Genomic DNA, 72,089 nt, shown 5'->3' with positions numbered 1-72,089 from the left:
AGATGAATGAAATGATGAAAAGACCAAAAAGCCTCAGGGGGAAATATCTTGGGTATTTCTCTACTGCTGTATTCATTCACACCTCTATTCTGCTCTGAGGGCATCTCACAATGTGAAGGTGAGCCTCACACTCTATACAGAGATTACTGCCAAACCTCAAATGAATTTGTGTCGAAATATAATCCCTTCCATTCCAATATGGAACAAAAAAAATGACCATTTTGTTGTAGGGCCCAATTAAATAATGATTCCCGTTGAAGGAGCGGGGATGATTGCAGGCCAAGGACAATACATAGGAAGGCTTGCAGATCTGTTGAAGGTTGTTTATAGATGTGGTTCCCACAAGCACAAGAGGGGCTCCCTTAAACTTGACAGACCAAACAGATCAGGCAGAGAACAGAGCAGGCCCTGTCAATAGTGAAGGATTATGGGGACGGCTGTTTGGCCTCCAACCATTTTTGCCCGCCAGAAGACACAAGAGGGCTCCAGTTTGATTCAGTTCCACTCTTATTGTCAAGTGTCGCTAGCTCTAACAGGCCCAGGCACTAGCAGATTGACTGACAGAGATGTGGCTATTGATGTACTGTGTAGACTGATTTACAATGACTGTTATTTCCTAGCTAGAATTACATAAAACACTTGAGCAGTAGAGGTGCCATGCACTCATTTTGATCAATTTCAAAACATTTCTTTAAAAACATATCATGACATTGACCTTCATGAAATGTCATGACACCACCCAAACTGGGACCAGTTCTCCTTCATGCTTTGTTAACACCCATTAATGTAAAGGAAAATGTATGCAGTCCATGCACCCTGTGTCCCTAACACCCTCCTCTAAAACTGCCTTCACCCTCATCACATCAAGATGTGCATTCATGGGCTGCAGAAAGATGGCGTCTCACAAGCATTATTAGGCTTCTCTGGGACCTGACTGCTATTGCGGTACAGTTTTAAGCCATTTCAGCCAAAGCTATGATCTTAATTAGCTACACCTAAAGCCCGTCTCTTCCCCAGACAAAGTCCAATTAAGCCAGCCAGCGCCTCTCTACTGGCTAAAAGGGAACCCACAATCTCTTGTCCGAGGATTACAACCTGGGATAAATCACAAGCAATCATCTTCCCCCACAAACCCAAAAAACCCTGGTCGCTGCCCCCCTTCCTCCTTGTTTCATGAAAGGCACAATACTATTTCCACACTCATTTTCTGTGTGTATAAACAGCCTCTTCACCCAAGTCCAAAGTGGAGAATCCCTCTTACAGGAGTCTTATTAAGTCCAGGGCAGAGAGGCTAACCGTGTAGCAAAGAGCAGTCGCTCCTTTGTACATGGCAGCAGTCGCTCAAGCTAAACGGCTTGTTATGAGTAGAAGGGGGTGTAGCTTTTCTGCATTAGCTCAAGCGGCATCTCTTGCCTCGCTTGTGAGCCTCCAACTTTGTGTGAATGCATTGAAAGGCGCGCTTTCTTAATTGGATAGTTTCCCTTAACCCTGCGAAGGATCTTTGATCCTTATTGTAAACTTGCATTGTTGTCCATCCCGTCTTACGGCAGCTTCTGCAATAGCTGGGTCTCATCTTAGCATCCTAAACTCCTTAGTGTTAGTATCAGCCTCAAGCTCTTAGCGCTGGATAAGCCCTTGCTAATGTCATAATGGTGATGATTTGGCTGAGCCCTCCGGCGTTATGTCAATTCAGCGAGGGAAGTAAGAGCCACAATTAACAGAAATTAGCTAAATGCTATTGAGTGGCTCTGTGTATTTGAGGGCAGGGTGCTGACCCTTACCACCCCACAGTGTGTTGCCAATCAATTATATATTTACTGCCTGCAGGCCAACTTCAAGATTGGGAGCACAAAGGCATAATCAGTCAATTATCCAGTAGTCTTAAGAGATAAACTGTGGAGTTTCATAGAATTTTCCCTCATCATCAATTAACCCTCAACAGATCCGTGCACACATGTTTACAGTAGGGGCTGGGCTCTAATATCTTATATTAATGAATGATGCACACTTTGTCTACATGTCAACGTAATATGCCAGTGTATGAAACATATTAGGAATGCATGCTACCGAGTGAAAGTGAACATTAACTGCTTAAGGCAAATCATTTCAATATTAAAGTATTTTTAGCAGTGGTATTGCAGACACTCAGAGGAAGCTGTTATTGGCTCCACTCACATTTGAAACAGCTGAAATCACTCTGTGCACTTTCACTTTGAAGTTCCTTAACAGTCTTGTGGGTCAGACCTCCTGAGGAGAGAGAAAGACTCAATTCATCAGGGTGCAATACAAGTGGAAGTAGAATACGCTTCATGTCCAACCACTGGAGGGGGGCCTGAAGAAGAGCAAGAGTGTGAGGCTGGAAGTGAGACTGCTGCAGGAGAGAAGGAGCGGAGCAGAGCTGAGGAGTGTGTGTGGATCTGCTGAGGAGTGTGTGTGGATCTCCTGCTGGACGCCAGCCCTGGGTGGTTCTCACTGAAAGCCTATTTGTGGTTGAAAGTGCAGCAGCACTGCGGTCCACTCGCACAGAGAGACGAGGCCAGTAATTAAGGGGGTGCAAGGGCAGGACGGCCCTTTAATTTGGGGCTGCGGAGAGAAGGGGGGGTCGGCACTGGTGTATCTGTAGCCAGACAATGGCGATTACCTTCCTCTTTATCTGTCAGAGAGGGGGCTTTGAGAGAGCAATCTGAGGAGCGGAGGAAATGGCACGACACAGGATTAGTGGCACAACAGGACGGTAAATTAAATGTTGGAGATGAAAGAATGAGGCTCTGACATGCATCAATAGAGAGCATTTGCTGCATTCTAATAACAGCAGCGAGGAGAAATACCTGTAGAGATTAGAGTGTGTGTGTGTGTGTGTGTGTGTGTGTGTGTGTGTGTGTGTGTGTGTGTGTGTGTGTGTGTGTGTGTGTGTGTGTGTGTGTGTGTGTGTGTGTGTGTGTGTGTGTGTGTGTGTGTGTGTGTGTGTGTGTGTGTGTGTGTGTGTGTGTGTGTGTGTGTGTGTGTGTAAAGATACACAATCATATAAATGACTTTGGCCGTCTTTTGTCAACTCCTCAACAGCAAGGGAACAGGAAGGGTGTGTGTGTGACCATGTATGTTACTCTACTATGAAGTGTGTAAGAGAGAAATGGTGCCAGAAGGTCAATACTGCACAAACAACCCACAAGTAGTGGAGAACAATACCTACTTAAAGGGGACCTATCATGCAAGATGCACTTTTGTACGTCTTTCACACATGAATATGTGTCCCCGGTGTGTCAGGGAACTCACCAAGCGTCAGAAAACACAACCCTCTCTCTTTTCCTCCATACCCAAATCTCTAAAAATGGGGCTGCAACGGATCTGATACAGACTGATACAGGTTTGAAAATAGTCTGACGTCAGAAACAAGGAGCTCCGCCTATATGGGCAACTCTCCACCAATCAGGGGAATGAGAGGTTGCCGTGGCATGGTAACAGCATGGTAACAACATGGTAAACAACATGGTAACAACATGGTAACATGACGCTCGTAACTCGGCCGCCTCCTTTGCAGGGGGGCGTGGTCAGCTGCAGCGCATGCAAAGACAGGGTGGAGGAGAGCAAAATAGAGCGAAATGAGGCATGGCTAATGGTATTTTGAAAATGAAAACGTATAAATATACCTTATATACGTATGGCCCTACAATATATTATTCAAATACAGCATGATAGGTCTCCTTTAAGGTAAAACAAAAACACCTATATTCAATAGATGCTTAAAGTACCCATTATTATGTTTGAACAAACCGAGCCAGATTGATTATTATTTGTTTATCAATTAATGAAGTGTCACTGTTTTTATTTTGGATTCAAATCTCTACCATTCTGCCATTAATAAGAGAACTCATAATCAATAATCATCTTTTACATTTACTGAAGATTATGGCAACCCCATATCCCACTTCTCACTAAAGATCATAAGTCCTCCTCACATGTCAAAAGATGCAGCTCCTACGCAACACTGTACCTACAATACAACACTATCATGTATGTATAGATTCCTAACTAGTTGTTGCTTCTTACATCATCCGGGCACCAAAGGTGGATCAAAACAAACCTAGAAACTTAATGAAGTTTAATTCCTGTGTCTTGGATACAGTTTACATATTTACAAATAATATTCAAACATGTCCAAGTCATCATTAGTGAAACACCAACACTCATTCAACACAAACATTCTCATTAGCGTCTAGCAGTGTGACTGACAGGTATTATAGATCAAACGTGGGGGAATGAAAACAGAGATGAATTACATGGCGACAGAGTTATGAAGGCAAAGAACGAGTAGAAGCGAAGCGTCTGATGCACGAGTGACAGCTAACGGGGGTGAGCGAGAGCAGGACCTGAACGCAAGCAAAAATGATTCAATCAAAGAGTAGCTTTATCTAGGTTATTACTGCACTGAAGCAGGATGATGAAGAGGAGGTTCGCCTTAATCTCAGCCACAATGGAAGGGAACAAAGGCGTACTTACAAGCACTATCAGCCACAAATATCAAATCAGCTCGAGCTGCACCTAATCCTGCCAGACAGCATTGTTGATTCAATGAACCTGCGGTCAGAGACATACACTGCCATATGTGCAAAAGAGACGCACACCCTGACATGCACACGAGGTGAGAGCAACAATATGTCTCGATTTGTCTCATGTCCTGCCCTCATTCACACTGTTCTGACTGCTGAACAACTTAAAGTACATTCATTGTACTTCATTTACAAGTATCATGGACTTTAGACAAACACGTCTCCAAGCACTGTATCATTACTTCTTTTGCTACCACTACAAGTCTGGAAAACATTTTACAAGTTATAAACCTTATACTACTTCCTGTCAAAAGCCACCTTCAGACCTCTGACACACTCGGTGACCTCTGAACTTCTGAACACCCCCATCCTCAGTCCACAATAACAGCAGCAGTGGTAGAAAACGTCCTTTTTCAGGATGGCACTTGGCAGAGGGAGAAGGACACTGGCAAGTTCATTATCCAACAATAACAGGCTAATTATTGTGTTTGTTAGCAACAAATCAGAGCACAACAGCCTGCATGTCCCTGTCCTGTTTTGAGCATCTTAATTACTTACCACCCCCCACCCCCCCCCCCCCCCTCTCTCTCTGTTGCCACTGCTGCTGTTGTTATTTTGCATATAAAAGGCAACAGCTAATTGTCTGGACTATAAATATTCGGCATGCAATTAGCGTCCTGGCCTGCCTCTGCGTTGTGTTATCACCTCGCTGTTTGGTACGGTGCAGACCGCACACTCAATTCTCCATATCTAATGGGAGTTTGATAGCAGCACAGAACCTTTGTTTCCAAGAACAAATGACAGTGAGCGCCTCCCTGTCGTCGCGCCGCTCCACTTGGCTTTGAGGAAGGAACACATCTACATCATCCATTAAATACAAGGACACGAGAAGGCTGTGCCACACACACTATACCTGTGGAAGGTGTGCTTCGGCAGCAAAGGCAAGTTTATCTATAAAGAACATTTTATACAAAAAGTGGTTAACGTCTTGCATAAAAGCGTGTTAAAAAGAAAGACATGCATGACATCATTACAAAGGAAATGAAAAGAAGACACGCTTTTTTACATCAATGAAAAAAGATCACGGTAGGGTCATGTTGTGGGCAGCAATAAAGAGAGCTGCAGTGCAAATAAATACAACTAGAGAGATAATGTTTGTTGTACACTGAGACAAAACAAGGTAGACGTATATTTGAATTGTATAAACAATCAGCCTTTTGGCTCCTCAGTATTGCAACAAAGAGGAAGTTCACAAAGCTCTTTGCGACAACAAAGTCAGCTCCACTGTTGCAAGTGAAATACTGCAAAGGAAATGTTTCCCACTGGCCTCAGGGTGGAAGAAAGAATCAAAAGCATGCGAGGGATGAGAAGGGGCCGGGGAGAAAACGGTGTCAAAACACCAGGGTATGCAGACACTCTCCTCCACCTCACCTGAAATCAAAGAAAGAGGGGTAGGGGAGAGGTAAAGAAGAGACACAGCGGGGGTAGACGGGTAAGAGAGCCTTCACGGATGATTGCAGCCCAGTTTGAGCTGCTAAAGTGCAGACGTGAACTGCTTTCATCTCCCTTCAGGGTCAGTGTCCATGGAGGGAAGGGTCCTGTCATCCTGCTCTCACTTCTCCACAGTGAGCTTCCCAGCTCCTCAACATTCCCACCTAACAGAGGTGGCACCCTGTGAAAGCCCAGCAGGAGAAGGAACTATGTGGAACGGAAAGTTAAAGCATCACGTGACCTGAAGCAGGTTAGAAAGAGGCCTTTTTTAGCTTTCACAGGAAGGGAGGCCATTAAGGAGTTCACTTTAAAACGAGTCAAAATGTAGAGCGGGTTCATTGTAAGTGGATGAATGGATGGAGGATATAGATGAAGGAGAAAGACAAAAGCACAAGTGTTAGTTTGGTGAAGAAGATATATATATATATGACGAGTATAACTTTAGTGATGAGTACAAAATAGCAGGAAACCCATGAGAACACTGCCCTCCAAAGCGGGTAAAACCAAAAGTGGCTCATGAAAGACAGAATAAAGCAGGTGGAGATTTGGCAGGGGGGGTGGAAGAGGCGGAGAATGAACCACAATCTGTGTGGAGAGGCCAACTGGAGCCCGGAGGCTCGTTAGAGGCAAAATCCTGAGGGCTCCTAATTGGGCCGGCCAGGGCCAGGCAGTCTGAGAGAGAGAGGGGAGTCAGTCTCAAGATCCGGGTTTGGAGAAGGGGAGGATGGAGGGGTGTGGGAGTTAAATGGTGAAGGGGAGCTTTCCAAGTCACATGAAAGTTTGTGGGGATGAATGTGCCATAATTAGATTAATAAGTAGCTTAATTTATTGCAGCAGAGGATATCAGCGGCTCCATATTAGAGGCAGGCCAGAAGATTAGCCTCGATCGGCGTTTCCAAAACACGATTAGCCCCCCGGCACAAAGACCAGGCTCTTTCACAGGTTCCTACCACAAGGGCTGGGATTAGAGAAACATGTTGAATAATCAGCGGTGCCCCTGCATGCTCCGCTCAAGTCTGCACTGCAGCCAGGGGTGCCCTCTCCCTGTCCTGCAAACGACACTTATCAATTAGAGTATAACAGGGCCAATCAAAGTCACAAGCAGCAGGTGGGACTGTGCCACCCAGGTTCAGATACCATCTGGATGTTCTCTTCATCAACATACACCTGTTGATCATGTGGAGTCCTTTATTACTAAGAAAACCAGTACAATGAGCAGTATTCATCCAGTGGCATTTGCCCATGAAGTCAAACCTGGTCAATTTGCATCTTGGTGTGTGTCTGGTCACCTGGAAACCCCGGGAGCCCATGGGGACCCACAGCTAATTGATTGTCCCTCCAATGTCCTCCAGAAGGCCAATAAAGACCTCGGCATATGTTCGCTCGAGTCCTGGCCACATGCATCATGAATGCAGTGCTCTTACTAAGCTTTAGATCCCTTGATCCTCTACATCCTCCACATCCGGGCCTCTTGAAAAACTGAAAAAAAAGAAACCAAATGGAGGCAAGAACTTTGCGAAGTGGCCCATCTTTGGTAGAGAGGTGGCAGCTGTTCGTCGTCTGGAGCAATATTTGTTGGATATTTCAGACAAGAAAAACCCTGAGAGGACACTTGACATGTCTTTGTTTCTGTTCACCTGGGCAGTTAAAGGTTCCCAAGGAAAGTGAAGAGGAAAAGCATCTCAGGTGGGATATGATCCCTAGCCAGACGGTGGATATTACTAAACTGAGAGCTTTGGTATTTCAGACACACTTCTGGTCACCACAGGAGCACATTAACAACATCTAATGCCACTTCTGCTGCACGTAAGCCATTCTTCACATGCATTCACCTCTAAAAATCATGCTATTGTAATAAATATACCAATATCTCGCATAATTAATGTGATATGTGATGGCAACAAGAGGCTGGTTTTAGGCACTGTTGGTACTGGTATACACCCCATCATGAATATGGTCCCTCTTTCCCAGAGCATGTTTATAAATCCCTCAGCTGTCCCAACCTTGTCAGGAAGACGAGTTCTGTTTACCCTTGAAAAACCAGCAACTTTTACATTTCCCGCTGCTGTGCTGCCACTGCATGCCAATTATCCTGAGTGACTATGCAGCGCCATGCATTGGTGATAATGTGTGCAGAGTCAACATGTCTCGCAGACTGAGCTTGCTGGCAGGGGTTGGCCTCTGCAAGCCCAAGTCCCCCCCCCCCCCCCCGCCATGCAGGTCACTGCAGCGGGGCTCACCTCTGTTAGCTAAGCTGGAGGCAAGCTATGGCTGGTGAAGAGTGTGTGTGTGTGAGTGTGAGTGTGAGTGTGAGTGTGTGAGTGTGAGTGTGAGTGTGAGTGTGTGTGTGTGTGTGTGTGTGTGTGTGTGTGTGTGTGTGTGGTGTGTGTGTTGTGTGTGTGTGTGTGTGTGTGTGTGTGTGTGTGTGTGTGTGTGTGTGTGTGTGTGTGTGTGTGTGTGTGTGTGTGTGTGTGTGTGTGTGTGTGTGTGTGTGTGTGTGGTGTGTGTGTGTGTGTGTGTGTGTGTGTGTGTGTGTGTGTCTAAGGTGTAAACCCACCGATATCATCCTCTATGCTAGATAGAGTATGCACTTCTGTATAGAGTATTGTCTAGTGTCATACTGCACTATATCTCTGTTATCTGATGTAATATCACTCCAAACTTCCTGCATTTCCAATGGAAATATATTCAGTTTATTCGCCTTCATGTATTAGACATTTTAGACGTTAACTCGATTAAGAATTAAAGACATATAACGGCATATGACAAATGTTGTTTTGTCATGCAAAGCGAACACCAGTACATACCCAGTACTTGAAAACAAGACGAACATGTAGTCATTATATAAAATAAAAAACTGATCGGGACTGAATTGTACGTGCAGGACTTTAAAAGGTAATGTAGTATTTTTATATCCTTATATTGCCACTTCACTTAAGTTGAATATTTAAACATAATGCAAAGTTAACATTTACAGTCTGCCATGTTTTCCACAAAAATCCTTCTTATGTGAAGTAACTTCACTTTTCACAAAGACATTTACAGCATACTTAAACTCTAATATAGATTGCACTTAAACTTTATGAAACTTATCTTGTAAATAAAAGTCTTTGTTTTAAGTGCACTTTGGTGTCAGCAGTTTCCTATCCTCCATCAGTCCTAACTAAACCTTTAATTCTTCAAAGTTCTTTATTATATGAATTAGTGCTTAAAGCTGAAATCAAGCTTAGTTTGACTTTTTAAATTGGTATCTTGACCTTTTAAATCCCTCAATGGCATCAGATTTGAGTTTAAAGGGTTGGCTTGAGTTGAGGAGAGCTGGGGCTTCACCTGAGAGTCACAGAGTAAAAGCTCAAAAACAGTCTGCGCTGTAGAGAGAAAGTGACATCTTAGAGACCTTGTTGAAACGTTAACAGTAACTTTTAAATCTTACTAAGTTTGATTTAAAAGAAGAAAAAAAATCTCATTAGGTTGTAACACCAAAAAAGCATTGATAATGTTCGAGGCCATGATTGCCAGCAGTGGTCAGCCAGCTCTCTCCAAACCTTCCGCCCAGCATCACGGCCTAGCACTCTCTGCACTCTGCGTGTTAGATAGCAGCTGTTCCACTCTCTCCTGGTGAAGCAATGTCTGTTGCTGAACAAACGAGGGGAAAACAAACAAACAAACAAACTCTGGGCTGGATCGGGCCATGTGTAGCGTGTTGCGCGCCCTGCTCCGCTCCGCTAGATACCCCGGCAGCAGCTAGCCTTCACCGTGCACCAAATTAGAAAACCTCGCCATCAGGCAGACAGCTGGCAGCCTTCCCCCGGGGATGCCAATTAAGTTTGTAAATCATTTAGACAACAAAACTGTACAAGTGAAAAACATCCCATAGAGGCGGACGTCCCCACACAACTCCCAACAGTCCTCACCATGACCTCCACTGCACCCCCCCCCCCCCCCAATCTGGAAACACCACCTCCGAGCACGCAGAGGCCCAGGAGAACAGCAAATATGCTCGGAGAAATACATGAATATGAAATCAAAGCCATTTATTTTCTCATGCTAATGTGTTTTACAGCAAATTAAGAGATGATGTATAATTAATAAGTCGGTGCCTACTGCGTGGGATAAAGATTGGCATGAACGGTCACATATAGTTGACGGCTGTAGTTCAGATCACACAGTTCGACCGTAGAGTTTGTAGAGGTCGCACCTTTGTTGTCTTTAATACCACACAGTGTTGTAACAAACTAAACCACGGCTTCAAACTTTAGCACCACGCCTGATCAAGTGTCCAAAGTGGTAACCTGAGTTTTGGGCCTTGGGGGAGCAACAAGCTGGGTAGGGATTATAATAATACCTAAGTAGCTTTCTGAAAATGGAACCCTTGAGTAGGAAAGGAATACGGTGGCCTTAGGCAAGAGTCTGATCCACGCTCTCCTGATGAACGCGCACACTTCTTGTTTGTTCATCTCGGCCCACTCCGGTTGTTTCCGTGTGACACACCAGGATGTGACAGACAGAGTGACAGCATGAGTAACTAATTGAGACAGGATGCAAAAAAGATCCTCTGGGCTTTAAGTAAATAGAAGTGGGAGAAAGCCCTCGTCTCCCGGCACCCCCCACCAGAGAGCACTATCCCTGCTCAGGGCATCTCGATCAATGTTAATTAGCTGAGGAATGATTAAGAGCTAAATGAAGTTATTTCAAGTAATCAGTGTTTCCTTTGAAAGAGCATTCATTATGTCAACACAACTCTGGATTCCTGTAAGACAACATTGTTACAGCGAGAGAGGAGAGGTGACGGAGCTGAAACACTGAACAAGACGAAACGCAGCTATGAAGAATATCGTATGCAAATGACCAAGTCCTCCACACAGGCCCAATTTATTCATTCATGACAGATTTTCTTTCATCTCTTCCATTTTAACTCGAACGCCCTTCTTCACAGTTTGCTTTCTGACTATCACTGGCCCTTAAATGTCCGCACAAGTAAAGTAACTTAGGTGCAGTACATCCATGTGTTTTCTGCACGCATCGAGGCACACATAAAAACAAATAAATCACGATTCTAGCAGTGTCCTACAATGTGCATTGCGAAAAATATAAAGATCATAATAACGTTTTTTGGAGCCGACTCAAATTATTTCTAGCATAATCTATTCCATTAACCCACTAACATATAACACAACTCTATCTTTGAATTGAAACGCATTTGCAGGACCACCATTGTTGTTGCCCATGAATCACTGATGAGACTTTATAGATAGCATTATTGTGATCAACTGGAGACCATAAACTCTACTCATTACTGCGTTTCTACACAATTATAATAACAATTTGCTATGATGGGTAATTTTCATCCAGCAGGCTTCAAGTCATGAGTGGAAACATTGGAGGCAGCAACAACCCTCTCTGAAGCCGAAAACTGTACAACATATGTTGGACAATGCCAGCAGACACATCTGCAGGAAGCAAGCAACAACATGTAAAACCAAGCTGTTGTTTTTTAAGGTAAAGAGAATGTGGGTTTTGGCCAAGATTATTTAAGAACAGCACAACGTTTTGCCAGATGGATGGGGGGGGGACAAGCTGTATTCACACTAACATATTATCATCGTAAAACGTTGGGATGATCGAACAAGTAAGCAAACTGTTGCGCAGACATATCAACATTAGATTTTAGCTGCTAAATTCTCCTCTATGTCCATCAGCAAGCCACTAACTTGTGTTTGGCTATCTGCTTAAACCAGGTGTGAGGTTTTCAGTGGGTTTATCTGAGCCTTACACTGAAAACTATTCCAGAAAGTGTCAGGATGGAAAACCAAAGCATTGAGCCGCAAGATGGTAAAACCCTCCAAACAACCCCTTGTGAATCAAACGCAGTAATATTAATAATTGTTATATTAAAAATTATTGATCAGGGCAGCTTTAAGCATAGATAACCGTTTTACATGGGTGGAGCAGAGCATTGGACACTGGAGGCAATGCAGCACAAACACTGGAATCTAACTTTCCAATGTTTCAGCTCTCTTGTAAATCAAGAGCAGCAATCAGCAGATGAAACCGCTGCCATTGTCAGCGTCTGTGCGGCTGATTTACTCCTCCTCTCTCTCCTCATCGCTGCTATCAGATGACCTCTCTTTCCACGGATGGCACGAGAGCAGACGCTGACAGCTTCATAATTGTCCTGACAAACAGCTCAGTAAATGATCACTTTGCCCTATGTTAACTGCCAGAGTGGATGTAAAGCACTCGGATTCAGGAATGAAGCTGGAATTTAATTTCAGCAGACTGTGTGCGCCATCTAGATATACTTTTATTAAGAAATGAAAGCTGGTAATTTTAGATACAGTCAGTGTAAATTCACGGCTAATGGAGTTCCATTTTCGAGAGGAATTTTCCTTGTTGGGGCTTTTAGAATCTAATCTCGGCCTATTGTCAGGATGGTCAGGGTGTCTAATCACCCTTAACCTTGCATCAGTGCCATAACCCCCTTCTTTTTTCTTTGCCCTCCAACAATTTAAACATCATTTTAACATAATAACGAGACTTTATGCATCATAGTGATTGCACCTTCTACCAGAATCACCACAACTAATGGGATCTAATCTATACAATAAGGGACATTAATATATATGCAAATCAGTTGCGGCTACATCTCTCACGGGGGAGATAGACCTAGCTGGCATACCCTTGTATCATTTCTGTCACATGTGTCATTTAGTTGTTAATTACTGTTAACATTCCTCAAATGCAAATATGCCGTTCTGCAAATAGAGCAGCACATGTATCCTTAAGTAATAACGTTCTGCTGGAAAGAGGGAAAAGCCCCCACTCCCCCTTGAAGGTCCAGCAGTGTGGGGGGGATTTGAGGCATTGGGGGTAGAGGGCTGCAGGTCGGCTGTTCAAAGCCACTCTGTGCATTGTTGGGTAGTAGAGGATTAGGTCTCTCCAGGCTGCAGAATTTGCTTTCTAATTAAAAGGGATAAGACGTAGAAAAATAGTGAGGGGCATTACTACTGTAGACAAGAAAGGGGGGGGGGGGGAATGGTGAAAGAGGGGATAGAAGTTTGTAGTGTCACCAGTTGTGTTTGATCACAAGACTAAGCAAGAGTTACCAAGCTCCCACTGCCCATTTCCGCTTTCCCCCTCTCTCCATCCCCAGCCTCTCACAAACTCAACACACACACACACACACACACACACACACCACACACACACACACACACACACACACACACACACACACACACACACACACACACACACACACACACACACACACACACACACACACACACACAATCTCAAAACCAACAGAAACTATTTTGATGTTGTGGTGGTGAATGAAATATATTCATATTATATGACAGGGTGCAGAAAGTACAGTTATCTCTTAGACCAATATAATATTTTAAGTATTTGGTAGTAGAATAAAACATCACTGAGTCCACTATCATGTTATATTATAATACATAGAACTTAAAGAGAAAACAGCTGTCCAAAGGTAACAAATCTCTCTACCAAGACCTCTCCAACTCACTAACAAGCTGTTACGCACATTTCCAGAACTATCTTCAAGAGCTTAAGAGAGAAATACTGTACCTTCTGATCCAAGCATTTAGCAGCTTTAGTTGTTTTTTTAAATTACAAATGTAGCCTACATACAAAACGTTTGATTGTCTATATTTTTGAAACATCTAACAATACTTAAAATTAGCACCATATCAAACCGCTATGGTAGAATGCCATTTATTTTCTCAAATTAATGATTTATAATAACCATAGGCATATTATTTCGCTATTTTATACTTTTTTTTTTATATATACAGATAAAGACTTCATTATAATACTTTTGTACTTTTATCATACTTTTCCTGGTAATGTGGTATTTTTACACTCATGTTTTGCTACTTTTACTTCATTAAAGAAACTTCACCACGGCTAATAAAAATAAGAAGAGATCAATGGGATCAAGTATTGTGTTAAAGTGAAGTTTTAAGGATCCCCAGCAAATTGAAACACTTCATTTGGTCACTTTACTGTATAACACTGAACCCAGGGGGCGGCTCTGAGCCAGCATGTGTTTTTATGTACCCTTTACACCAGTGTCCATCCCTCCTTCAGTCAGCACGCTGCTGTGTTGTTACATTGTCCTCCAGTACATGGGGTCCGGCTCTCCCCAGGCACCTTACAAATGCAGCCTGAGTTTTAAGCACACAGAGGGGCTTGCTTATTTCCCCCTGAGCCCTGGGAGGTTAACGACATGCCAACGACATGCCGCTGGAGAACAAGACCTCCGCCTTGCCCCCCTCCTCTCTTGGCTAACCCCTTTACCAGCACACATGCTCTGGGGTTTTGTGGTTGTTCTGCACCAGCACACACCCCTTTTAAAACCTTCAAGCCCTGGAAACTCCATCTCAAACAGAGCTCATTTATTGGTAGTGTCTGGTTGCGGGATCATCTCTCCTCCCCCCCCACACCAACACATCCCTCCTCTATTTTTACCAAGCTCCATGCAGCTCTCACCTTTTACTCCCAGGCAATCCAATCCAATTTGGGGTGTGTGACGAGGGCCATTCTCCATCACCTCACTGATCAAGAGCCCCCCTGTAAGCGGGCCCAGGGATGAGCAGGTACAGATTTGGGGAGAAGAGGGAGTGGGGCATAGTGAAAGAATCTGCAGTGAGCCAAGGAGAAGATTAAACGCTGGCTAACCGTCAGAGCTCCTCTAACCCCCCTCCATCTTCCTTCAGCACTCCCTTCTACTTCACTGATGTCCTGAGGGGGAGTACCAGGGGAGGGATGGGAGGACGGGGAGGCCAGTGGCACAGTGGTGGCTGAGCCATCTTGTCATCATAGCAGGACAAGCACATTCAACCGTGTCCTCTGTACCCTCCCATCTCATTCCAGTCACCGCATTGCCATCCGCTGAAATCCATCAAAACCTCTCTCTCTCTCTCTCTCTCTGCCCATGCCCCCCCCCCCCCCTCTCTTGTTGGAAGAGTTCTCTCCGCTGGTGTCTTTTCTTTTTTAAAGGGCAGAGATGAGTGCTGGGCTCTGCAGTCTTTCCTGGCGTCCAAATTAATTTGCGTCTGGGCAGCAACATAAGCAGCACGGGGCTATTTGATGAGAGTGTAGGGCAATGACATGCACTGGCAGTCATGCCTTGATCTCTTGCTTTCTTCCCTTGTCACTTTCCCCTCACCTTAGTGCCAGACTCATGCCAGCCTCCTCCACATGGGTGGCACACACACCAAACTTTGTGCTTCTCAGAGTAATTACTGGAGGGCTGGGAATACACTTCAGATCAAGTGTTAGTGTTTTTTTGTTCATCAAATATCCTTCTTAGTGGAATCTTAAATTAATGAATTAAAACAACTAGCACCCAAAAAAGCACATAAATCATAAAATGTATTTTTCTCACAGCAAATAAATTGAGGATGCACTAAGTTAGGCAATTTCTGAAAATCCCTCTGCTAATTTTCTGTTCAATACCTCAAGAACAGATCATTTTCATAATAATAAACACGCTAAGGACATCTACAAAACAGCATTCCTTTAGTTTGATTAATGGATGTCAAAGTCAACTTAATGCAATTTCACATGCATTTGAAGTTGTGATCCAAAAAGGGGACCACAGCTAATGCCTAATTAGCATCCCTAAATAATAAAGCAACTTAGACTAATAATTATTGCATGTACCCATTCTACCAGTTGCACTGACAATTAACCTTTCTCAACTGGTGCTTCGCAATTTGAGTAAATCCTGTTATCAGCAAATATAACACATGGCACACACACACACGCGTTTCAAACACCACTCAAGGAAATCTATGCAGTGTTTACGGTCGGAAAGCAGCACAAAAAAACAAACAGCAGATATCCACTTTCAGTAAACACCACCCAACCACTTATACAGGATCTTCCCAGTGGCTTAGAGTGGGTGGGGAATCAACTTTAGGTGGCTGCTGTGAATGTCATTGAACTACTTGTGTTTACGCAGGCTTAATATTGCCATGACAAGGTCTCTTTAAACACACAACGAATACTTCAGAATGTAACGAGTCAATTCTGCCTGAGGGTATAGTTCTATAAATGCCTGGCGTTGCTTTCAAGAAATTAACAATTCATATTTTAAAGCCTGAATAGTGGTTTCCGTGCAGCAGTGAGGGAAAATCCCCAAAAGGAACCTGTGGTTGTCTCTGTTGTTGCTGCTGACCTCTCGACAAATACAAAATGCTGTCCAAGTCCGTGATATAGGATCACTGGAGCCAGAATGATGATTACCCAGAGACAAAGTCAAGGTAGATTCAGGATTGAGCATTCTCCCAAAATGTCTCTCCCTCATCCCGATTTGGCAGCACTTGGCTTGTTGCCCACTCACATTGTGTGGACGGCCCTGCCACCGTTGCCATGGGGATATGTGGACCTGCGCAGGCCCTGAAGGCAAAACGGCCTGGTGGTGAGATGGGGGTTATCATCAGGAGCAGACTCCGCTGGTCCCTCCAGAGGCCTGGGTGAAGCAGCAGAGGGACCCCCTCCCCATGTCTGCAGGGCCTCCTGGTGTATGCTGCAGCTGTTTGGAAACCCAGTCAAGGCTGTGAGATGGGACTCAGTAGTGCAGGGCTCCGGCCTGTCCACTGGGGGTCGGCTGCCTGACTCCCGTAAGCATGGGCCAGACGGGGTGGGCTGGGGTGGGAAGGGGCCAGGCGAGGAGAGCTGGACTGCGGCCCAGTGCGGTGACTGCCTGTCTGCCCAGGCGCTGGGCCACGCTGCCACTCCTCCCTGGGCTCGTGCCCCTGCACTTGGATTTCAAAGGGATGTGACAGGGGGGACTGGCTTCCCCTCTCCATTGCAGATGCCTGCCCCACCAACTTCTCCAATGCCCCCCCTAAAAACAGCTTTCAGCCCCCACTTTCCCCCAGCCCCCAAATGCCCCTCCAACAGCTTTTCTGTTTCAGTCATGAACTCAGGCTCCCTCTCACACTGTGCCATTCCCACCACTGCTGCCTCACATTTGGGAGGAGAAGGGGGAGGCTGTGCTGCTACACTGCACCCATCTGCCCCATGTCTTTCCATGCTGTGGACCATGATGCTGCAGCATGGCTCTCTGGGCGCCGTAAAGACGTTGGCAAGTACACTGGGCCTTGGAGCACCCCTCCCCTTGTACTCTCTCCCTGTCCGCCGCATGCACACACTGATGCACACCATCTGATTTAAAATGTACTTACACAAAAAATAGTGCATGCGATCATGCTCCGGTCTTGGGGAGGCAGATGGTGGTTAATACAGGTGAATGATTCACGCTGAAAACTGTAAAACAATCATTTGTTTAAAATACACTGACTTTACTTCAAGATACCTCAGTTAACGCCCACTGAACACCAAGCCATCTGCGAGAGATCTGAGTCAGATGCGGTGCCACGGTGTCTGTGTGGCAACCAGCTCATTTAGCAACTGGCCCATCATCAGTAAGCATCCTACAAAACCGAAATGACACTGACAGGCTGTGTTTCAATTGGCGGAGATCTCCTTTTCTCTCGCTCTCTCTCTCTCTCTTTTTATCTAGGTTTCTCTCTTCATCGCTCCCCGCATGGCATTTCTCTGGCAGGTCCTCCACTGAAATTCCTCCCCTCCTGGTCTCTCGACATTCCCGCAGCCAGCCTCCCTGCCTGGGCAGAGTGGAGTGGCTGGGGTTGGGTGGGATGGCGCTCCCCCCGAGCTTGTCCCAAGCTACGGCTACAACTCCAGCCCACAACACATTCCTCCAGCCGCTGACCAGTCCCCCCAGCAACCAGGAGAGAGGTGAGGAGAGGAGGGACGGAGGCTTAGTGGTGGTTTGCTGTATAATATCTGCCTTGGCGCTACAAGGGAATAACTCTGGTCAAAATGTTCATGACATGTCATCAACATATTCTTCTCTGTACAGATCTGAAATACTCTCAGATCATCTTAGGCAATGAGTTCCTTTGTATTTTCTCAACAAAGGTTCAGTTCAATGACAGCCTCTTCAGTGGTTCACTGACGCTTAACAAGGTACTAATGGATCCTTGATGTTTCTCAGCATGTTAACAGACAACGCTCAGTCCTTCACAGAGATGTGATGGGGTGCATATCGCAGTCCGTCACTCAGAAGTCGCTCCTGGACCGCTCAAGCAGCAGTAGGACAGGAGCCTGACGGTCCCCTCCTCCGCTCCCTCCTACTCCCCCAAGCTGAGCCAGGCGCTGTGTTTACTCTCCTAATTACAGGGGAGGGGCCGGCTGACAGGCGAGCCATCACAGATTCCCCACAGGCTCGGGGCTGGGAAAGCAACAAACACCCGCCACTGTCTCCCAAATGTGAGGGCAATGTCCAACTGTCACAGGGGAGCCTTTACTGGCAAAGCCCAAAGGTCCAAAGAGAGATATTAAAGACATGAGAGGAATTGGCAGAGTTGGCACTAACAGGGGGTATGCTTGAGAAGTCGGAGTGGGGAGCTGGGGGCATCGCCAAAGTGTCATTCAAAGCAAAGTGGGGTTTGGACAGGGCACAAATACTGATCCACACACACACACACACACACACACACACACACACACACACACACACACACACACACACACACACACACACACACACACACACACACACACACACACACACACACACACACACACACACACACACACACACACACACACACACACACACACACACACACACACACACACACACACACACACACACACACACACCACACACACACACACACACACACACACACACACACACACACACACACACACACACACACACACACACACACACACACACACACACACACACACACACACACACATTACTGCTCTCGCTCTTATCAAACTAAGGCGGGAGAGTTACATGTACCAGACAAGAAACCAAGCAGTGGAGCCTCCAAACCATGATGCAGCATGTTCATAAAGAAAGCTAATCCACTGAAAACATTATTCACTCCTTCTGGACTATCTGGAAAACATGCTGCACTGTTCATTTTTGCTAAACTCCTGGTCAACAAATAGTGTTTTTGCAAATACACACCATTCATTTTGATGGCAATGGGGAAAGGTATTCAAAACAGGGATTCACGGATCAGATACATGGTATAGGCATCGGTCCAACACTGACCGAAATGGATTAGATATCGGGAGAAGAAAGTGTAATGTATCAATTAGCCTAAACTATCTGCCGATTACTGTCGTTGAGGTATAGGCTATTTTGAATGTTGAGTTATATCAAATAGTTTACACTGGATTTATAATTTCTTTGCTATTCTAAATACTCAACTGCACAACATTGCACTTTAAAAGTCATTTCAAATGGAGCTGACAAAGATGCTGCTAAAAATGATGTGCGGTAAAAGCCTGATTAAAAAGAAGCAGCATTATTGCATAAGTGAGTCACATGGGCCCTCAGGGGAGAGCAGTATTTGTTTAGCATGATGTTTTAAGATGGCTATAAGTTAAGCATTGTGCATCGATTCAAATGTTTTATTAACAGCGTTGTTTAGGATTGTGAAAAAGTTTGCAGTAGGTACTCGCGGTGGCTGTATCGTCATTGGAAATGAAAAAGTTATATTTAGCCATACCTTCACTGAGCATGTGTACAGTTGTATGCAAAATTAGTTTTTTCCATCTACTTTGCTGAGAGTTCAAGATTCTGTGACATAAAAAAGCCATGTTTTATTTGTTATATTCCAATATGTCACTGTGATGTGAAGACTTGAAACAGCCAGTGCACAGACAAGGACAGATATGTTATCCAGCAGTTAAACCTTAGAAATTAAAATAGATCCTGGATATTCTTCAATGAGATGAGACGGCAGATGGCATTTCAAGAATTAAGAATAAATATTTATAAATGTATAAACTGAATAAAAGTACAACACAATACCGAGGCACGTTTTTGTATTTAACTGCATTAATGAAAGTATGAAGCCGGTTACAATGTATGATGGAGAAAAGAGGACAGATTTAATAATCTATGACTGTGGCTTTGATCAAATATACACAGAGTTTAATAAACTGTATCCTCAGAGTGTGCATGTGTATGTGTGTGTACACTAACCCTCCTACCAGGGAGGTATAATCCACTAGAGGTTGTAATGCTCCAGTGCTGTTAGGGGGTCTGCAAGAATCCCTGGAGGCACAGTGGCTGACCCTATCACATATTCAGGTCATATCAAATTGAAAAAGCAATGTTGAGAGAAAGAGTAAAACGTAGGAATTGTCTCTTCACCAGCTCTCATAACTAGCGGCAGAGATCGTGCCGTTATATGCCGGCAACACACACCTCACCCCCGAGAGGCAAGACAAGAAAACCATTTGATAAATCATGAATAGTCACAGTTGTGCAAGTGCTGTGACCATTTCGAAAATTATTATGGGGATTACACACAAAATCACACAATGTAACATTTTCAAATGTGTTATGAATGCCTCCCAGAATCCAATTCAAATCCTAGGTTACCAAATAAGCCTGAACAAATCCCCCACATTGAGTTCCTACCCCTTTGAAGACTGGAGAGGTCCGGTCTGCAGGGCAGGTTTTACCACGCCACGCAGACACCTCAGCACACAGGCTACTCTAACAGAGGTGCAGAGAGGAGGGAGAAAGACAGCAGTGGTTTGACAATAATAGTGTTTATTTGTATTCATTACTTTTGTATTATTACTTCCAGGACAGTGTGGTGGGAGAGAAGAACCAGAGAAAACATATTTTTCTAGCAAATACACCAAAATATAAAATCAATTTTTAAGGTTGTAAAATAAGAATGTTTAATGTAAAAAATCCACCGGTGATGTGTGTTAGTGAGAAGCGAGAATCATCCAGAGTGTGTGATGTTGGGCTCTTAACACAGTGTAACCTTGAGGCAACAGAGTCTTCTCCCGTCTTACATTTGCCCTTGTTGGTTTTTCCTCCAGCCTTGACTTTGCGTCCTCATTGATGATCTGAAGGCGAGTGTGTTTAATTGCATCCGTTTGTTTGTTGGCGAACTCCTGCACAAACACAACACAAACAATTATGGCACTAATTAAAAGGCATGTCATATTAATGGAGAGTGCAAACTTGGCAAACACACACACAAACACTATGGCACATTATCGTGCACACCACGTTTGAATTCACGAAGACAATGTGTGAGTAAAATAAACCCAATACTTTATAATGAGTACACGGCACAGAGCAGAAATAAACAAGAACAGACTCATTCAACAGGGTTTTTTAATAATCATTTGAAGAAGGGCTTTGAACCAAAACAACATTTGTAAAATTGTGAGTAAAGAGATGAAATCCCAGATGCAGGTTGGTGCATGGTGAATCTGTCTGTGTGTCAGTAAACTCTGACACTGAATGGGGTGTGTCCCCCTTTAATCCCTGGGGAGGAGACTGGATGTGTTTTGATGACCTTTAGGGTCAGTTACATGTTACATTACACAAAGGTTTAGCTCCTTTGTGATAAGAGGGCTGTGTGGGGAAAGCCCTCTGTTTAGACACCTTCCTCGCTCGGAGTGCATCTTTTTTTACAAGGAAGCAGTGGCAACGTATCTATCAAACCTGCCAGGCTAATTAAAATACAGCTTGTGATTATCCTACTTCAGCTCCTCTCTCTCGTTCTCTCTCTGTCACCCACACACACACAACCACACACACACACTGCATATCTTTCCACAATAATTATCTTATAGCATGGTTTAAATAAGGATCATATCCTCATTGGTTTTAATAACTGCTACCCATACACATGCTACTAGATGTAATGTTTTTTAAATGATGCATTGCTATATGTCAATTTTTACTTTCAAAATAATCACTGAAATGTGTACAACTGTAAATTCAAATTAGTTCAAAATATATGGAAGGTGAACAGACCCTTGTGGATATTTATTTATTTATTAAAAATAACAATATCATTAAAAACACATTTTAATTGCATAAGAAAATCTTTGCCTTGACATCAAAGAGTATCACCATTTCTATATGAAACGGCTTTCTTGATTTTATTCCTTTTTTGACACTTTTTTTAAGCTCAGAATGAATTCCACCAACACATTCCTCACATGCAGCCATGCGAATATCAAACAAGGAGGGAAAAACGCAGAGGACAGGAACGCTGAGCAGATGTATATTCATGTGGTAAATATGCAGTTTTAAATTCCCACAACTCACAATCAACATCTGTGGTTTATTTAGCAAAATAGCAAACATTTAAAACCTTAGGCTGCTGTGTTTATATTTGTTCTATTTAATTTTAAAAACATACATTTATTTATCCTATAATGTGTTGATTTTGTACTTGTATGCCTATAAGGAACAGATCAGTGAGGGAAATGGCTGCATGCAGTAATTATCCAATCTTGAAGTAAGATTTTTCTATCAGGCTATTAAACAAGGGTCACACATTCACGCCTGTAAATGCATTGGTAAAGATGAATAGGCTGCGCATTAACTGGTAGAAATCACAGGTTGGAGGAGGCCTGGTGAAATCCTCCTCACCCTCAGGTTGAGTAGCAGAGGCGGAGATAAAAGCCGTCGTCGTCAATTAGCCGGGAGTCAGTGGGAGCGCTGCTCGCCAGAGGCGTTTAACTCCTTCTCCCTTTAAACGTCCTTTTAAGATACAAAGTCCCTGCGGAGTGCCAGGCTTTACACTTAAATAAATTATTTAGCAATTTAAACGGTGAGATCCAGCAGATAACTGCATCACACGTCATGATTTTCCACGCAGCAGTTAGAAAGTCTCGCGTTAGGCACATTACCATGCAGCTGCTGCGGAATATGAGCAAATTCAATTTATTTTCCTTTTTTGAAAAGAAAAGCAGTTTTTAGCTCCAAGCTAATTATTGCTTTGCAGAACTCTAGATCGCCCAATGGGCCCAACGTGTTAGGGCGTGAAAGTCAAACATTTTTAAAGAGCACAACTTGCACAAGTCTATAAATTATTCATTTAAACTTGACATCCCGGGCTAAACATGATGTTTTTTGTAGTGAGGTGGAGTGTGTAACATGCACATATTTTTTGGAAAGGCTCAACTGCGACCAAACATAATTAAAAAAACACCAGACGTTATCTTATTTGGCATGCATTTTAACATAAACATATGGAATCAATTAACTCATGCTATTAGATGACAAAATGCACATGTTATTCGGCAGTAAAAACATAAATACATGTTAACAAAAATACACCGGAAATAAGCAAACTGGATACCTGGATGTGTTGCAGTCCCTCGCCTCCAAGCTGCCAGACTACAGCTAAACTTTTCCTCTGCAGTTTGCTTGTTAAAATAAATCCTGGATTATGATCCATTCGGCGGCTCCCTCTGATCGAAATCTGTCAAAAGAGATGACATCGAGTTTGTGAAGTTGACAAATATGTTTGTAGCAGTTTGTGTGAAGCTACAACTCTGAGTGGAAACCAGTGCTCCCAGCAGCCTTCACTGCACCTTTGACTCTGGCCTTCCACACGAGCCACAGAGAGAGGCAGCAAAATGACGATTCATAAAACCCACGGTCTGCCTGTGTTTATAAATCTAAATCAATATTCAAATCTGTCTGAAGTGAGCGTGTGTGTGTGTGTGTGTGTGTGTGTGTGTGTGTGTGTGTGTGTGTGTGTGTGTGTGTGTGTGTGTGTGTGTGTGTGTGTGTGTGTGTGTGTGTGTGTGTGTGTGTGTGTGTGTGTGTGTGTGTGTGTGTGTGTGTGTGTGTGTGTGTGTGTGTGTGTGTGTGTGTGTGTGTGTGTGTGTGTGTGTGTGTGAGAGAGAGAGAGAGATTGTGTGTAGTGTGTAGTGTGTGCGTAGGTGTTCCGCAAAGCCTCTTAAGATGATACATTTATCAAGCCGTGACAAAAACCTTCGGCATATTATTTTGAGATGGGCACGCAGGTTCAACATTCAAGTGACATGAGGAAGCCTATTTGTCCCTTGCAGCTTGTACACATTCTAGTAAATAGGAAATATGATTGTAAATAAATAAAATATTATTAGTATTATTATTAGTATTAGTATTGTTAACAATGTAAGAATACATAAATTAAAAAATACATTTTCTTATTAATCACATTTAAAATAAAACAGACTTACCTTCACAGTTTTCTTCTTCCACATCTTTTAGCAGAACGCGTGTCTTGTAAAATAAGTGAAAGTCTCCATCAGTAGAACCGGACTTTATTTCCCCCCACATGTCCCCTCTTCTCCGGGTGTGTGCACACTGCAGCTCCGGTGCCAGGAGCTCGGTACTCAGTGCCTCTCGGTGGGAACTCCCTGTAAATATTGTGGGTGAATTACGGTGCAGGCCCGTATCATGCTGATGGGAGCAGACTGGCTGCCTCTGCAGATGGGAGGACAGTTTTAAGAAAATAAGTCGCTCTAAATCCCCTTTTTTTGCGACGCGCTGGAATGTGAAAGGACGGTGCAGCCTTCACAGGAGAGCTGCTTCAGTCCAGGAGACTGCTTTCTGTCTTTATGTCGCATATTTGTTTGAACACTCTGTTATACATCAAAACGATTACATTTGCGTTTATATTATTTGATTGTATTGAACTTTTTTAAAACATCTGAAAAAAAGAAAGAAGATTTTTGGATGACTTTTGCAGTGATGCAGATACTTTAAAAATATATGTATTCACACCACTAGTATGCCCACATAATGTTTTCAGGAAACTCTTTAATAGTGCATATCACCCACTCAGTCTTTATATAAGTCCTTCCAGTTCAATGCTTCCACTGCTATTATTTTGAATGTAGGCCTACTAAAAAGGTGACTAAAGTGACTTTTTTTCTAGGTTTAAAGTCCACACATACGGCACCGGCATACGGTTTATTTATTATTAATGTACTCTCTCTGCGGTGGGGTGGCGATGTTGTCAGTCGCCCTCTCGCTGCCATTGGCTGAGGACTGTGCGTTAAAAAAAAGTAGCTGGAGACATTTGTTCCCAGAGAGAAAAAAAAGGGGAAAAAATCCTCTTCCTCCCCACCGGTGTGAGAGACGGAGACAGACCTCAGCTCAGTCCTGCGGCTCTCATTGGCTGGCAGTTTGTACAAAATCCAACTCAAACCACTTCACTCACAACACACCAACACATCCTAAAGGCTACACGCAGCTGTCGCTCCGCTCAGACCTGATGCAGCCGCTCAACATTTAACTTTTATCCGCACTGTGTCCTGAACCAGACTACCGCTCCTGCTCCTGCTCGGTTTTGTGTGTTTTATGCGCCGGGACGCCATTTCTCTGTACTGAGTTTTATTATTTCTCCTGGAGGAAACCAAGTAGACAAAGAACTTCACAGTCGTCGATACCAGGGTAAGTTGTATAATGTATTTATATTGTACTGTTATTGTTAAATTATAGCTATTATTGTTTTGTTTTAAATTATCATTAGTTAGTTACCACATTCATTATTATACATATCACAATAATGAATCTCGAATGGCATGAAGTAAAATGAATAAAAATAAACCATATTTAAAAGTTTTATTAATATAATAAATATGCATTTTTTTTCTTTAAAAGAGTGGTGGTGAATTAAAATCCACGAAAACATTTAAAGAAAATGCCAATGAGGCTGCAGCAGATGTGGGCTAAAGCCTCTTAAAGTCAGCCTTTTTATTTGAGCAGAGCACTGAGTAAGTCTGCTCAACATAATCTTTATGAACATAAATCAATTATATAAATGTAAACAAAGAACACAGAAAATCCGATAATTTTAGAAGCAAACTGATTAAGTTACATGATCTGCTAATGAAATCGATCAAATGACTGATTAAATGCTACACTTTTCTAATATTCCTTTGCCCTTTTATTTAAATGGTGTGATACCTGGAGTTTATATTTTACAAATGTCACACTCACTGACTGGAGCCAGAGCTTACAGAGGACACCGAGTCAGCATTTAGTGGGCGAAGTTGCACTAAATAATAAAGCCTTAAATATTTCAAACTGCACATTTGTCCTCAACAAACATTTTCACACGAAACACACTTCAATGAATATTTGAGGAAGGGCTGAGGCAGAAAGCTGCACTAAAAATAAAAAATGTAGGCCTGCTGACTGCTGCTATCGAACAAAATGTTTCGGCCTTTCGCTGAGCTGGCTCTCCTCTGCCTCCAGAGACGAGTCATTGGAGAACAAAAACCAACATGTCACATTTCATATATTTCAACCGTGTTTACCGCAATCTGGTTATAGACTGTTTGTATGTACCTTAATTGCAAGTTGTGCTCGGTTACATTTATTTTAAATATACTTTAACATTTATACAATTTAAAGAATCAGAGTAAACATATGTTTCATGTTAATTGCTTATGAGTATTCACGTCATTCTAAAAAAAAAGTATGATTATAATTAAACACCATTGCTGGTTTGCAGCATTATTTTAGCACCACTTTGGGCTGTATTGATACCAAACTGCAGCTCCACTCATGCCACTCGGATTATCTCGTTAATTCATCAACAGAAACATTTATCATAATTAATTATTGGACAGAGTGATCATTATTGAGCGGGTGTGTCTGGTGGATGGGTGTGTTTTAAGTGTGACAGATTGAGATGAGGGGGTTAAAACCGTTGGATGTTGTGAGGGAAAAAAATCAACTAATCAAGACGCGCAGAGGGGCTAACGGGTGAGGGTCAGTGAAGTGACAGCAATCACTCATTCACCAATCAACTTCATGTAATTCTATTTTTTTTTAAAAGGTTACGTGTATTATAGGAGAACGCCTTTTTAACTGGATTAAAAATGTTTCTTCATCAAATAATCTCGTGAAAAATAAATAAAAAAGTCAATCTAAATTGCCCTAAAAATTCAAACTAAGCTTGTAAAAAAACACATTTTAAATTCAGGATATTTTCACAGCAGAAAGTATACCTAAAGGGATGGTCATTTTAAATTGATGATCATTATTGATTGTTCGTTGTAAGATAAATTAGGTGTTTAATTTTCTATAACTCCCATTGATATTCAGTTAGACCGAACTGTACACGAAAAAGAGTGTCAAACAGAGAACAGAATACCGCCAAATAAACCGAAACACCTGAAAATAAAATAGAATATATTTAGTTAAATCGCCTGAACAAGTGACGATATCTCTTTTTATTGTACTTCATATAAAAAAGAGCCATTGTCTTTAAAGTTATGTGCCATTAGAGTGCCGGCGAGTTCCTTTTGTGTGGGGGGGTTGAGGACCAGAGGACAGTTGGGAATGTGGAGAGGGCTTATTTTTGTAACAACAGACCTAATATCTCTTCTCAACGTACATCCTAATCGGTGTCTTCTTCTCATGTCCTTTTTGGATCAGGTGCCCGGTGTAACACGGACCACACGGCCAACAGGAGGACACCAAGTACATATCGAGAGCTCCATCCATTTTCAAGATTTTCTCCAACTTCAGCCCTCAGACAAACATTAGCATGATGTCGTATCTAAAGCAACCACCTTACACAGTCAATGGCCTCAGTTTAACAACTTCCGGAATGGACCTCTTGCATCCATCAGTTGGCTATCCAGGTGGGTTTGCACTTTTTGAATAATAAATAAGGAGTAGAGTAATCAAAGAACATAAATGACTCGGAGCAACAAAAAAAGGTACTGGAGTGGAAATGTTACAGTGTAATTAGGAAACACTTCCAGGCTTTGAAAACTAAAAAATAGCTCTAAATTTTGGGGGATGCAGACCAGTTGCTTGAAATAATTTCTAAAGAAAACAAACATAGATTGTAAAAAATGTTACCAAACTCCTTGCGCAAACGTATTTAACTTAAAAAGAAAATAAATCCCCTCTCCTGTAATATGTTATTTTTTAGATGTGCCTTCCGAAACAATTACTAGCCAAGTGCTTCGACTTTTGCCTAAACTGCATCAAATGTGCACATAATATTAAAGTACGTGTAATGTTAAAATGTTCTGCCAGATTATTGGTCTCACGGGATCGTGCGTATTTACGCAAACTAATTATGTTATTACAGATTTGCCTTCGATACATTTTTGTAATATTGTCACCTGCCTTTCCGTTTGTGTCATGTTTCATATGATTAACATTTTAATTTTTATTGCAGCAACTCCACGGAAGCAGAGACGAGAGAGGACTACTTTTACGCGCGCACAACTCGATATTTTGGAGTCGTTGTTCGGCAAAACTCGGTACCCGGACATATTCATGCGCGAAGAGGTGGCGCTGAAAATAAATCTACCCGAGTCCCGAGTACAGGTGATTACACAGGACATTAGCCACACATCAACATATTTTATAAATGCACAGCAAGAAACATTTAAACTAACGCGTGACTGACACAATGTCAGAAGCTTAGCATTGTGTTTTCCTTAAATCAAGTGGAAAACTTTTGCCATGGGGTGAGATCATTTCACTTAACCGTAGATTCCCTTCAGTCCACAGATACAATTAAATTAGACATTCTAGAAAAATCTTGATTTTGACAGTACATAAATGAAATGGTATTTATTTTCCATGGATAAAAAATATATAATATATGTGCTTGCTATCAACGGGGTTTGAGATATGTTTACATTATAATCAATATCTCAGCAATAACATGTCATTATGTGACTCTTCCAGGTCTGGTTTAAGAACCGACGGGCAAAGTGTCGCCAGCAGCAGCAGCAGCAGCAGAACGGGGGGCAGAACAAGGTGCGACCAGCTAAAAAGAAAAGTTCCCCAACAAGAGAAGCGAGCCCGGAGAGCGGCGCCAGCGGGCAGTTCACGCCCCCCACCAGCACCACCACGGTCCCCGCCATACCCACCAGCACCGCCCCAGCGTCCATCTGGAGCCCGGCGTCCATCTCTCCGCTCGCAGACCCCCTGTCTACCTCCTCCTCCTGCATGCAGAGGTCTTACCCCATGACCTACACCCAGGCCTCGGGCTACAGCCAGAGCTACGCCGGCTCAACCTCCTACTTCAGCGGCATGGACTGTGGCTCTTACCTCACTCCCATGCACCACCAGTTGTCAGGCCCTGGTTCAACCCTCAGTCCGATGAGCACAAACGCGGTGACAAGCCATCTGAACCAGTCCCCGGCGTCCCTCTCCACCCAGGGCTACGGGACGTCCGGCATCGGCTTCAACTCCACAGCAGACTGCTTGGATTATAAGGACCAGGCGGCGTCGTGGAAGCTGAATTTCAATGCCGATTGCTTGGATTATAAGGATCAAGCTTCCTCGTGGAAATTCCAGGTCCTGTGAACAAAGCAATCAGCTGTCAAAAAAGTGCACAAACAGTGACGATCACATCAGACACGGCGCTGCCCTCCCTCTGTACAACACATCCGACATGTTAAAGTGTCAGCCGGGCTCGGCCAGGCAGGGCTCTCAGGGGCCTCGGGTTTTCGGCATGACGGTCTTTGGTCCTCCTAGAGGAGAGGTTTAATTTATTTTAGCACTGGCAAAGAGATTTTTCTCCTGATCATTCACTGGTTGTAGCCCCTCATCCATGTCTGTCAGTGTGTGCCTCTATGCGTAAAAACACCTGTTGAGGGCAACACAGAGTGGACTCTGAAATAAAAGTACACCACAGCCACGGAACTAATGTTTATCCTAGAACAAACCCCAGTTCATTCTCCTGGTGAAGTGACCTCCTTTACACAACTTTGCCGAGCTGCTGGCAGAGACACTGATGTGGACATGGGTGCACTACTTTATTTAAGAAAAAAAGTGTTTATAAGAATCATTATGTAGTTTCTAAGAGACAATCAGTGTGTGTCTTATATAAATGGTACATGTGTTTTTTTTTATCTGTGCTAGCCTTCGAAACTGTGATCTGTTGTATTGTATGCAATTTGTGAGCCTCCCCTCGCACCAGACTCTCTGCTGTGATTTTAATAGATTTCTAACTTTTTGAACACCGAAGGATGCTAATGGATAAATCGCCGGCCTCACAAAGAGAGAAGAGACTCCCCAAGAACATGGTAGTAATAATCAAAGATTAGCCATACTGGAAATGACTCTCGGTTGCATTGAGCTCCACACTTGCTCCCTTCCATTGATCTCAACACGGTGATTGTGGATCCTTTACTGGCTCCGATGGTTAGACCTCACCGCTGAAAAGACATGAATAAAGGTCCTGTGAGCTTACTCTCTCATCAAGAGACGATCTGTGTGTGCGTGCATATGTGTGGTGTCTGCGTGTATTCTGCAGAGAGGGGGAATATGTTATGAACAAATTGTTAGCCCACTTTAAGTGAGCAATTCAGTATATTTGAGTTACAGAAATATTCTATAGCAAGCAACGATTAAAATGGATAATGGGAAAATTACAAATGACAACAAAATAATAACGAGTAAAAAAACAATTTGATTCAGTCAGTTTTTAAATAAAAAAAGGAAATCCAATTATTGTAATGAAAAAAAAATGGTAACCACACTTTCTTTCCTCATGCATCATTACCAAAATGATATGAGGGAGATTGGTTTAAAAGTATGTTAACAACATTCTTTGATTTTAAACATATGCTATAATAAAAATGAAATATGGGTTCTCAGTTCAGCCTCTGCTCAGGTGGCAGCGTTGACCTTTTTTCCTTTGTTAGTTTCCGGTATTCAATTCAAATAGTCTCAACAAAGAGAGTGTGTGGTTTGTGAAAGCAGTGTTTAATCCCGGCCTCCAAGAGATGCTAATCCCAATATTTTACCGGCGGGGGTTTCTCTGGGGCGCAGGGCAGCAGTGGCCCCAATCAAAGCTCACCGCATGGGTTTACATGCCTGATCCCGAAATGTGACCTCTAATATGGAGCCTCATATTTCATCTGACAAGAAAACATGAAAACACACGTTGCTATTTCATTATTCATTTATCAAGTAACCAATTTGCTATTATTACATGTTGGCTGCATCTGAAACTGCAGCAAAGCTTCAAATCATCAGGAATATAAGAGTAAGAAAGTAAAAAAAGAAAGTGCAAATCTCTGCAGTTATTTGTGTTGCTGATGGGTCTTTGGTTGTTGGCAGTGTAGGTGTAACATGTAAATATGAAACTGGGTCGTGAAGTAAAAATAATATAAAGTCATCCAAGGGAAAAAACCTGCAAGAACTCAGCCCTTAAACATATAACGTTTCTGATTAAAGAGACAAATTGTGTGCTTTAACCTGAATCAAAGTTCAATTATTCAATGGACTTTTAGGTTGTTTAATGACTCTTTACAGTAAGGCAAGGCAAGGCAATTTTATTTATATAGCACTTTTCAGCACGTGGCGATTGTGGAGTTGCTTTTTTTTCCTTCATTATTTTTAAAAGGGGGTTTTGTTTGTAATTAGTTTTTTGTTGTGCTCCATCTTGAAAGTATACGGTGCCGTCAGCTTGACGACAGGAGACAATAAAGTCAGAGCGGCTCTGGGATCTGTAATGAGTCGACATGGCTCGGCAGTGGGCTAATTGTTAGAAGTCCAACAATCAATTAGCATCCTTGACATTGCCAATAATCTCTCTTTCATTGGAGTCTCCGCTAAAGGAGCACACTAATTAAAAGCGTTGCTTGAAATAATCGAAGCGTTAAAGAGAAGACGACTTTGATTCCACTCCTGCGTGGACAGAGAAAAAGGTGTGCGAGTGTTTTACGGGGTTTGATTGTACTTTTGAAAGACTTAATCACACAATGGCCCGTACCCATAACTTATTCAAGGGTGAAGCAGAAATAGCTGTTTATATGCTGGTGCCTATGTTTCTTTAATTTATAACACAGGCCGATTTTAGCGCTAGAATATTCAAGAATCAATTATAATATCGCCACAATACAACGGCAAGTTTAGCAACACGCATATGCATCGTTATGGAGATAAACAATGCAACAATTGAACTTGGAAACAATAGAGCAGGCTGAGGGAAGCCTGAATATTCATGAGACGCGTCTCCTCTCAGTGTCAACAACTTCTCCATCAGACTGCTCCAACTAAAGAAAGAAACAAAGTGCTTCAGGCTGCCGGGTCACATTTAAATGTCAGCTGTAGAAACACTGCTATTCCGAACGAAAGAGATGTATCAAGTGACTGAAAGGCAGAATAAAAAAAGTCTGAAGACTTCACCAAAAAGAAGAAAAACTAAATATGATCCCCCCCCACAAATGTCGTAAGTATCACTCACTAACTGAAACACTATTTAATGATAAGCAAGGCCCTTCGTGATATAGATGTAACACAAAGTCACCCTCGCTGTCACTTAACATTTCCACGTTTCACAATGCACTCCCTTGGCCCTAATCAATGCTCACTGATACTTCCAATATCAAGCGAAACACAATGGCTTCAGCCCGCTTGTTATTGTAACCTTGGAGCCTCGTGTCTTCAAAGTGCACAAAAGTCATGAGGAGGATTAGACATCCGGCCTCCACAATGCTTCATACATACAATGCGTTTTAATCAAGACCAAAGCAGCGCTGAGGAGCATATGGGACCAACAGACACGGCATTAATCCCTCTTGGTTTTTGTTTAAGAGCGGGCTGCACGGCGCCCCTTGTCCCCGGCCTGGGTGCAGTCCGGTCGGCCACAAACACGAGTAACCCTCCGCCAACCATCCGCCTGATCACAGTAGGCTGAGGCCGCAACGCCTGCAGGGGTAACGGGGGATTGTTCATCCAGTATTTCGTCTGATCCCCAGTTAAAAAATGAAATGAGACTAGGTTGAAAAATGTATTTTATTTACAAACTATAATAAATAAATCAGTGTATTATTGTTGTGATTGGCTCAAGGTTTTTCCTGCAAAATTCTGCAGGTGTTTGAATTAGTAATCAATATACACTTCTGCTGTTTAACTCTCCGTGACTTTTATGAAAACATAAGTAGCCTATTGGAAAAGGGAAGGAAAAAAAGTAATTATACAGAAAGAAAAGTAAGAAAGACAGCGAGAAATTAAAAACTGATGTGGCATAGTTTGTTAAAATTGTATAACTTAATTTAGGGCTCTAAATCCACTATCACATAAATTAAGCTTCAAATTACCACATTGCCTTTACATCTGATAGCCTACATGGTGGGGGTGCATGATAAATGAAGTATATGTGTAATTTTTGCAAGATATTGTATTGATCAAATAAAATAAAGCAATGACAAAATGATGTGGAAAAATGAGCCAACAACTAATACAAAAAAACATAAATATGTTTTAAGCTAATCCAGCAGTATCCCCTTGAAAGTGTTTATCCAGGCTTAGTCGACATTTTTCGGAAATTATTTAAGTTTGTGACATCATCAATGTATTTGATAATCTTGTCAAAGATTAAAAGGGGTTTGTGTAGCCTACATAATAACAGATTTAGATGTTTTAAAAAATGAAGTCTAAAGAGATTTGAAGTAAATGCAGTAAAAAGCATGTTATTTTAATTTCTCAGACTGCTCACACAAATCCATGGATTTACAGAGATCCAAAACTGATAATGATACTAACAGCTTGACTAGCTGGAGGTCTGACGAAGCAAAGGGCCACACATTCTTCCTGCAGCACCGCACGGAAGAGATAAATAAAAAAACTCTAAATATTTTACAGTTTCCTCCATAACCTGCAGTGATTTATTAAAACACATTATCATACTGTTGCAACTGTAGAGACTTTTTTTCAGCAGGGCCCTTTGCCCGCATAAGTGCTCTTTTAAAAAGCAGTCTTACCAAATATGCCTAAACATTTGGCTTATGATGTTCATAAGCCCCACAGGACACAGAGGGCTTATCAGTTCATTAGCCACTTAATGGCATATTTCAAGTTATAGTAGGTGGGAGGAGGGCGATGGATGAGGATATAACCAACCATTACTGAAGCATATTTTGTTAAGCCATTCAGGGAAACTGAAAAGCCATAAGAAGATTAGCAGATCTCAGCATATGTTAAAAAAACACATTATTATGGGTCAAGTTAATAGTTAAAGCTCACCTAGTTAGTACTAAAGAGGTCAATTTGTATGTTTTATAAAATCTACTTTTTTTGCAATATATATGTTAAAACAAAAAGTCAGTCACTAAATGTATGATTGATGAGCATTGTTTTTCAGGATGTCAACATTAGAATGTTGACATTAAGTTGTGAAGTTGTTAAAGCCTGAAAGGTCTTTCAAACTGCTTGGATTCAATTCTCCCCGACATTTATAAAAATCTCCTTTTTGAGACAAATGGAAATATTTTCACAGTGGATTATGCTTTTCCCTTAATGGTGATGTCATACACAATGGGATGGTAAAGAGTAAAGTGCTCAAATATTACAAGTACAATCGCCCCCAAATGATGACTACTGCTCATTGATATGCCTAGAGCTCAAACAGACTTATTACATGGAACCACAATAGGTTTTCAAGCAATTGGGTGCATTGGGCGGTTCTCATTATCGTTTTGTTACTTTCTTTTATACATGTCATACATACAGCATGTAAAGCCAAGAAACACTTCTGCCTGCTGTATAATAAAAAGGGTTTGATTCTACAGTGAAAAATGAATGAAAAAAAAAAGCATGTTTAAAGCTCAAGACACATCCATCGACAAAGAAATCCTCAACATAAGGTTAAGTTTGCTTTTTCTGAAATGTCAACCACATCTTGTGGCCTTTTAATGTATTGGTTATCCAGAAATAACCAATACATTTTAACCAAGCTTCTGTTTGGATTCAAGTTCAAAATATTTCTGCATAAAATGTACACTATGAGGGCGTGTGATCTGAGTCAAAGCACTGATTGACGTAACCCACTGTAATCCCACCGGAAATCCATGAGTTGAAGCAAAGTGAGGATTTTGGGCATCAAATGTGAGTAAGAAACAATGCAGCATATATAATAAACTCCAGTCGTGGTTAACAACATTTACATAGGAAGCTTTTGATATTCTCTACAGTTTAATGCTTACTTTCAACAGAAATTGGGAGAAATAGCAGGAACAGCTGACATTTGACATTGCATGTAAGCCATGATCAAACTCCATAATGGCCTCAAACACACCTTTTGATCACAAATAGCTTACAAATGTAATGACTTCATGGTGAACGGAGCCAAATTCTCTCAGTATTCTCACCACAGGCGACACGGTAAATCAAAAACAGCTAGAAAAGAGAAAAAGTGTAATAATATCATTTACTCATTTCACTTTAATCCTTGGCCCCGTGAATTCAGCAAAGTCACTGAATTAATTAGCAAGCTTCTTTGTGTAATCCATCATTACAACAATGTTTAGTTTTATAACATGTTTTAATAAGTACACAGGGTTCCTTAAGCCACACGGTACTACAAGGGAAAGACCCTCTTCTCTCCGTACAACGATTACCACAGGTGCATTGATGAGGCCTCACTGATGATTCACACCTCTCTAACACTTTATCTCTTAATCTCCTGTAAACACCAGTCTCTTGTGGGACAATGGGCCTATAGTAGGAACCACAAATTAATGAGCTGCATCCAACAGATTAGAGCGTGGAGACCCCCGCCTAGATGGACAGTTTTAGTGAGACTGCAGTACAAAGAGTGAGGCGAGGCAAATCAGCTCAAAGACGGAATCTGTTTTTGCTTATTTCAATATTTCATTGAGTGTTATGAACTGTTTCAGGGTGTCATCGCACAGAAGCTAAACCCTTCGAAATCCCGGTATGCAAGTGTATGCCTTCATCCAACGTGCCTTGAATACAAGTTCTCGAAGAGTTCAACTTGGAGAAACAAAACATCGACAGCACTGAAGATTTTCTACCAGAAACAACTCAAATCTCAATCCAATTGTGTTCCCTTTTCAGTGGGAACGCATGATGTTAAAGGGTCTTCGAAACTCCTGTTAGAATAAGCCTATGGACCAGGGACAACTTCAAATGAATACAAAATCTTGATGACAGATGTAATGACTTGAAACAGCAGGAACAGCACAGGTGTAATTAATAACATTAATGAGGGGTGCAAGGTGTAGATCTAAGCCTTCGTTAATGTTATTACTTACACCCGTGTGCATCCGGTTATGAGTCTATGCCATGAAAAGTCTACCGCCTCTTAGTATACAAGGATTTATTTGACATTGTGTGTACTTGTGGTTCTAGTGTGAGGTGCATACTTTGTCTGTGGAGCAGTCTTATGTCTCTATGACTATACGTGAATGTTGTGTTTCCATTTATATAAAACAAATTGCATGAACGTCTGATGGTCCAAACAGACACAACACATAATAAATAGATGCAACTCGAGTGCATATAACCCAACGTAATACTATGCTATTAAGAAAGCACCACATTGTTCAGTACAAATTGGTTTCTGGCTTAAAAACAAAGCCACCTGCATAAACACAGCAACAGTTGTTGAAGAGATGACGCTGAGCCAACATGGCCTACGGCAGAGACAAAATGTGCTCCTCATAATGCAGGCCAAACATTTAATATGGCTTAACGGGTTAAGAATCTCCTCTAAGTGAAATCTTCCGAGGATAGCCAAATCTCCCTCTTTCTTTTTATACAGCTAATTTGACAGTTTCAAAATCCCCCTATCCTCCTCTGATCAATTGTACCTCTCTTAATCCCCCTTTCCCCCCTCCACCTGTTAGTCTGGGTTTGCATGCGTGCCTCCCTCTCTCCTGAGAGCATATGGGGCAGTGGCTGACCCAGGGAGACGTTGAGTGTGGGGACAGATGCAGCCTCTCCCCTCCCCCTCCCTCCCTCCCTCCCTCCCCTCTTCGCCCCCCTAGCCACAACCAGCCCATCCCTCCTATCCACCTGTTTAGGTCACAGACCAGGGGGATGAGTGGCTGTGCGCGTGCCACACCAGCGGCGTGGTCACCGCTTTGTTATCCCACCCAAAACAAAGGGGTATTTAGGGACGCCGGCTGCCCGCCCAAGGGGAACACAATGCCATGAGGCTGGCAGGCCTGCGGACTTGGGGCGTCGATCACGTGCCCGCTTTATGAGAATGAGCGTCAGGGGGCATCTGTTGTGTGTGTGTGTGTGTGTGTGTGTGTGTGTGTGTGTGTGTGTGTGTGTGTGTGTGTGTGTGTGTGTGTGTGTGTGTGTGTGTGTGTGTGTGTGTGTGTGTGTGTGTGTGTGTGTGTGTGTGTGTGTGTGTGTGTGTGTGTGTGTGTGTGTGTGTGTGTGTGTGTGTGTGTGTGTGTGTGTGTGTGTCTAACCTGAGGTCCCTTGCCAGACAAGCGGGCATGAGACAAAGAATTTAAGTTGTGTGTGCAATTTTGTGTGAAAAAGACAATTGCATCTATTATCACTAAATGAGGTCTACAATTGAATACATTGTAGTACATATTAACAGCTCAACTTCTGCTCCTAATGAACTTCATATTGGAGTGAACAGAGGTACACTTGAGAGTTATTGTAATGTTCTGAGTAAATGATAAAACACCTCAAATCCTTTCGGTCCTCTATGGAAAAATGTAAATGTTCTGCTCCAAATCTGAAGTTGAACATTTACTATTCTAGGTCAAAACATTGTTTGATGGCCTCCGTAATACATGTCAAATGACAACTTGAACTCCATGTACTACTATATATATATATAACAAAGGTCATTCCTTGCTGCTGCCCTTGCTACGTCATATCGCTTCACTGATCAATATGAATCAATTCAAACAATAATGATTAGCTGCTCCATCAGTTCCCTGGCCAGCGTGCGGCTGTAGTGATGTATTAACCGTTTTTAATCAAGCCTATGTGACCTCTTAATGAACTCTATTAGATGTCAGACTGTGCTTCTATATAAATGATAACATCTGAAAAATAACCCACTTTAAGACACATGTCGACAGTCAGTGGAGGTAGATGTGTCTTAATAGCAGAATTTGTAACTGTTATAAAAGTATTTTATAATATGGTGTTTGTGTTATTATGTCGATCCCCTGAACGCCTGCTCTGAACACTCATGTATCCATGTGTGTGTTTGGTCTAGACAATGTTACATCATCTTGGCAGGGTGTTTGTATGTTATTGTGTCTATTGTGGCTTACATCATGTCATGCTCTCGTCAGGCACGGTTACACATGGCTAGTGGCGCCCTGACCTACAACTCCCCCTCTTGTTTGTCAGCGGTTGTTTGGCCTACTTTCATTAAGACAAACACGGTCAATTTGTTTTGTTTTGCATTTCTATGAAAATGGAATAAACAAGTGGCAGGAGGGGGACAGCTGGAGCAGCTTTTTCTGTGTGGGGTGTTGAATAGATAACTGGATAGAGCCACTTCTGACACGTCATTAACAAGCAATCATTCCTGGAAAATTCAAATAAATTAAATAACAAACGTAAAAATTAGCCAAGAATATTCACTATGATAATAATAAATATAATCAAACTCATTACTAAGACTATGGACCCCTCTTGTCAAAGATATGACAATTACAATTACTTTAACGATCAACCGGAAAGATTTTAATTTGCAACTTTATTTGCATCTCGTCCCTGACCTTCTGGACACCAACCGAACTGCGGGACCCTCAAACTGAATCCGCCCTCCCTCCCCTCCTCTCTCACTCCATGGACAGTGAGGATGATACAGTCTGTTAATGAGTGTGCTCCATAGCTCTTTAGAGTCCTTAATTAGTGGCACACTGATACTGGCCAGCCATGCACCAGGAGGGGCATGCTGGGAAGGCTCACTGGGGGAGGGGAGTCAAGTTTATGAGCCCACTGTTGGCTTTGCTGTTACAAAAATAGGTCCTTTTCAAAAAAACAAAAAAGGATGCCTAACCTATTCTGAATTATCACTCCACCCAATTGGATTCCAAAAGAAAATCAATTGTTTTGACAAGAGGGACCTGATCAAACACAATTGATTATGTCTTTGAAAGGGTGTGACATGGATAGCTCTCCGCGGCTGGGCAATGGACTGTAGCAAACACATGTGATTGAAAAGCTTTAAATGGGTGTCAAACAAGCGAGGACATAATGTTTGACTTAAATTATCAGCAGTCCCACAGGAGGCTTCTGGGCCCGCTCCCCAGAGCCGGGGTGTGAGTGGAATACAAACACGGGATTCACCAGTGACCAGTGGGTCAGCGCTGGAAGAGGGACGGGTGCCGGTGGCTCCTGTGGGACTTGGCGACATTCCTACAGCAGCTTTTTTTATTTGCTGGACATGACCCATAGCAGGCGCTAACAGGACACACGACACTTCTCACATACAGCCACAGTCACTCCGAGTGTGTGTGTGTGTGTGTGTGTGTGTGTGTGTGTGTGTGTGTGTGTGTGTGTGTGTGTGTGTGTGTGTGTGTGTGTGTGTGTGTGTGTGTGTGTGTGTGTGTGTGTGTGTGTGTGTGTGTGTGTGTGGTGTGTGTGTGTGTGTGTGTGTGTGTGTGTGTGTGTGTGTGTGTGTGTGTGTGTGTGTGTGTGTGTGTGTGTGTGTGTGTGTGTGTGTGTGTGTGTGTGTGTGTGTGTGTGTGTGTGTGTTAGAGGAGCAGGTGGGGGGTGGGCTGTTGTAGGGTCCCAGATGGGTTAATGGGGAGTTCAGCATCCGGATTACAATGCAACAGTGTGGCTTCAGATTGAGTAGTGATTACCCCACGCTTACTGGCTACCCCCCTCAATGTTCACCAACACCACCGCTGGGCCAACAACACAGGACGCCGTTGGATAAACAAGTATATAAGATATTACAATTATTGTGGTAAACGATTTTTTGAAAGAGTCTCAAATATGTAAGTAAAATAAATTAAAGTTCCTAAAATGTTTTGTCCTAAAAAAACTAAACAAAGCTATAGTACTTCCATATTATTTACTCCAAAATGTCTTTTTAAAAACAAATTGGGTATATACATGTACAAATTAATCTTGGGTTTTCTAATTAACCAAAATAAAATGATGAAAACTGTGTCCCCATTATACAACCTTAGAGGGTGTTTTTTTTAGAAAGAAATACTAAAATCTCCATTTGAGCAATCAGTCTATGCAGGTGGCAATTAAAAAAACAAAACGTGCTCCCTCTATTGGCCATAACAGGTTATTATGAATTATAAAGTTAAGATTTAAAGTTATTATAATATTTCTTACTCCTTCGTGAGTTTAGACTTTATGATTGGTCAGTCTCTCTACTCCAGCTCCCCCCACCAGTGTGCTAGACTAATCTGTTTGTCAAACGCGTGTCTTGCCTCTGCAACCTACACCTCCCCTGCCTCCCTCCTCACCTCCCCTGCCCTGCCTCCCCCTCCTCACCTCCCCAGCTGCTGGCCATCACAGGTCGAGCTCCAGCACCGCCAGCCAGCCCAGGGAGATTGAAATGTTAAGGGCAGGGACGACAGCTCCACTAATTAAATTCCCCAGGTTAATCCCTGCCGGTCCCCTTAACGCACTCTCCAACCGGGCCCTGCAAGGAGACAGGGGGCTGAGACCAGGGGGGGGGGGGGGGGGGGGGAAACAAACATTCAACATTTACAATGGGCACGAACAATTCGAAAACAAAATAGAATGGAGAAATAAAAAGATTGAAAACGCTGCACGCGGTGCAAAGTGCAAATATGTGGACAATGGGTAACATCTGCAAACAAACATGTGCACACTAATGCATCCCAAAGAAAGAAACTCACGGCGCATTATAATGATTCATCTTTATCCTGTCTTCCTTAACGTTTTTAAATAAATGATAGGGACAACAATTCTACTTCTGACTGTGGCATTGTCTTGAAAATATATTCTTATTAAAGTGAACCTGCATGCGTGTTGACTGGCTGCCCTCACATTCCCAGGACTACCATCAGACCTGTCATCGTCGCAGCATGTGGATACACCTTGTGTCTGACCCTGTGCCACTGTACTGACGTTCTGACCAACAACAGTACACTCTGTGACCTTGGCCACTGCAGAGGAGGGGAAACATTCCACCTCCTATTAAGTGCTGAGCGGAAATTACTGTTGAACTGGTCTTAGAGCAAGATCTCTTTTGCTCCAATTTCTTTATATTCTCAAGAATCGAAGATAGTTGCTTTTGAAAGAGTGAATTGTGAATTATTTCATTATACAAGGGGCATAAAATGGACTAGAAATTACAATTTTGTAAAGATTTTTGGAACAATATATTGTTCAACAAGAGTAGTTATTGTGACAGGCCAAATGAAAATAAATGATGTACCCCACTGAGGAACAATAAGTTATCAACAAACTGACCAACTTTGTAAATGGTAAATGGTAAATGGACTGTACTTATATAGCGCTTTATCCAGTCTTTAAGACCCCTCAAAGCGCTTTACATACTACATGTCGTTCACCCATTCATACAGAGCAGTGTATGTTAGGACATGCACTAACATACATACACATTCACACACCGTTGGCCATGCCATCGGGAGCAACTCAGGGTTAAGTATCTTGCTCAAGGATACATCGACATGTTGACTGCACGGGCTGGGATCGAACCCACAACCTTCTGGTTGAAAGACGACCGCACTCCCTCGCAGCCACAGTTGCCCTTGTATGCCACAACATGTTGTTACATGTTAAAAAGTCACATGTGAAAGACTAATGACACTCTTTTCTTGTCACAATTAACAATAGACAGCTAAGTTTCAATGTTCAAGGCGAATGCATCATGAAAAAATAGCCCTACAGAAATAAATACTACTGTCTCAATAGGTCTGTGGCAGTGAATAGAAGGAGTGGGAAGAGGAAAGCAGATTTAAAAAGGGATGAATAGAGCAGGTGCTTTGGTACACAGTGGGTGTGGTGTTGGGGAAGACGCGGGTGGATCAGACGGTGTGGGCGTGCTGCGTCACACACACCACGCGCCTGCGTTGTGGCTTCGCTCAGAGGTGTAATGCCTGATTAGGGGATTACAGGAAAGTGCTTCTTTGCAGTTCTGTGAGAAACAATTATTAACATGTTGGTGTCTCTAATCCTGGATAAACACAGCTTTTCAAGAACAACAGCGAGTCTTTCTTCCCTCTTAAAAAAAAGAAATCTGTGTTTAAACCCCGTAGTCACTTGAACTCCAAAGCCTAACTAATACCAGCGGAGGAGACAGGCCAGTCGTGCGGAACAGTGTCATTACAGAGGTTGTGCTCTTGGTGGAAGACATAGCTGGCCAGCAGGCCTTCACATCGGAGGGGAAATCCACATTTAGCTTGGGGAGAGAAAAGCATTGTGCTGAGCACTGCTTGTTGAAAGGGCATTAGACTGAAACATGTTCACAGCCTGTAATCTTTTATTTGTTTGTACACTTTCCTCATGTAATCTGCTTTCTACTAATACTGAGACGATGTTCTGAGTCATGCTGGGGAACCCATGGAAAACAGATCCAGGTGGGCTAGTGAGACAAAGACTTACAGCATGTTGACGCTTCATACGACTGCATTTTAAGACGCAAAGATTTCATTTTTTTTAAATAGGCCTGCCAGGATTCTTTTTTTGGCCATTTTCTTTTTTACGTATAAGAAGCAGCACAGCCTCTCTTGGATGGTAACATGGCTTTTAAACACATATTTAAAGTGTTTATTACCTGTAGCAAATGTTACAGTATATGGCAAATGCTACCACAGTGACGATCAGTCCTTCGTGTAACCATTCAATCCTACACTATGCCCCAGTGGTAAACACAAATAAGTGTGATTGAACAAAATGAATATCTTGCAGTGCATGTAGGAATAAACCAAGACATTAATACAGAAATGTAGGGATTCATAAACTCAAATGGAGACTATTTAGTTGCAGCTGAGTGTGATAAAAGTCAGGCAAGAAGCAATCAACACTCTGCTGATTCCTGAGCCACCAATCTACCCTCACACACATATACCTGCACACACTTTATCATTTCAGTGCTGCCTGTGGCTCTGAAATAGAGCACATCAAAACAACCTGTACGTTTCATTTCAGATACCCTTGAACATGCTGACTGGCCAAACTCTCCACTAGCTGACACTTTGAAGAGTACCTCATCTGAGTCGTCTCTCCTGCCGCCATTCTGTGTGGCCCTGAAAGATTGTTGATGATACATTCAGTATCATGGCTGCTATGAACAAACCAGTTACATTTAGTTGACCAATCCATGTATACAAATAATAAGCTAAGATGTAGAAAATGTAAACTGTACCACAGGGACTAAAGGTTATTCTAAAATCACCAATTAAGTTGTATATCCATAGAATGTATAGTGCTGCACTTTGATTGACCTCTGAGTCAGTTGAGAAGCGTACCAGTGAGTATCACCATGGTTCCAGTCGCCTGGCTTCCACAGAAGAAGGTGCTGGTGTGCGATGATGGGGATGTGTTTTGCCCATCTGGCAGGGCAGGGTTTAGCCCTAATCCCAGAGCCCCTCGGCAGGGGAGCCCCAGTCTGTTGATCACCGCCCCCCTGCTGACTCCTCCACACTCTGACCTCCTCAGCGCACAAACACACAGACCCGTCACTGGAAAACAAGCCTCCACAAAACATCAGCACATAAACTGCAGGGCATTACGCCAGATTAGTTTACGAGAGCTTCATATTCCACAAACCTTCTCTCGTCTTTCTAGGCATATGTCAATGTTGGGAGAAGGGTTTTGATGTCCAGTAGAAACATACAGGCTTAGGCAGCAGCTCACAAATACAAACAGGCACTGTGAAAGACAAGAAAGGAGTATGACCCCGACCAATAGGAAAACATAGAAACATATACACACATTCAGAGTGCGCAGAGACCTTTTTTATGAGGCGATGTACAATAACACATTTATCACACACGCAAGTGGAGACCGAGTAAATATACACACACATAATTACAAAAACAGACGGATAGGCAAACACACAGACACCCAGAAGCAGTCACCCAGCCATACACACCACACACCTAACCACTGATAATCCCCCAGACACAGGAACACACTCACACACACCGCACACATAGAGCATCATTATGTTTATCACTGTGAACCAGCCCACCGACACCCATCACTCTAATTCCATTTGTCTGTTTAGATTCGTTTTGCTTTAATCCTCCCTTGTTTGTGCACATCTGCAAGCACTGCAATATACAGACACAGCGAGACGGGGAACGAGACAGACAGGAAGAGACGGAGTGAAAAAGAGAGAGAGAGCTCACAGGGGTGCACTCTCCCTCCTGACATCCCGGTCCCTGTAGCTCCAGCAGAAGGGGCAGACAGGCGTATCTCCTTACCCAGGGAGAAGCCCCCTGCCCCAGCCACGGAGCCGCCGCCAGGCCCGCAGGCCCCTGTAATCACTGCAAACAGTCAAACATCCAGTCACACAGGCTCTTACACCAACACAACATTACAGGCTTTTTACACAGTATTACACCACATCTCATTATCCCATTCAAGTCCCTCCATTAGCTCAATTGGATGGTGGGATTTTCATTTGTAAATTGGGGGATTTTAGATTAGCTTGTCTGTCAGCGATGAAATGCCCCCTGAGACTGAATTATGTGACCAATCACACATTAATCAATGCTTACGCATACTGTACTGCATGGATGGATGGTGTCAGCAGGAAGAAATGACACCACCATAACCTCGATGATGTACTGTACATTTGTGACACCACAGGTTTGATCAATGCAAGCATCACAGCTGTGTGGCTGCAGATTAGATGCACTATAGTCTTTAACTCTTCTCCTCTTTAAATACAGGCATTTGATTCAGCCCAGATGTTTCAACAAAAATGTGAATGGCACCATTTTTGTGCAGCTGACAATAAGCAGTGTTAGCTTTTATACGGCAAATAATATTCAGGTCTAATAGAGAATTATTAAAGAGATAAATATATGCTGCAATACACACCTAGCAGCAACATTATGCAGAACTCAAGCGGGCTGGTTGAAAGGAGGCGAATGAATTACCCCTCTTCCTCCCCAGGCCTTCCATTCAGACACGGAGTGAGAAAGTGAGGGAGGAGAGAGAGGGAAAAAGGCACCCCGAGCTAGTCAAGAGACCCGGCAAATTATGAAAATGCCTCTCTGTGTCCTAAATGGAGGCCGAGCTCTTTAATGTGGCACAAAATTAGAACCTGGGGGAGGAAGTGTGGCCCGCTTGATTGGCGAAACCCCTCCTGGCCCACTACCCTCCTTCTCCCCCTCTCAAAGCACACAGAGATATTATCCTGTGGCTGGTGGCGCTCTCTTGTATTGGGGAAACTGAAGGACCCCAGAGAGAGCCCAGGGGCGTCCATAAAGGTGCCTAATTTGTCAGTTTACTCCTCAATTATTTAAATAGATCTAAGAAGGGAGCCGAGAATGGGGCTTTTTCTGCCTCTTCGCAGTCAAAGGCAGAGAGAGACCTTTCTCCACGGTAGCCATTTTCAATTGCGCTCTGCACTGCTGTCTTTGATATACAGAAGTGCTGTAGTAGAGAGGGGCTGTATCAAATAAACAAATGTGTGTACACAAGATAACGACGGCAACTTGGGGATAATATTCAGTTTGCTCTGAAGAACTCAGTTATTTCACATTTAGAGATTAAAAACAAACTTTACCAGCAACACATGCACACAATGTACACAGACACACATTACCATTGTGTCCGTCTCATACATAGGCAAAAACACCCACACATCTATCTGTGAGGATTTAGTCGAGGTAGGGATATAAAGCGGGGACCCTTTGTTACTCATCCCTCTGCTTTTCCATCCATCCACACCACCAGGTTACAACCCCACCCCCCATTCTCTATCAGCACCCCACACCCAGTAGGAGCACCAGCTCACTCCGCCTGGCATTGCCAGCTCTCAGCCAGAGACCACTGGAGGTATGTGGGGCCCGGGGCCAGAGATTAACAAATGGTTGAAGATTGATCCTGGAAATGTTGGTGTTGCATTCACCACCCTCTGACCTCTAATCCTTCACATATCTGCCTCCATTGTTTGGTTTGTTTTACTAGAGGGGCGAGGTTTCGTGGGCTGAGGAGGATGAGGGTGCTGTGAAGGTGGACGGGGTCCTGAGGTGACCTTATCTCTCACATGCGTCTGGTGCAGGCAGGTAAAGGACCCTCTCTATGCCTGAATGCTTTGCCGCAGACCCCTATTGAGATGAACTCTCATCTGTGCAACAACAATCACTTTCAATAAGCTCTATATCAGCAGCGGTGCCAGCACTGCGGCCAGTGGCAGCACAATAGTCTGGGTTCGCCTACACAAAGACGTGAGCACCAAGACAATAACACAGTCCTTTAAATGCAGGAAAGACACTTAGAAACAGCGAAAAGCCTTCTTGGCACAATAGACGCATTGCAACCCAAATACAAACAGGAAACACCATGGCGAGCACAACAAACACCTGAACAAATAAACTCAGTAAACTTGCAAACATACTGTACCTGGCATACAAACAGTGGCTCCCACACACTGAGAAACACACCCATGAGTGGAAACAAACAAAAACCTGACAGCCAATCATGACATCACGTCAACACAGACTGACGCTAATGGGCCTAAATCTACCCAATACACATCACTTGAGTTAATAGGAAAATATTTAACTTAGCCAAATAACAATTACTTTAAGTATGTTTAGGGACTTTTAAAGTTGAAGTACCACTGTGTTGAGAATCTATTCTGTTTTCTAAGACATTGGAGTCAACCAACTGACAAGATGTGCCATTTTGGTTAAACCTGCAGCTTAGTGCACGAGAATAACAACAATCCAAAGCTACAAATGTGTGTGGAGAGTTTGGTAGCAGGCATTGGCAACCTCTACAAAGATAGGTGGCACCTGGTAAACATCCTTGAAACAGGTTTCTCATGCTTAGGAAAGGGATCTGCAGGCAAAGTTTTTCAGAGTGCAAGATTCTGCAAAATCTGCGGCCAGCTCAGTATATCATGCCTCTCACCCTCTATTCTCTTCCCAAACACTAACCAACACACCCGGCCCTCCGCCTCCCTCCACTCCAAGCTTCCATCCAGCCAGGGAGAGGAGAGGAGAGGAGATAGGCCCAGTTGCTAAAGCTGTCTTTTCAGCCCCTGCTCCCGCTCGGTCTATCTGAGATACACAGCAAGCGGAGGTGTCGCTTTTCCGCTGGCATTTCGGACAGTATCTACTTATAGACGGGAGGAAAAGAGAAAAGAAAAACAGAAGGGGTATTATCAGGGAGGGATGAGAGCAGCAAAGGCATTTTGTCTTTTTATTCCCCTCCTAAGCCCTGGGCTTTGCTCCCAATCCGATTGGTCGATACGGCCAGGGATGTAAATGAAATGCAAAGAGGAATAAGGCTGGCTTCCCATCTCCAGTGTGTGCCCCCCTAAGTCCTCCTCCCCTCTTTCTCTGTCTCACTGTTTATGGTGTTGTGTTCCTGTTTCCCCATTCACAGACTTGCTGCTCTCCCTGTTTCCGTCTCACCCTCCTTACTCTGCTTCCCCCCCCGCTCCTCTCTCGCTGCATCCCTCCCCTCTCCCTGGCTGGGCTCACAGCTCTTATCTCCTCAGACGCCCCACATTCCAGCGTTGCCGTGGCTCCCTGCCTGCATCCCTGGTCACGGCGATTCCACGGGTTCCCACAATCCTCGGCAGCTTGCTGATTTAGGGTGGGCAACTGACTCTCAGAGACAGGGGAGAGGGGAGGAACAGAGGGGTTAGAGAAAAACAGGGTGAGAGGGGATGAGAGGGTGGAAGACAAGAGAGGGATGAGAGAGGAGAGGATGGGAAGAAAGTAAAGTAAAAATAACAGTATGAATGTAGTAAAAAAAATTGAGGATATATGGGATATATTAACATTTGCGGCTTAAAAGTTCTAACATGGGAAAAATGCTCCAAAATGTATAAAAATCGGAATCTTTATTAAAATACTTGAATATTTAGAAAGCAGAGGGACAATTTTCCATTTGTATGGGTCACCAAACCATCTGTGCTACAGCAGGTCGAATCTCATCATCCGACCAGCTGACAGCGGCTAACCAGGCCTGTTCAGACATTCTGAGAAAACCACACACTGTCCTTCGCTTTCTAGTGGTGTCTCAAAGAGCAGGCTCATCCAGCAGTGTTTATTAATCTTATAGAAAAGGTTTGACTGCTGTGAAACAATGTTCATTAACCATGGCAACAGCATTTAGGGAAACAGTGTGTAGCTGAGGTTCTGGTCCTCTTGCTGTTGAACGCTACGATGTCTCTCAAGCAACCCTCACAGCACTAATGTTCTGGTACACTGTGAGGCTGATGGTCATGCGTGTTTTTGTGTGTCCCTGGAGTTTGCATGACTTTGTGCTTGTAGGATGATCAAACTACTTTCCTTTTGAATGTGCCGATCTGTTTATTGACTACGTTTATATGCGGTTCCGGCAGGGAAAAGGCTTGGGTGGAGATTTAAGCATGTTCACACACACGACGACATGCAAACAAGCATGCACACAGAAACGCACCTCTAAAAGGGTCCCTGGCATCGTGACATTTTACATTTCATTTAAATCCATGAGGGATTACATCCCTCCCGTTAGGAAGGAAGAGAGGGAAAAAGCACTCATCGAATCCATTAGTTTTGAACATTTAAAGGACCATCTAAGATAGACTGATGGGCGGATAGAGGGTTTGGTGGGTGGGCAGTGCCAGTCATGCGAAGTGAGGACTGTGTGGCACAGCACAAGTCTGTCCTAGATTAAACAGCCACTCTAATCCCCCATTTCTGGCCCCAAATTGGTTTTCCCTCAATCTCAGCCTTACCATCCTAATGTGAGAAAAAGACAAGTAGAGCTGAGGCAATATAATCAGCACGTTAAAAAGCTGTGAGAGCAGAAGAGGAGAGAAAACAAGAACGAGATGCAACGATAAAGTAATCGAATGGGTGATTTTAAGGGGAGCACGCACAGTTTGATTGGGGTCAGTTAAGGCTTCTTGAAAGCAGGCTCTGTCCCGGGTCAAATGCAAACGTTCTTCAAATGAAGCATTGCCGAGTTGTAGTTCTCCGTCCATTGTGCTGCTTGATAACTACGTCCCATAGTCCTGCGTAAGCAACTTCTGACTCGCAACTCCAATAGGGCCCAGTCTTTTTAGCCAACATTTTATCCTTCCACAGCACCATCTTCAACCACGAGAAGAGGCACAATGGCTAAGACTCCGTCCCCAGTACCTTGCACTTCGGCTGGGCTCGCGGCACACTCTCATTGTTCCAGCTCCGTGTAGGTCTCTGGATCTCGTTATGGAGTTTGCCTGCGGCTCTGGCGAAGCTCGTCTCTTTCTTTAAGTAAACTAGTAATGGCCGAGCGTATGGCTGTGGTCTGGGGATCTGTGGGTTCCTTCTCTAAGTAGAGACTAAAGTGCTGGGCGCCTAAGGTCAGCAGGCTGTCTGGACTGTATCCCTGGTGACCCGAGCGGAGCAGTCTCTCACAGGCCAGTGCCAAGTTCTTGTTCCCAGTTTGGAGGGTAGTCTGAGTGGGCCTCCACAATCTCCTTATACAGCTGCACAGCAAAACACACATACATATACACACAGAGACACACACACAGAAGCAGATGTTAAAAAGATTTTTCTTGTGCGGCACTTATTATGGTAAATGAGAGTATTGTTGCATGTTTGTTGAGGTCAGACTCACAGTATAAGACAGCTCATAGAGGCGAGCGGTCCCCTCTCCCTGCATCCCTTCTGCCAGGTCAAACAGAAAGAAAGCCGTCTTCATCCTGAAACAAAGCACGCAGGCTCAGGGCTAAGTGCTGGATGGATGAGCCATGCAGATCCACACTCACAGACACACCACTCCAATGGAGTGATTTATGTAGATGCTGCCACCAAATAGAATGTACATGTAGATGCTCTACCACACAAGACTGGTTTATGGAGATGTTCTAGAGAGCTAGTATGCATCGTGACGCAGCTTTTTTCTCAGAACACTAAAGTATACAACCTCTCCAAGGAGAAAAACCAACGTATTTAAAAAGAAACGGCACTGTACCTGGCTTGCCACATCTCTTCATTAGCGACATGCTCCCAGGACGCAGGATGGAAACTGTTTACAGATAAAACAAATTCAAAAAATCTTTATGTAAACAGCTTGAGGCATTGGCTGTGCACAGTTCCACTAACTTTAAATGATTATTTATGTGAATATATTGTTCCACTCGACTGTGCAGGTTTTGATACACTAAACATCAATGTTTGCTGCATAAACATTAAATGACTGCACAACAATACCAGCTAGCACATTAGACATGGAGTAAAACCACATCTCCCTTTCTTCACTTTGTTGACTGTAAACACTTGACCTCTTCTTCAAAAGAATATTTTAGCAGGGTTTCCAAACTAATATTTGGCTTGCGGGCATCGGTGGACACGCTTGTCGGGAGGGTGCGGGAAATAATGTCACAGTATTCAGTCGTGGATATCTGAGTGAATGAAGGACTGCTGGCTACAGCAACAGAATATGGAGCTTTGACTAATTCCACTTTTGACACAGTTATTGACAAAGTGCAATAAGAAACTCATTATTTTTCATCTTCAGCCTCATTTCAGATTGCTGAAGGCCTAATGTCTTTCTCTGGTTGAATACACAAAAGGCTGGATCACAGCATGGAGAACAGAGGACAACCTCACTGAGGGAAGCTCTGTGGAGTCTAAGGAAGAGTGAGTGAGAAGACCACAGAGAGACGGGAGACGACGAGATGTTGGAAATTAAATAACGTGGTGAGGACTCACTCGTTGTTTAGAACAATACGCAATTTAAGTATAACATCCTGCAACATCCTTTGGGAACTCACTGTGGAGCTAAACCAGGTTCAAACCCCGGGACTTTATTTTAAATTCTAGTCCCAAAGGATAACAAAATATGCCCAGCTGAACTTTAGAACAATATGTATACAATTATGCACACAAAATAATATTTCCATTTGGTGCTGCAATAAAGGAAAAAAAAGCAATACATTTTGTGTTATTAGAATTCAAAGATCTGACAAGTTGATTTAATCTATATTATTTCCAAACAGTGTGGAATAGGTCAAATAAAGCTACTTAAGAGGAGGGAAAAGGGTATGTTTAGGGGCTAAACACATACCTGTGGGCAGACCTTAATGAGTCTGTGTATGAGTGTATGTACCTGTTGTGTGGTTCACTCCAGTTGTAGATGTTGCGCGTGCTGTTGGCCCACCTTTCAGGGTGAAAGTGCCTCTGAACCGGCACCAGGTAGTCACACACACCCAGGGGCCAACGAGAGAAGCTATGCTCCCAGCTGTGGTCTCCATCAGGCAGCCCAATGCAGGCAACCACATGCCTACTGCAGAAAAACAAACAGGAAGAGACCTCAGAAACATACTCAACTATCATCCATACAAACACCCCCTTTAACCAGGTAACTAATGAAGATGAGACACAGAAACATCATGTAGACTTTTGTTCACTATCTAGCTCCCCTCCAGTCCCGCAACAAAATCGTCAGGCCCGCAGGGTTAATCCCACAGGTCAGTGTTGCCCCACTGAGAGACGCATGTTGGCCTGGCAAACACTGCCCCCTGGTGGGCTTGGTATTAACAGGTCTCCAGCCGGTTCCTGGTTCTCAATTCCTCTTGGAGTGATGGGAGCAGGGAGCAGTGATGAGACGACTTCTGTAGTTCATCAAACTCCTTTTATGGCCTCAACAGCTGTACGGGCTTATCTCCTCTCTGCACTCACCGCTGTGTGGACCATCCCACTGATCTCTGCCTCATTTGATCACACACTTGTTCATTTGGACCATTGTTGCCATCCCAATTCACTCTCTCTTAATTGTACACTCCGCTATTTATCTGTTCAGACCACGCTTTCATTCTCTCCAGGCGCTCTCACTGCGTCTCGGTGACTCACTGTATGTTGTAGGACAGAAACTCTTCCAGACTGAAGGTGTCTTTCCCCACAGGGTGGAGCGGGTCCCACCAGCGACCAGGAAAGTTCACCCCAGGGTGGTGCTGCGCCAGCTTGGCCACATACCAAGTGTACGTCATCATCTGAAAAGAAGATAGAGAACCACCAACTCAGTTCAAGCCTTTGAATCCATGTGATGTGATCAATTGACTTAATGAAAGGCTTTATTTGTGGTTCTGGGGTTTTGCTTTTTTCCCAGAAGAGACTAAATCTCAAATAACTTTTTTTTACATAATGTCCATATTCAATCGATCCATCCAGAATATTATGATTTTAAAGAGATATAAATTGTATCCAACAAATATCATTGTCAAAAATATCTTCCTTCCTTGCTTTAGTTTTTAGAATAAAGACATCGTCCTTTTCTCAATTGAATCCTTCTTAATTGACAACCAAAATAAACTAAAGCAATTTTGCCATTAATTAAAGATTAAAATAAATGCTGGAACTTTCCTTTTCAAAACAATACACGCAATGAAACTATGTTTTATTGCTATTTTAACACATACATGTGTAATTCTTCTTGAACTTAACTGTCTGTAAAGGGAACTTTTGATGAGAACAGCTCAGCAAAGACAAAACAGCGGAGAAATCAAAGCTCTGACCTCCTGGTCGACCAGACGTGCGTCGGGCCGCACGCCTTGGCAGTAGTGTAAGTAGCGCAGGGAGTTTCCGGGCAGATCTCCTCTGGTCAGGATGATTGCGTTGTTTGGGACGGAGGCCAGAAGCTCCCTGCCGAACCTCTCCACCACGCTGTTTCTGCTCTGATCGCACTCCCTGAGGATTATCAGCACATACACAATCACACTGTAAAGTATAATCAAAACACAAGTTGTGTTTACTGGAACTTAAAAAGAGGCTTGAGTACATCTTTACTCCAGCTTAGAATTGTGAGGGATCTGTACAAGTGTGCGTACGTGAGTGTTTGTAGGTTAGCTTTCAAGGTGCTCTGAGGGGAAGTTGTCAGTGCCCCCGCCCCTTCCCCTCTGCAGAGCGCTCCGGCTGCCTATCTAATCGTGGGGAGACAGGTGTGATGGGTCTGACAGCACAGGCCATGCTCCCCTCTTGATCAAAGCCGCTCAGTGATGGCTGTCTGGCACTCCCAGCACTACGCTGCTGTAATCTGCCTCCTCGGACAGCTAACATCTCAGACTGAGCTCTGTGAGTGGAATCTATGTGCTAACCGTGCCTCTCTTTAGCCCCTACCATGGGGTGAGCAGGGAAGAACCTGACATGTGGAGTTCAGACCTGCGGTATGAAGCGCAGAGGAGAAACAAATCAGGTTGACTCAGGGGAAACTTATGCATGGGGATTTTAGAAGGAACTCGAATGAGAAGGGAGTTTTTATTCCACGTTAACTTTATAGCAGAAGTATTTATTTTAGGAAACATTTGGCTCTCGTGAAGTTACTACAATAGGGATGCTGTAATGTGAACCCTATTATACTTATAAATGTACAAAGTTCCAGAATCCAAATGCTTCAGAGCAACCAAACTCCAAAACAAGAGCAGTTTGAAAAACTAATAGAGGTTGAAATCAAAAACAGCCTATAGAAGTTCATAACAATGCAGCTACAATGTGTGACCATTTTGAGTGCAATGTAGAAGTAGATTTTTATAATTGTCTTTGTAAGTGTATGTTCTGCTTTTAATTGAACTTGTGTTTCTAATCTCTATACTCTAACAATGTTCTGATGTTAATGGACTACAAATGAATGTTTTTTTCACACCCAAACAGGAATGTGTTACACTAACAATACTCACTTGTGATTGGTGTGCACCATATGTGCCAGCAGAGCCATGGTGAAGACCCAGCCTGTGGTCTTCCACAACCCCCCCCGGCCCAGCCTCCTCTCCAGCTCGGTGTGTGTTCGGCTCAAGCCGAGGCCTGCCAGCACACACACTGCAGCGTCGCTCTGAAGCCAGAAACGCTCAACCTGCAAGCAGAGAGCGAACATAAGAAAGCGGTTTCCTGTAGTCTTCTTTAGTTTTCAGTCTAGTCCAGGGTTTACCACTGGATCGGGATCAGCATCAATATATTCTGCTATTACGGTGCTCCTATTTCAAGATCTAGTACTGCCTGCTGTTTACACATTTCTCACAAATGAGTTGGAATTGCAACTCAAATGCATTAGTGTGCTTTTCAACCACTGTATGTAAATGAGAAAACTGTGGAATTAGAGAGAGGATGTCAAACTGAGTTAAAGTCTCATAGCTCACCACTCCAAGCAGGAGGGGTCTGCTGATGTCCAGGTTTGCTCTCCAGGCAAAAAACAGTGAGTAGACAACCATCATGGCAGTGAACAGCCAGGACACAGAGCGACACGTCCTGGGAGAGGGAAGGCCAGTTATTCAGTTTAGAAATATTGTTCATATTCATTTCATTAATATTGGGCAATATTCTCATGGACTGGCATTTACAAATATCTAGTCGAATGTAAAAATATATAATTGAGTAAGTCCATGAAAACATTCATGTAGGCATGGAGATCACAAGCCCAGGAGTAAATGTATACACCAGCCAGCGTAGAGGTGCATGATTGATTCTCTAATGCAGACCGAGTCATAATGAGCTGCTGCCAACCGCTGAATCACAAACTCATTAGAGTACAGCTGTAAAATGCACTAAAAAGAAAAGACATTGTGGCATTAACAAACCATCCTCTGAGCCTGGACGGACACGTTTAAGCTCTACTCTTCTTGCCCAAATGTAACTGATGGCCACAAATAAAGATTGCTAATATTCTGTTTTTGTAAAAAGATAAAGTGAATTCAGTTATTTTCTATTAAGACAAAGTTCTCGTACAGTTGGCTCCATGTAACAACATTGGGTAAATTAGCAGTTGCATGGCTTCCATTTGGCATCCTATGAAATGACCTTGCTTTTTTTCATCAGTGTGTGTTTACAGCCAAGTTTATCAAAGGGCACCCCAGGAGAGGGGGAAGCGTGGGGGGGGCGATGCACTACAGCGCCTCAGGGCTTCACTCGGCTTTATCAGCTCCACCCCACAGACCCCAGAAAAGGCATTGCTGTAACGATGACTGGATCACATACAGAGATATACAAGCAGCGATTTACTTTCACACAAAAACATGTTTAGAAAATCCGAAATACACATCAAGCTCCCTTGATTTGAATGTGGAGCGTCGCGACAGCTTGACAGTGAGGTGCCTCAGTGTTTTTTTGTGTTCTCTTTTTCTAAGATCAGCATTTTGTCAGTGGTTTTTGTTCCCCGTCTTTTACTCCAGGGGATTAGATGTTTGGTTAAAGCAGCTGTTGAGATGTGTGTGACAGAGTTTGGTGTTCTTTGCTCATCCTACCTGTCCCATGAGGAGAGGAGAAGGCCTATTCCGGCTAGCGCCAGAACAGGAAGTGAAAGGTCTTTCAGGCAGTGGTCCAACTGAGCCCTGCACACACACAAACACACAGATCATATATATGATGGACACCAAATACGAGCTCAATGACTCCCCCCTACTACTGAACTCAAGGACACCAATTATTAAACGCTCTCCATCCTCTATCAAAACAAACTCCTTGGACTGTGCGCTCCTCCTTTCAATCGGATTGACAGATACGAATGACTGTGTCACCCCCCCCCCCCCCGCTGCCCCATCCTCTCCTCACAGTGCCTGTCAGTCACAGAGCGCTTGCTCAGAGCAGAGAGATAGTTTCCTGCCTCTTCCTTAATACCCATCTCTATTTGACAGCTTATTGAGTCTCTATATCTCCCAATGTACACTATGTGTAAACGTGCTCATGAGCGTGTGTGTGTGTGTGTGTGTGTGTGTGTGTGTGTGTGTGTGTGTGTGTGTGTGTGTGTGTGTGTGTGTGTGAGCTTCTCCAGCGGGTTTACGTCTCCAGTGCGACATGCCTGTCATGTTTGCCTCTCTTCCCCATCTTGAAGGTGTGCTTGTCCATCAAGCAGCAGGGGTGATGGGAAGGGGTGGGTGCCTGGCAGAGGGGGGGCTGGTAGTGGGGGGTCTTAAGACTCACATGCACCCCCCACCCCGTCAGCGGGAGAAAGATACCAGGAGTGGGATGACTGCGATGGTGGTGTTGGCGGGGAGCAGGGGGGGAATCGGGTGGAGGAGGTGGTGGTTGGGGGGTGGGGGGTTTGCTGGAGTGGAAAAATACAATTTCTCCAGCTCTATTGCAGTGTCTGTCATCACAGCTTGTCACGCTTAAACACCAGAGCTGAGTGATCATTTCAAACTGCTGGAGAAACAGAACACAGCGATTTGGCCCTCTAAGCAGGTTCAGTTCTGCTTTGATGGGAGAGAGGGGAATGGGAAGAACAAAAGCTGCTGGGGAGAGGAGAGAGGAAGAGGGAGAGATGGGCAGAAGTAATGACTCCCAGAACAGATTGCAGGGTCTTTGATTGAACCTGTGTGAAAACACCAGGACCAGCGCAAAACATGGTTAGGTCCTCCAATGGTAGAACCAGGTGAGTCCTCCCTGAGCCCCATATCAAATCACCATCGTTTTCTCCATTGTTTCTTTCCTACTTCAGAAGAATTCATTGAGTAAGTAGATACAGAACACGAAGGTTGTGTTGACACTGCATGAACATCCAGCACACTTCATCAGTAATGTTCCTTCCAACTTTCTGAATTCCTCACACCATGAGCCTTGCAGCGAAGACTGTCTGAAAATGTGAGTTGTCAACCCATGTTTAAAGTGAAGTTTCCTCAGTAAACAAAGTCAGTTCAATTGAAATTAACATATGTTCAGTAATTAAAATGTTTAAGCATTTCATAAAAAAAACAGACTTACTTAAGCATTGAGGTCAGGCTCACAGAACTCTCTGTCTTTGCCTGCGAACACAAAAAGAATACAATGAAAATAATTAGTATACAAGGTCAAAACGTCCCTGCAGCAGAAACGTAAATCGACTGGTGGCGCATGTATAAAAACAACATCTAGAGAAGTGTGTTTTGTTAAATGAGACAAGAATCACATACCAGACTGAAGGTGCCATATTCAGCCCTCAGCAGGTGGGTCAGCAGGCCTGACAGGGTGGTCTGATCCCCCCAGCTCCAGCGGGCGGTGTTGATGTAGGAGGAGACGGGCAGGTAGATGTACGGCAGGAGGCCTGTCAGGAAACACACTCCCAGAGACACAAGGCCACGTAAAGAAAGCTCCTGTTGAAGTAGTTTGAAGAGAGATGTATTACATTTTTTCACAGTCACTTCAATTTAACTTTTCATTAAGACACATGACTTGATATTGAATTTACAGTAAGGCAAGTGGGATGTCAACAACACTGTACAGTATGTTTACAATCATCCTTTTCTTGCCTGTCTTGATGTGTCTTTAACACACAATTAGAACAAGGTAAATAATAAATAAATACAGATATGTATTTCTTTTATTCTGAAATGGTGCAAATGTCACACAACTTTATTTCCCCCATGGATAAATAAAGTGTTTTAATATTCTGATTTTCTAATTCTGAATTTGTTCTACTTTTATAAACCAGAGGCCAGAACTTACCCCAAGAGAGTGAAGGCGATGAATGACCCAGGGAATGATGAGCAGTACATACAGCACCAGGGTGTGCTGGTTACAGAGCCCCAGGCCACAGCATAGCGCTCCCCAGTGTGCAATCTGACGAGGTCAAATATTTGAGTAAAACCACTGTAAGTTCAACTTAAAAGTTTAATTTAAGAAAGCTTTTAAGGAGTAACCAGAGGAAATTGAAAAATCAAGAGACCAACAAGAGGTACCTTTGCTCTCTGGGTGGCATTTTCTGCACACTGGAGGCTGGCGGTCAAGAAGAAGAGCACACCAACAAAGAAGTTGTTGAGGGTGAAGACCTCTGCCACCATGGACCACTGCCAGCTCAGCCGGGACACAGCGAAGAGCCCCCCAGCGAGCACTGCTCCGGGGCCGGGGCCCGCTAACCTGGCAGGCAGGGAGGACAGGACTTTATAATCAGACGCAACTTTAATTAGACACGTCATATTCAGGTATACAAATGCAAGCTTTACTTATTGTTCTTCGTCACTTTTAAAAAGTACAGAACTTCAAGTGTTTTATTTGAGCTAAGTTACACTGCACTGACACAATGAAGGTGATACAGTCGGCAGCTTCACACAAAATGTACATTTACAGTGAAAAGCCACCACTGTGCCCAGACTAATTTAGGGACCCATTATAATCTTCCCTATACCAAAGTTTGGTTCTCGGACAAGACCTTGAAAAACACCCAGTGAATTGGGCCATTCACATATCATGAGAAGTCCCCTCCCCTCCCCCCCTCCCCCCCTCCCCCCCGCAGCCGGTTGATCTGGAGCAGACTGGCACAGAAACCACCGAGGTAGAGATAGCACTTTATCCTCAGCTTCTTAAATATAATGTGCGCACAAAAGTTTTCCCTTCCTCCTCTCCTGTACTGTCTCCATCTCCTTTGCGGTAATTGAAGCAAACTTGGGATAATCTGTCATACGCTAAGACCCACCACTTATTAAAATGAGAGACAGAGGGGGGAGAGGGAGCGGCGACAAATGACGGGGAGAAGGAAAAGAAAAGAAAAATAGTGCAGAGGAGTGTGTGTTAAAGGGGTGAGACAGTGTGCGGGATAAAGGATGAAATATAGAAAAGGGAAGAAAAAAAGTTCAAGAAGAGAGAGGGGTAAAAGAGAAAGGAGAAAAAAGAAAGCGGCCCAGTCCCCGGCATGCTGGCTCTGAAACATGAGCAGGCTCGACAATTAGGGAAGTCAGGCAGTATGGCCCTTTCCGCCATTGTGTGGAGTGGCTTAGAGTCCTCATCAGCCTATCAGCTAACTGACAGGCAGAGAGCTGCTCTATTCAGCACCGCAGATACAAGCTGCAGGCCAAACGGCTGCCAGGTCCCTTATGACCCCACAATCCCTTGCCGGTGACAGCTTCAAGCTCCATAGCAAATTAGGCGCTCTCACATTACAATCGCAGAAGACAGATTCCATTAACGGTATCTGAAATTGAGTAGAGAGCAGGCCCGTTATCAGACCTGACTCATAAGCACCGCCATTAATCACAAGGCATGATACCATTTATACATTTTCAGCTCTCTGCCTGCCGCTGTGATAGTCAGCCACAAAAGGCCTGATGAGACTTAGGCTAGGGGAACAATAGAGCTTTCTGAGGAAAGCGCGGTAAATCAGGAAAAAAAGGAGAGCGAGAGTAGAAAAAAAAAGACTCATGCTTGCTGACTACTTCCCCTTTTTCCATGGGTTTTCTCTCTCCTTCTCTCCACTATTTTCCCTCTGTGTTCAGTGTAAGGCGAGCCCGGTGAATGAGGATGTATATGTGTGTGCACTTAAAGGAGGGGGGGGGACTGTGTTGATGGGGCGTCTAGGAGTGGGTCTTAATAAGAGATAGCAGCGTCTTTCTCGCTGCACCGCTCCAGGAATTAGTTGTAACTTGAAGGAAGGATGAAAAGGGGTGGGGTGGACGGGGGCAGATGGGGACTTTTGTTGAGGTGGAGAGACCCCCCGCACCCATACTTTTACCACCCTGCATGACAATTAACCCATAGCTCGTACACCTAGCAGGGGGGCAGATTTTGGGGCAGCACTGGGCGCAGAACAGTGGTGGGGGTCCACGGACGAGGTGATTACACCAAGTCTGTCCCAGCCTTTGAAGCCGCCTCGGATAGTCAGGCAGCCCTCGTCACATATTCACACACACACACACACACACACATTCCTGTTCTTCAACTTCTTTATTCTCCCCAAATGCCTGACAAATCTCTGTGTTAGAGCTTGTCAGTCCATAAGAGCCCAGTGATGTGTGTACAGTGCGGGCTGTAAATGACCTGTCTGTCTGCGCGGGACCACCTGGGTCCCAGTCAGCCTCCCAGCCTCTCCACAGCTCATTCTGCGGGCTGGCTGCTCCCAGGGCGAGCAGATAAAGCAGGACACATTCTGACACCAGTGTGGCCGTGTTCCCCGTTATCACCACTCAATGCGGTGCAGGATGCCGCTGTGCTGAAATGTTGTGGCTCAGTGACAATGGCCTGGTTGAGACGTGTCAGGAGAATCACACAGCTGACAGCGAGACTATTCTACCCTGAACTGATCCCCCCTGCCAAAACGTCTGTGTCATCACTTGGGTAATTAACTGAATGACAAACAGCATGTGCCTGGAATGAAGCACAAGCTAAATGCAAGTGGGTAGAAAAGGAAATCAACAATAATTCAACTTTATCGGGATAGAAATGGAGATTTTGAGTCATCAGCGCTGTGTATATACCATTACTTTGTGAATTTTAACCGAACGTACATGCTTTGAATCACTTGCTTTTGTGGAAAAAAACTGAGAAAAATCACGTCTTATCTAGGAAAATATACATAAGGAATGTAGATAAAATACTTGTTGGTTGAATTTATAAATATGTTATACAAATCTGTTCTAAACTCAGGTTCAGACAGTAGGATCAAAAGGTAAATAAATAGCAAATGGATGAAAATGACAACAGGCTCTGGTAAGCAATGCCCCCTTCAAGGACACAACAAAAGCTCGGTAAAATCACTTTGAAGTGTCAGAATGGGACCTGCTTCATTTACCCCCTCAGTTCTACAGTATGGGTCGGAGACATGCCAGCACCAGCGCTAAATACCAGCACACAAAAACCCTTTACCAGCACTCTGCGCTGAATGAGGCTTCACAATGGAGCTGGCCGAGGGAGCCACTGTCACACACCACCCGAGGGAACGGACAATACCACAGCTGTGCCATCGCGGATCAGAGCGGCACTGTTCTCTAACCGTGTGGTGGGTTGGGGAAGCGGCGCTGGAAAAGAATCACACATTCCTGAAGAGGGTAGAGACCCGAGAGAGGAGGTGGTCTGCTCGGGCTGAGATGGAGGCTTCCAGCTGGCCCTCGCAGACACCCAAGGGCTCTCCTCTGGCCAGGACGCCAGGCAGGGTACTTAGCAGCTGTTATAGGACAGTGTCTCATGCACTGCTTTGAAATGTAGAAGCCAAGCGAGAATTTATATACAAATGTAGGAATTTAAATGATGTGTACGGTGTATGTGTCAGGAAAACAAATACTGGAAGTATCTCATTAGAGTATGGTCATGTTTTATCTAAAAATACATGTTCACCGAACACCAACTTGCACTCCTAGTTCCTTTCAGACAGAGCACCATTCAGTCTGTAAAAGCAGATATATAATGTCTTTTGTTTGAAAAGAATGACCTTGATGACTTTCTCATCATTATAGCTTAGAGTTTTCTAGAAAGCCTGTGTATCTAAATCCGGGGATGGACGGTCTACAGACATCTACATTTATAAAGGTCGGGAAAAGTTGAATGAAAGAGGATTTTGAGTTTTGGCCTTTTTTGTGTGCAATTCTTCTCTTGTTAGTGCCCTTATTTAATGGAGGTGTAACACAAATGCATCAGTGGCCTATTCAATTAATATCAAGCAAAATATTATTAAAGACTAAAAACCTATGTTTATGGTTTAATTCTGCGTTAAGAGCATCGCAGGGGCAGTGGTGGCGAAGTCGATAGGGGACTTGGCTTGGCAACTGGAAGGTCACCAGTTCAAGTCCCGGCAAGACCAAGTGCTACAGAGGTGTCCCTGAGCAAGGCACCGTTCCCCACACTGCTCCCCAGGCGCCGTTCAAAATGGCAGCCCACTGCTCCTAACACTAGGATGGGCCAAATGCAGAGAAACAATTTCCCCACGGGGATTAATAAAAAGTCCATCTCATCGCAGTGTGAGATCAAATCTACTTTTTTATATATCAATTTGTAAATTCTTGCTTATATCAGCACAGGCTTTTTTAATATATAATTGATATCATTACATGACATGTTTAACTTGCTAGGATGTTGTATCTGAACACCCAATAACCAATGAATGACTTTAATACTTTCTTTAAGTCTCCTTTTTGAGAATGATTTATCCAAAATAACCAATAATCATCGCCAAATTGTCACATCATTAATACTAAGTTAAAAATACTACATATTATGTAATTCTTTCAGTATTGTCCTTTTTATAATCAACTTTCAAAACAGTATATTGGAATCAGGGATGTCACAGCTTAATTTTCCATCACCAAACCAGGCACTTCCGTGTCTCCTCTGCCTTATCCGGTGTGCGAAAAGGAAGCAGTCTGCTCGAACAGAGAGGAGGGTAAATGAGGGTCCCGGCGCTGCCGCTCACACACACACCCCCCCTCCGGGAGAGAGCTCCAGTGCTCCAAGTGCGTGTAAGATTAATCACCACAATTCTGCTCAAACAATGCAGCCACTGACATGACAATTTCTTCCAGAATGCCATCTTAATCTCCACCCAGCACAAAAATTACAGGAAGAGGGAAAAAACAATTTACAAAAACCCTGTGTTTATGCAATTCACTGAATGCCATTTTTATAGCTGCTTTTTCCCACAAAGTCATTAGGCACACACCAGTGATATATAAATGTAGCTGCATAGATTCCATTAGCTAATTCTGGGTGAATTGTAATTGCCGAGTCTGATCTGTCTCCGTGCATGGTGCCTTATTAAGACTGCCTGTGGTGGCTGAGGAATGTAATATTGACGTCCGAGGCAGACACAATCTCGGGCCCACGGGCGAAAGGAATATTAAACTGGTACTGTATTCTGCTGTCTATCTACCCTCCCTCCTCCTCCTTCTCTCCATCCCCATCCCATAGCCAGTAATGAGGAAATAACATCTTCATTAGACATCTGTTTAACTGTATTAAGGATGAGTCCTGGGGGAACCATTGGTCATGCTGAGGATGGGGGGGGGGGGGGGGGGGTAAGGGAGGTCTAACGGACTACAATATGACAGATGAGATACTGCAGGAATGGAACAAAAAGTCCAGAGATTGGAGCCTTCTAAAAAGACAAACTTAAAATGGTCTTCTGCACTTTCAGGAGAAAATAGTAATGGCTGTATTCTTGATTGACACTTGGGAAGATTTTATCTGGGCATAGCAGACGTGAGAGGGAGGGGCAGCTGTCCCACCTGCAGGGAGAGGTGACAACAGTATCCAACAACACAACTCAATTTCAGCTGTTTTCTAGTAATCAATATTAACCTCAAAACAAGATGGCTACAAAACAACCATCTCCTCACATATCTCTCCTGACATGAACCCAAGAAGAAACATGCCATTTCAGCCCAGTGGAAAAACAACCCACCTGAGCAAGGAGGAAAGGCGCCATAAGGTCCATATGGTGGAGGTCCTTATAAGGAGCTGGGGACGCAGGGGATGGCACCACGCCCACCCTCAGGTCCACTGAGGTGTCAGCTGTGCCACATGGGCCAGCTCTTGGCGGGGAAGCCTCTCGCAGGTGTGCATCTTGTTTTGATGGCCGCCAGGGAAAGGGGAAGCCGGGCTAGTTTGGTGCGCTTCTGCCGTGCTGTTATGTGATTATGTGATCAAACAGAAAGTGATGATGACTGAGCGTTGGAGGTTGTTTTTATGCTCTGATGACTGTTAACGCGCTAACGTGTCTGCTCCTGGTCTCTCGGGATAAGCCCCGAAAATGGAGAGAGATTCTTCCCAGGTAGCAGAGATTCAGAGCAGCTTTAGCAGATAAACTGTAAAACGAGAGGGCACAGAATACCGAGCTGTCTGGATTATCCTGCTATGAAGGGTGCATTCCTCCAGAGACTCATGGCCTTCAGCATACCGCAAAACGTTTCTTTCTGCGAACCTCCGAGTGCAATCGATAGTAATTATCATTACGTCCACCATCCTCAAAGGCTTGTCAGGCCGTGGTGTGAAAACATAACAAGACAAGCAATTTGGCCATCAAACCATATGATCAAGCCAAGAGAACTGTAATTGACAAATCAAAGGGAGGCTAAGTGCTACATTTTAACTTATGCAAGAGAGAGAAGTGGCTTCCAAGCCCATCATCTTACATTCCCCCACATTAAACACGGCAATCTGGTCGACTAATTTAAATTGATACATCAAAGGCCTGCCATGTTGGGTATACTCCAGATGAATTTCAAGGTCTTACAATTTACTATTTGAGAGAAACTGCCTTCAAGTACCGTATTAACTTCCAATACATTTTGCCATATGAAAATAATCACACAAAGCAATGATGAGCGGAAGTCTACTTCTCAGCCAATAAAAGCCTAAAAATAAGAAGTAGTGAAAAGTTTAGGAGGGCCTAAAAGGGACAAAAATTAGACAAATCTGAGAACTTTATTATGTTGGCGAAAAGACTGGCATCATGGTCACTGCAAGGACAGAGCAGGTGCGAACGAACTGGTGTTAACTGGTCAGTTTTGGCATTTCATCAGAGGGAAAGGACTGGTCATAGAGTCACCGCATGGCTGTGGTTTGACATCTTTGCCAGATGTCTTGGTATGGTCAAAGCAGGGCCTTTACAGAAACCCCTCACCAGGCAGAGTCTGCCAGCTGATCCAAAGCCACAAGCTCATCCCAAACTAGGCCCTAAACAGATAATGACTAAAACCTTTTATGCTTATTTTTCAAATTGAAAGCGTAGATTATACGTTCATACTCAAGGGCTTATATGGTGTGACTGTGTGCTCTGGCTGAAGTCCTCACTACCCATCATCCCATGTTGTGGAATGGGTGGGGTTGGGGGTCGTCATAATGACTTTTAACTTGACCATAATCCAAAATTGGATCTAAATCCTCAGAGATTACAAAAAGGGCTTCAGTTAACATACACACTGCTCGCCAAATAACACCCAGACTGCATGGATATGTTCTGGCTTTAAAACGGCTGTTAATGTCTGGCCAACAGTCCAATTGACTGGTAACTCATCACATGTATTAAGACAGCGGGGCAGTATGTCCAAAAAACAAACAAAGATGCAAGGTGTTCCTCCCCTTTCTTGTTCTCATCTCTTTGTTTGTTTTCTGTCCTGTCCTGGGGAGAGTCTTTGAAGCTGGCAAGTTTTGGATTTGGGTAAATCACCTCTGAAAAGGAGTAAAGCGAGGCAGGGTGTAAGGCTGATGCAGTCTGGGCTGAGGGCCAGTCCCCTAGAGAGCACTTCCTCCCACCCCCTGCCTTTCTGCAGCAGGGCTGATCCTGTACCATGGACCTACGCTGGACGACCTGCCACCTAGCACACACTGCCCAAACACACAGGAAGTAGGCCCAGTGCTGAGCACCTGGGAACACACACCTCCATTTTCACCTGAATTTCCCCCACCAACACTACGTACTCACAGGCTGCAAAGGCGTACAGCAGGACGAAATTACATCATATTTACCAATTCCTATTCTGGAAGAGTAAATTAGGAGTATAGGACATGCTTGGAAATGACCCAGTATGCATAAAAAGTGACATAAAGGAAAAATGTTGACACTAAGCTGCCACCAACGATGCAATGTGGGAAATGACTTAGATCAGCAAAGGGATGATGTAAGGTAGTACAGCCAAACACAGGAGATAAACACACACACAAAGAGGGAAGGGGTAAAGTACTTCTTACATGATAGGGTCAGCAGCAGACGAAACTGCAGGGTGGTAGATGCAATGCAGGGAGCGTAAACTGTGATCAAGACTGAGCGAGGGGAGAGGGAGGAGCGGAGTGAGTGATCCTGTTCCTCTCGGACCCAGGAGGCAAGAAGGGGGAGATAAGAAATCGTGCCATGTCAGGATTGGGAGCATGCTGGGCAGTGGGGGGGCAGGAGAACAGGGTTGTCAGTGTGGGGGCTGGAGGGCGTGGTAATTGTGATATACATACACACACGCACGCTCACAACGGGTGGCTGATGGGTAAACAGGCAGGGCAGGGTGGTGGGAGGGGGGAGTGCGGCGGGCTCTGCTCCTGAATACTGAACAGAGGATCAGAGATGACACTGCCAGTCTGTCAGGACCCAAAAATACTGCTCAGTTCCAGACAGCATCGAGATGCAAAACGTCAGTAAGGGACTGTTAGATGGTCGCTTGAACTCCAAACATGTGTTTGTGTCATTGTTTCTTCCCTTGGGTGTTTGACTTTTGCAATACAGATTGATGCATATGCAGCGTTTGTCACCAGATAGCTGCTGTCACATTCTTTGACTTAACAGGAAAGATTGTCGGAAATCCAAGTTTTAGACAATCACACAAGTACGATTTAGAGAAATCCCATCTTCTACTACTTTTAGTGCCAGCTAAAATAGCCTATCTGGATATTATTTTGAAGCCCATTCCTTGAAATAAAAGCACAGTAATCGCAGAATACAGGGACAATAAAAAAATGACTTCTATATTTCATAAGCCTACCTGCAGACAGTAATGCAGAGGGCCCCGCAGGCTGTGGCCCCCAGCAGGCCGCTCATCAGGTTCACACTGTGGGCGGGAGAGAGGGAGGGCAGGAGACACATGGCCAGGCGAGCTAGGAGGGTAAAGACAGGGTATCCTGGAGGGTGGGCCACCTAAGAACCAAATGACAAAGTATGAAATCAAAACCTCGAGACCATTAAGAGACAAAGTCACAGATTAAAGAGAACAACAAGGTAATGCTTCATTTAAGATGGGCTGGTGAGGATGGCAGGCTAGAATGCTTAAGAGGTGCAGATTTTAACAGTCAGAAGGCGGAAAACAGAGTCAAAGTCAACTTTATTGTCTATTTCTCTGTGTGTGTGATACAAACAGAGATCGAAACGCAGTATGTATATATTCAAACATACACACCTGAACACCCACTTGTATATACACATAAATATTCATACATATATTCAGACACATATATATATATACAGGCATAACATTACATACAGTCTACACCCACATATTTCAGACAGGACACGGGTGTATGTCTATTCTAATAGACTACAACAAACATACAAATGATGAAATAAGCAAGGAAACTAAAGTCATAGTCAGAATATACAAGGTCATCAGGAAGAGTGTAGCAGTAAAGATTTGTTATTTGTATGATCCCCCTCTGACTGACTGGGAAGTCGAGTTGCCCTTCTGCCCTCTGCCAGCAGTCGAGTGCTGTAGAGAAACTGTGATGGAAAAGCAAGACACTTCCTGCTTGACCGAAAACTGACTCTGCAGTGACACCAGAGCCATCCTCTCCCTCTCTCCCTCTCTTCCTGCCTCTCTTCATCCCTTTTCTCACTTCTTTTCCGATGGCCTCTACCCAAGGACAGTGCCGCTCCCTAGAGCCGGTGGTAGACCACGTGGTGCTCGCCAGCCCCAGCCCCCAAACCACCTCCGAGCCGAAGTCATTCTCGCCTGGGGGATCTTGGCAATCACAGCAATTAGCCGCTTAGTCTCCTCCACCCAGATAAGGGCTCAGTCATTAAACGCAGACTCATTCCCTGGAACTGATAACACGAGCCAGGCAGGCATGGAGAAGGGGGCAGCTCTTCAAAGGAGCACAGAGCCGAAAGGTGAGAGTACAACTATACCTCGTCGGTCACCTCAGATACTGCAGAGACTCCACATCAATCCACAACTATTTCCCTCTGATTTGGGTAGAATTCTTTCCACCCAAATCAGAGGGAGGGGTTGGGAGTAAAGCATGTAGGTAAGGAGAAGTCAAAAAGAAAAAGAGAAGAAGTAATGTAGAGAATAAAAGAACGACAAAAAGATGAGCAGACATCCTGGTGTTGGTGTTGAATGGGTGTCAATTAAGGTAAGGGCATGTGGAGGAAGGACGATTGGTCCAACAGGAGTGGACAGACATACAGCAATAGGACAGCTGAGGGACAAACGCTACAGGGAGCATGGGGAAGCAGAACTCTGATGCTCTGGGGATCAGAAGGGGGGGCCGCAGCCTGGGGGACGGCCTGCGAGGCCCTGGGGAGGCCTGAAAGGCAGGCAGGCCACACGGACTGCAGCACTAACAGCAGGATTACTGGCATAGTGACACCGACACAGCCTCCCTAAAAGGATCACAGCGGCGTAATAAACTTTATTAAATAATAAAACTTATTATAACTGTTAACCCGATTTAGTTCATTCTTTGCGGCTTACACACACATACAAAAAAGAGGGGTGGATATAATAAGCCTTATACCGTACATAAGGCAAAGCCTACAAAAGCCATCGCCTTACCATTGACTTTAATTGGATTTGAAAAACGGGTTGCAAATTATAGCATTCTCTACTTGCAACTTAGTAAAATAAGTGCATAGAAAAGAAGGGGGAAAACCTGTGGACTGAATGTAAATTAATCTGCTTTCTGCCCATGCTTAATTAAACTTCCTTAATGCGTATAAGAGTTAATGAGTGGATTGATTAAACAATACAGCTAATACTTACCCCCAGCTCACAAGCACTGGTGATCAGCTCTCCTGTGGAAGAGAATAAGGGAGGAAATTAATGTAAACCCAATCATTATTATTAAGAGACTAGTCTGCTCCCAAAGTTTTCCCAAATCAAATACTTGCACTGGGGTTTTGCATTAATTTGCCAGGATCAAAACCTACAAATCTTCCCAGTGTGACATTTCCTAAGCGGCACGCTCATTCTCTTCATCTCTCGCTTCTCCCCTGATGCCTCCCTCCCCGTCTCCGGCACATACACCCGGATATAAACACACACACACACAAACCATTAGACTCCCTCTCCAATGCTCTGTCACACAAAGAAGACACACATATGCTGATCTGAGAATAATGCTTCCAGTCCCTTCCTCCCCATGCATCAGGGTCCTTTCCCTTTCCTCTTTCTTCCGCCGCTCTACGTGCCTCTCTCCCGCTCCCACACTCCCAACGCCTCAATGTCTCCTTCAGTCCGTTGGGCACAAACAGAAAGGCAACGTTGGTGACAGTCACAGAATGAGGTAAGCTGTAAAAATAAGAAAACCCCTAAAAGCTATTTTAGGAAGCTTGAATGTATCCTGGCACAAACACATTTGTGCCAGGATACACCCAGAGCATTTCAAATTATACTGATTTCTCACCCTATGTTTGCATCTCCCACTCAAGAAAATTGAAATTTGGTTCAGATGAAATGACATTGATAAATGTGTCGGTTCAAGACAGCTCCATCTACTGGTACTAGATGGGTAGTCATTGCCTGATTCCAGTACAGCCATAAAACGGAGACCTTGTTTCCTTCATCAGCACTGTGAGGTGCTAGTTAGTCTATAGCTTTACTAGCAAACAAGCTACATTAGTTTTTTTAAATAGTATTAAATTAAACATCAAAAACAGCAAAAGAGTAGAGGTGGGTATTTTAAATATACATTTATATACAGGACTTGTAACCATTATAGAACAGAACGGCTGAGTTTCAGATGGCATTGGCTGCAGCAGGGATTTTACAACCTCGCCGATAAAGTGAATTACTACGCCTACATTTCTGCCACATGAGGAGTCCCATCTCTTATCACGCTAATGGACCATGAAGTCAGAACTCCTCCACCTGCACAGCTTAAACGTTTCCTCAGCTCCATTTCACCTGGCATGAGCCACCTGCTACCTGCCATCATTTTACATCACACTTTCCCGTCCCAATTGCACTTATTTCCCCTCAGTAGTGGCACACTTTTACGCCATTACACACAGGAAACACTCAAACTAATACTGAGCCAAAAACATCCATCTCAGTGGCACAGGGATGCAGTTCTGTAGCCCCAATACTAAAAAGGGAAAATATTGACTCGACGGGGTAGCAGCATGGGTGCCAAGAGTCTTTGTGATAGTGGAGCATGGGCACCCACACCAGTCTTCCCATAATCCCCGTCATTTCCACACTCCACATTCCTAGACAACAGCGTACCCGCGGGGCTGTGCTCAAGCCTCTCCAGGGCACATCACACCTAAAGAGATTAGGACACAGAGACGGAGACCTGCAGAATTCGAAAGGGTGTTCAGCTGGCACTATCAGAGTGGGCATCCTGCACGGTCCCTAAACACTGTGGAGAAGGGGCTGGCCATTTTTTCAAAGGCCCCGTTCGCCAGACAGCAGCAACACCAGCAGGACTACTCAGCGCTCCAATTGCCTGCTCTCTCCTCGTATCTGGGCGAGCTTTTCACATGCTTTCATTCTGCTAAATGTGCATTCCCCTCCACAGCAGCTTGAATGCCAGAGCAGCGCAAAACTAACAAGCAGAGCCTTCATGCCCTCAAGTCCACATTTACAAGTTTGTAACCTTGCTATCACTTCAAAACACTGTTTGCAATTTTGCAAGGCAGTCCATAAACTACATTACATGAATGTTGGAAAACATGTTGGCCAACAACATAGAAATGTAGTGAGTGAAATACAATTTGGTACCACTGTTAAGGTTGGTTACAAAGAATGAAAATTAAATCGATGCATACCCGCATAATATTAATTTTAACCAACCAACCTGTCAACAATACTTGTGATTAATGGCAGTAAAGTTAGAATCATAAATAAAGCACTTGTATTTTCCCCCTGTGGCGTCTAAAGAAAATTGGGCCAAAGTCAGTTAAAAAAACAAGTATTATTATATAAGAGGTTGAACTTTTGACAAAGTAAATCATTTTAGAATAACTTGATGAATAACAAATGCTTGCTCAATTAGGTGTGGGTTAGAAGATAAGTGTTATATCATGATCATTTCTTATTATAAACTCATGTAACTCCACAGCTCAAAATACATTATCTTTATCCTGACATCAGAAGTATAATTACAATTTTTAGGTTTTAAAGAAACCTTCTTATCATATATTTTTCCGTAAAAAAAGGAACATGGTATATTTCAGAACCCTTTCAGAGTCATGTATACAATAATAAATTAACCAAGTTGCATACAGCAATTTTCTGTCTGGCCAATAAAGACAAAGACTGGAACAACAATACAACAATAGAACAATTATCCAAAACCATCCCCCATAATACGGAAACATGTGCAAAAGTTGATACAACGTATGTAATTGAAGTCTCACGGAATAGCATATTTTAGAGTTGTTCATCTATCAGGCTTTATCTCAAATGCACTAACTGTACTTCCAATTCTGCATTCAACATTTAATCCAAAATATATTGCTAACTGTTAAAGCGGTGCTGATGTGTGAACAATGGTATGCTGTTGCAGGTGAATTTAAAACAATAAATTAATATATAATAATATTAATAATTTAGTTTTTGGAAGAAGGGGTGGGATTAAATAAGTGTAAACTTCTTCCCACCCCTTTTCGGATGTGTAATTAAGTAGAGTAATATTTTTGTATATCAATTCGACACTGCTGATTTTTATATTGTATAATTATTCTCATGTTAAATGTTTGTATTATTGTTTTACACATTCGAAATAAATCAATACGATGTAATAATAAATGCATTTTAGGCTATGTCTTACACGTCTTACGTCAAGTTGTATGCGTATTTCATAATCATTATATTAATGTTTATGTATGATGTTTTAAACTAGTTTTGTTATGTCACGCATACCTGCAGCACCACGGACAGCACCCGATCAGCTGCAACAGCTACACCATCAATGGCGCCTCACTATTGGCTGCCGGGCAACACAACAAAGCCACATGACCAGAAAGGAGCATTAGCTAGCAGGCTAGCACTAACCTGAGTCTCCACCGGGGACAGTCCTCTGCACACAGGGCACATAGAGAGCTGTGACACAGGCGACCGTAGCTCCTGTCAGTATCCAGCTCGTCCTCTGCTCCGTTGACATTTTCTCTGGATGAATACAGATAGTTTTCAAACAACTGCTAATGTTGAGCTAGCTAACGGTAGCATAGCCTACATATATTTCGGCACTTGGGACTGCAAATAGAACTGTAAGCTACCAGCCACCTTAAACCGACGTTATTATAGAGATGAAGTTAAGTTAATATTACACCAAATAAAGTCCCAACTCGACAGTTTTATTGGAGAAGCTGGACACTGGGCTAAATTGAATTGTTTTTCTTCCCGGGAAGAAGCAACCCACTTCCCGTGAACAGGGGGCAATCTCGCGATACTACCCGACGCGCCATTATTTAAAGATACAGCATTCATTAAAGTTGTTGTGATTTTTCATGAACTGGATGCTTTATGTTCGTTGTGGCGGTGGAAGATCGTTGTGTTTTTCCTCGAGTGAGTTGCTTGTAAAAATACGTTTCCTTTATACAATCATGGAAATCCCAATTTCTTTACTTGCTGGTTCACTAACTAACTCAGAACTACATGTGAAGAGCTGAGACCTCTCTCATCACTTTAAGGCCACATGGCTGAGAGGGTCTGCACCTCTAAACAAGTATAGGCTACTATGAAAAATAACTAACATTAAATGACACTTTGTCTAGCGTTTATGGATGTCAACAAGTCCTTAAATTACACAGAGGAATGGACATTTTTGGAAGATCAAGACATTTTGTAAAGCCTCAAAACAGCTACTGAATGGACCCTGTGGTGAGATTGTTTTTGACAGAAGCTGTTCCCAAGGTCAAACATGAATTTCCATTCTTGTTCACAAAGGTAGTGTATTCCTACATACCTTATTTATATCTCAAAT

At 43.6% G+C, this 72,089-nt stretch overlaps 2 protein-coding genes and 1 long non-coding RNA gene across 3 annotated transcripts; 1 reads left to right on the top strand and 2 right to left on the bottom strand.

Annotated features, from left to right (window-relative positions):
- Window positions 1-20,727: 20,727 nt before the first annotated feature.
- Window positions 20,728-24,323, bottom strand: LOC139432897 (uncharacterized). The gene is made up of 3 exons (XR_011642484.1): window positions 24,126-24,323; window positions 23,255-23,377; window positions 20,728-21,044 (listed from the first exon to the last, which is right to left on the bottom strand). It is a non-coding gene; the product is annotated as an uncharacterized lncRNA (long non-coding RNA).
- A 766-nt stretch (window positions 24,324-25,089) lies between these two features.
- Window positions 25,090-30,126, top strand: otx2b (orthodenticle homeobox 2b). The gene is made up of 4 exons (XM_034110944.2): window positions 25,090-25,344; window positions 27,340-27,548; window positions 28,097-28,248; window positions 28,615-30,126. Exons 2-4 carry the CDS (start codon window positions 27,452-27,454, stop codon window positions 29,236-29,238), a joined length of 873 nt encoding a protein of 290 aa, XP_033966835.1. The 5' UTR covers window positions 25,090-25,344; window positions 27,340-27,451; the 3' UTR covers window positions 29,239-30,126.
- Window positions 30,127-47,666: 17,540 nt separating this feature from the next.
- Window positions 47,667-71,532, bottom strand: tmem260 (transmembrane protein 260). The gene is given in 17 exon segments (XM_034110990.1): window positions 47,667-49,233; window positions 49,235-49,282; window positions 49,417-49,501; window positions 49,774-49,827; window positions 50,911-51,087; window positions 51,654-51,793; window positions 52,316-52,487; window positions 53,474-53,646; window positions 53,930-54,038; window positions 55,031-55,117; window positions 56,487-56,527; window positions 56,675-56,854; window positions 57,207-57,320; window positions 57,440-57,617; window positions 65,930-66,081; window positions 67,922-67,953; window positions 71,159-71,532. Coding segments are annotated over 17 exon segments (2,064 nt in total). The 5' UTR covers window positions 71,268-71,532; the 3' UTR covers window positions 47,667-49,020.
- Between the last annotated feature and the right edge of the window lie 557 nt (window positions 71,533-72,089).

Source organism: Pseudochaenichthys georgianus, chromosome 22, assembly GCF_902827115.2.
Source record: "Pseudochaenichthys georgianus chromosome 22, fPseGeo1.2, whole genome shotgun sequence".
NCBI classification, from domain to species: Eukaryota; Metazoa; Chordata; class Actinopteri; order Perciformes; family Channichthyidae; genus Pseudochaenichthys; species Pseudochaenichthys georgianus.
Note: the sequence above shows the minus strand (reverse complement) of the source record. Positions and strands in the feature narration are given on the sequence as shown.

What these genes read in the sequence shown, in the direction of transcription:
- otx2b (XM_034110944.2), top strand. Translation starts at nt 27,452, where the DNA reads ATGATGTCGTATCTAAAGCAACCACCTTACACAGTCAATGGCCTCAGT. An exon ending in TCCATCAGTTGGCTATCCAG is followed by an intron (nt 27,549 to 28,096) that starts GTGGGTTTGCAC and finishes TTTTTATTGCAG; the next exon opens with CAACTCCACGGAAGCAGAGA. An exon ending in TACCCGAGTCCCGAGTACAG is followed by an intron (nt 28,249 to 28,614) that starts GTGATTACACAG and finishes TGACTCTTCCAG; the next exon opens with GTCTGGTTTAAGAACCGACG.